The following is a 72089-nucleotide window of genomic DNA, read 5'->3' as shown; positions in this document are numbered from 1 at the left end:
TGACCTTTTGCATGAAAGGCAAACGCCTTACCTCCATGCCCCATATAATTGATTCTTTTAAATTTTTTTATTTTTAATTATGAGAACAATGATGCAAAGAGGACAAGGTAAAGTTACAGTGAAAGAACAATCGCCCATAAACAGAGTTCTCAGAAGAAATCCCCTTGCTGACGCCTAAATATCGAACTTACAGTCAAAAAAAATTAAGAAAAATAAGGCAGAACCCATGTACAATTACTTTGTCCACAAGTCCCCAGATTGTAGTACATTATAACATTTCTTAGCAGTACACAAAGCAACCTAAAGCCATGAGATTTATGTGACTCCTTAACTTTGAAGGCATAGTATTTTTATATATTATATAATTGATTTAAAAAAATTTTTTTTATCGAAACCATTGTGATTCTTGATAGTTGGATTTCAGACATACAAATTTCAGGACTAATCGTACTACCAGGGTCAAGCTCCCTCCGCCAATGTTCCCAGAGTCCATCCCATGACACCACCCACTGTCCCCAGCCTGCCAGCATAACAGGCCCATTTTAAGTTTTGGTTGTTTAAGTTTGGGTCTTATGATCACACTCTCTGGCTTGGAAATTGAGTTCTGTCCTTTCTTAACACCACCAATTAGGCATATAGTATTTTCAGGCCAATCCTACACCAATGTCAACTCCCATCACCAGTGCTCCCTCATACATACTCCCCAACCCCCAGGCCCATTACAAAGTCGGGTGGTGGCAGCTCAGATCTCATGTTGTCAGTGTTGTTGAATCTGTGCTTTGGCTATGTCACTTCACTCTCTTGTCCCCAGCATAACCGAAGCCTGCACCAGGTGGGAATTTTAAAGTCCCAGTCCTAGCTGGCTAGTTGACATCCTCCCTGGGCTGAGCTGACAAATTGCATTTCTGCGAGATTTCTGTGTCTCGATCCTGTGCCCTGAGAACACAGACACTGCCTTTATTCCCCAGTCCCTAAAATGTATCTGCAAACTAATTTAATGTGTGAAGCATCTGGGGTGACTGTTCTTTTTAAATGACATGACATTGTTGTGAAAGAGCTGGTGTCTGCAGCTGTATGTCCTCCTGCATCCCTTCCTTCTTTCTCTCTCCTTTTCACAAACTTTGGTTGGAGGTCCTCTTTGATCTGGATACCAGGTAAAAGACTGATGGTAGAGAGAAACAAGATTCCTCACCTTCAAAACATGTTTCTCTTGCCAAGGCTGACCTACAAAATGCAGCCAGCCAGGACTCTGGATAATATGTTCAGGACAGTACTAGAAGCCTTCTGGAAGAGGAGGGCAGATTGATGCTGACACAGAGAGTGGAACCTATAGAAGGAATCTGAGCACGAATGCATCCCCCAATTCCCCCCATCACCCCCCATCTTGCTCATTTTCAAATCTGGGGTGAAATGTTTCTTCCCTGGTACCACAAAAAGGCAACTTCCTGGTTAGCAATATAGGAATTTAAGGCTCCAGTGTTGCCTGGTTCCACCTCCAGCTCCACATGTCCCTCAACATCTCTGGTTAAGGCTCCCTGAACATTTCTGGGGAGCCTCCACCCCAGTATGGTGCAAGCCCTCCTAGGAAGGGTCTGAGAACATCACTGCCCCTATCTTTTATAGCTCTCCTGGCCTATACAATTGGTCAGAGCTCCTCAATCCTACTCTACTAAAAGCCTCTGGAGATGAAAACTGGACTTTTGTTTATGGATAGTGTCCCCTCTCAGGCACATGACTTTCCCTGTGGGATTCCCCATTTATTTGGGAACTGATGGATGAGTACATTTTCTTAAGTGAATGAAAATCTCCCTTCTGTGTTTTCTGTTTTGTATGTGGGCAGATGGTGGCAGCTCTCCCCCGAGGACAGAATGTTTGGGTTGGGGTGCTCTGTCTTGTGAACGGCGTTCTTCAGCTCCATGATGTCAAAGCTGCCCTTTCTGCTACCATCATGGAATTTATTTGGGGTGTGGGGTCAGTCCTACCAAGAGGTTTCAGCACTCAGTGTTCCATGGAACCTTTAATGTCCCCACACAAATGATGGTTTTCAGGGAAGATACAACAACATTTTGCAGCAAGATATGGGCATGTGGATGAAACCAGATAGCAACCCTACTGAATCATTGTCCCAATTACTCCTAGGCCCCTTCCAGCGGAAGGAACAGGAAGTGGGAACTAAACAAGACTGTTTGGGGATTTTGTTTATTTGTGGGGGTCACACCCAACAGTGCTCAGGAATTACTTTCAGCTCTGTGCTCAGGGTTCACTTCTGGGATGCTGGGGATCAAATCTGGGTCAGCCGTGTCCTGCTGTATGTACTACTTGCTATGCTATCACTGTAGCCCCCTAAATATGATTAATTGTCCAGATTGTAAATGGGCTCTTTTTCCCTCTGGCTTCTTTGTTATACCTGTGACAGATTTATCCTTGCCAGTTGACAGTAAGAGAATGCCAGATGAAATGAAAAAGCCATAATGCCACTTAAATGGAAAAACCCACATCTTAACTTACAGATCTTAACTGTGACTTTTGAGAAGTTGCTCAATCTCTTTGTGCTTCAACTACTAAATCCTAGTATATCCTATGAGTATTACTCATATCTAACTTACAGAGGTGCTGTTAAGATTTTTATGAGCGCTTCTACATTTTTTGAATTTTTATGTTAGCTATAATTTTTATTTAAATAAAAGCTATTGGCTAAAAATTCAATACCCTGCCTCCTATAGGGCTAAAAACTAACTCAGTTTCCGGTGAGTGGATCAGGACCACAAGAGACTATGGCCTGAGGTATCGGTTGCCTCTGCTGAAAAGAAGCATTTTGCACTTTCATTATTGCTTTGCTAGCTAAATGGATTCGAGTTTTTTAACAGCATTACTGAACTCTCTCTGTAAATAAATATAAGCCATAATTTTACTAGATTGTCAAGATTCAAAATTTTCTGTCTATGTTCGGTTATTCAGTAGTAATTTAGTGCCCAAGTGAGAACTCAACAATAGGGTTATGATCCTGAACATGTTGCTTTTAACCACAGAACCCCCCCCCCCCCAGTAAAAAAGTAAAAAAGCTCTTACTTTGTTAGTGGTAGCACATTTGGGCCAGAAAGTCGCCAGTATTGCATTCTCAGACAAAAAGCTATTTCAGGGGGCTATGTGTTAGATATACAGTGTGAAAATTCACATTGTTTTAAAAGTTGCATTTAAACCACTCAGCCCAGAAAAAGCTACTTTCAGAAATTCTCAGATACTCTGAGAATGAATGTAGAAGTGTTTTCTTTATATATAAGTAAATTCTAGTGTTCTTTTTTTTCTTTTTATAATTTTATTGAGACCAATGTGGATTACAAACCTTTCACAGTTATATTTACAGTACATAGCAACAGTGAATTAAGGTAATTCCCACCACCTTGTTAAACTCCCTCCACCAGTGTGCCCAGCATTTGTCCTCTACCTCCACCTTAGCCCCATGGACTGCTACTATACCAAGTCTCTTTTGTGTATAGCTTGTTAAAGTCTGGGTCTCTTGCTTCTATTATCATTGACTTTGGCTTAGGTATTTAGGTCTGATCATTTTTTATTTCCACTCAATGCTCCTGAGAGTAGTTTCTTATCCATATATATAAAGTGCTGCACTTTGCTCCAACTTCTTATTCTCTATTTAGAACATTAACTTGGGCAGAGTTGCTACAGTAGGTATTTACAGTAAATTTATTTTTAGGTATAATCTTCAATTCATTCAAGAAAGCCTCATACTTTGAACAGGAAGCAAGGAACATACTTTTCATATGTTGGCTCTATTCGTAGATAGGAACTTGACGCCAATTGTGCGAAGCCCAAATATTCTCTTATTTTCTAACTCTTCTTGGGGGTGTTTACTTAGGGGTAGCAATTTGCCATAGATAGAAAGATGCTGAGATGATTCTTTTAAAGCAACATCTAGTTAGATATCTGGAGTATATCAGATACCTCTCACCTGTAGGTGTTTTCTGTCTCAAATTCTTAACTGATACTGCCTCTGAAAAACTTTCTTTCAGGACAGCCTGGCAGACTTTGCCTCATGTGCCTGCTGCTGCTTCCAGAATCTTCCTTGAAGGTTTTTTGAGCTACATAAGCCCAATTAATTAACTGTCCCTGAAAGGCAGGGGAGTCTTGTTTAAGGGCAAACCTTTAATCAACAGAACATAAGCTGCTGGAGCAATGCTTTCCTTTCTTTCCCCAGTTGTGTGATGTCTTGCGTACAACTCCCCAGGCAGCCCCAAGGAAGCCAGCAACCATTTGCCAGGAACTGTGCCAGCCTCATAACTCATCCTTGTATGGGTTTTCCATCCTTCTCTCCTTCATTTGTCGTGCTCTTTCTGCTACTCACTGGATCACACTCCCCAATAAAGTATTAGCTCTAACCTTTGTCTCGGCTCTGCTGCCTGGGAGACTCAGGCAAAGTCCCAATCAATTTTCCTTTGAACCTAATGGAGGAAGGCTGCCTTCCCACCCACCTCATCTCAGTCCTTTTTCACTGTGTGTCTCCACATCCGGTTAGGAAGTCTATGAAGTGGGCATTGGGGTTCCGGGCTCCCCCTTTTGGGAATGGGTGAGCTCAGTGGGAGTGAACAGGAAGGTTGCCTTGGCTTCGGCCACAGCAGGACACAGAATGAAACTTGCCCGGCAGACAGCCAGCAACTTTCACCCTGTGCTTTTGTGTCCACTGACTTTCTCCTAGCTTCACTTCATTTCTTTAATCTGTATTTTTTACTTCCTCCTAAGTTCTTATTTGTTTATTTTTTTAAAATCTTGTTCTATTTATGGTTTTGAGTGATTAAAGACAAAACAAAACAAAGATCTCTGTAAGTAGGAAATATTTTTAAAAAATTTAAAGTATGACCTGAGATATCCAGCATTTTACATTATGCTCTTAACATGTGGCAAAGTTTTAAAAATGATTGGAAATTCTTATCTTGAAAAATATAAGTAAAAAAAGTGATTGTCTTCATTTGGTGGGCATTTCTTTCACTACAAACAAGACTCAAAGAATTTCTATGAATTTATGACTAATTTCTTCATATTAATGAGGTAGACAATAGGTAAAAAGATAAAATTTAAGATAAAAATAGAGGCTTCCATTCAATTCAACGTGATTGTAGATTTGTAACTTCGCCTTATTGCCTCTCTGAGTCGATTTTTCCCATTTAAAGTATAAGAAGGTTGGATTTAGTTAGTGTAAATAATGAACAACAATATCAAGGTTGGCCATATGTGAGAAAGAGATGTAGTTTTAATGGATATGAATGGAAACACTACCAATAAAGCTGAACACTATATAAAATGTAGATTAGAAAACAAGTTCTAGGAAATCACTGATAAATAAATGTGCCCCAGAACTAGGAGGTAAACCTGATTTGTATCAGGTCTAGAATTGAGGGTAGAGAAAACTGTTGAAGGTAGAGAAGATACTCTTCAAGTGTTCCTGGAGGGAACTGGGTTCGAATTAACATAATCTTGACCTCTGAAGCTGGAGAGATAGTACGGAGAATAAGGCACTTGCTTTGCACGTAGCTAATCTGAGTTCAATCCTTGGTATTATATATGGCTCCTGGAGCCCTACCAAGAGTGATCCATGAGCATAGAGCCAGGAATAAGCCCCTAGCACTGCTGGGTTTAGCCCCTAAACCAGACAAACTTGGCCACGGTTGCTGGCCTCAATCAATGGGCTTAACTCTGGATTTCAAGGAGATGGCAACTTCATGGTCTGAGAAAGTCTTGGGGTGGGGGTCCTTTGGGGCTTGCTGGGAATATAAAGAACTGAACATACTATCTGCGTGGTGCTTTCCCAGTGTGGTCAAATAGTCAGGCGTCATGACTCAGATGTCTGAGTCAGCAAGACCTTCGAAGCAAGACCTGAGAAGACTGTCCTGTCCATGAGCTCAACCACACAGCTCCCTGGGGATGCCCAGAAATAATCGGGAAAGAGGTGGTTAGATTTGGAAGAAGCTGAGAACTCCATTAAGCAGGGGGAATCAAGAGCCTGTGTGTTTTACATACAGGTTTCTTTGTTGTTCAAAAGTTGAGTACTGCACTCCTACTTGATTGACTTGACTAGTTAGTTTTGAAATTTGGAACTGCTGGGGGAGGGGGAGCACATAACTGAATGGTACTAGTGTTCCAGAACCCCCCAAATAGCCTGACACATTCCACCAAATAGGAACATTCTACTTTCGAGTAGTCGGCAAAACTTTATATGCCATCTCAGTCTCCCTTCTCCTGGACTTTACTCAGTTGGCTGCTGGGAATGCTGCTGAATGGTGGCCTTCAACTCGAAGTTCCGTTTGAGGATTACATCAACTAAAGGAAATGTTCTTACTTAGAAGCATGCTTCCTTCTGGGAACCAGCCACTTTGCAGCTGTAGTTAAGAGGGAAATAGTTGGGGGAAAGGGTAATAGTCAACAATTATAAAGAAAAAGCCAAATTATGTATCTTTTACCTCTTATCAGCAAGAAGAAAACACAAACCTATGATTTTAGAGGTAGGGTATATGACATCTGGGAATACTACTTCGGCAGAAATACCTTTAAGGATTTTGGAGACATAGAGAGATCGCCTCAAGGACCAGTTTATGGCTTGTAAGTACAATGACCTAAAATTCATCTTTGGCACCCCGTGGTGGCCTATAACTACTGGTTATGGTCTTGGTGGCAGCACTGCATCACTGACTGGCCCTGAGGCTTGATGGACAAAATGAACTAAATGGCAACACAGAGCAAGCTTTTGTATGAACCTGATGAAGGCATAGGTGTGAAGATCTTTGTGTTACATGTCAGCATCTTATAAAGAAGAGATACTATGGTAGATAACATGACTAACCAGTTGATGACAGACAGCTTCACATCCTCTACTGCAGAAAGCAGAATAGGTATAAGAGCCACATGAATAGAAGTGTCCTGATGGCAAGGATGAAGGTTACACATGAGTTCTTTCTTCAAAGCTTTTCTAGCTACTGTTCCTGGAAAATAGAGAATATTCCAACAGCAGAGATTGCATGTGTCTTGATGAGATAAATCAGACTATCTTGGCATATTGGCCATCAGCTCTACCTAGGCAAAACAAATTCTTTTTGGTTTTGTTTTTGGGTCACACCCAGCGTTGCTAGAGGGTTTCCTGGCAGGCACAGGGGACCATATGGAATGCTGGGATTCGAACCACCATCCATCCTGGATCGGCTGTGAGCAAGGCATATGCTTTACCACTATGCTATCTCTCCAGCCCTCCAAAAATTCATTTTAACATGAATAGACTAATATTGTAAATGTGGACTTATATTTCTAGCACTTAGGGCTAAAGTAGTTATTGGAATGGGCATATAATATAGGTTCTACTGGTTGGTTCTCTTTTGTCTCATATCATTCAGAAGCAATAACTACTTTGCTGTAAAGTATGTGCCTCAGACTAATATGAACTATAAGGAATTCAATGAGAGTTAACTTAGCACTGTTTAATTTTGGCTAATAGTGCAAGTTAATACCCTAAGTGCTAGAAATATAAGCCCACATTCACAATATTAGTCTGTTCATGCACTCAGAAGTAGTTTAGGTTTCTAGTTTGAACGATTCCAAAGGTTGTATTGCCCAGTATCTGGGATTGCAATGCAAAGATGGTCCTCAGATGTTAGCTGTGAGAGTACTTTATCTAAGGAAAGCTATTGGTTATCTCAAACCCAAATATTCCAGGAAAAAAATGTTGAATGATCTTCTTGCCTTCAAATTAGAATCAAAGGCTATAACAGGCTCAAAACTCTATGCAGGCTAACTGAAATTTTCACTAAGACAGCTCATCTTTTATCATCTCAGTTTTTCTCTTTCTTTTATTAAAAAATGACTGACCTCAAAAGATGGTATCAATAAACACCTTTCCTGGGAATATGACCTGTTGGTACTAGTAAGTTTTTCTCTCATAGTAATGAGAGGCCTTTGGATTGATGCTCATATTGCCTTCTAATTAGATGTCTCTTGTTTGGTTCCTTTGGTTTACATATGAAAAAGATGCTTACTTATTGCCTCCTCATCTGGTTTTTCCCCCTCTCTTAGGAGTGGGATTTGTTTTTTTCAATAAAGGTTGCCTTGGAGATCTGGAGGGAAAGCTGCCATCTTGGCTCATCATTCCACTTGGTGGAATGGATCGACTGGCTTGTGGGTGAACAGTATGAGTTTCTGGCCTGCTATTCCTTCCTAACTGTGCATAGATTATTTTCTGCATTGAAATTGTTGCTGGACCTGTGTCTTTTATCTTATCAGATTGGGGACATAGGAATACCTCTTCCTCTCTGGGGATTGTGGAATACATAACAAACATTTTCTCAATGACCTACAACAGCCAATAAAACTCTGGGTTATTATCAAATGAGATAATTTGTGACTGGTGAGGTCTACAAGTGAGAATGCTTTGGCTGTAAAACCATAGTTTTATTAATATCAAGCTACATAATTCTAAGCTTCAAGTTTGATCAAATATACATATGTATAACAAAGTGAACTCTTTGGGAGAATTCCTATATGTTCATTCTGGTCACATCTCACTTCAGTTGCCAACTTTTCAACACTTATTTCAGTTCTTTGATGTTTTCCATTTCCTAAAAACGAATGTGCTTTCAGGGAACCAAATAGATAGTCATTCCTCTGAGTTTTGATAGATAGTCTGAAATCTTAGGAGAATTTGTAGGTTCATGCATTCATTTCTCTACAACCATAAGATTTTTGTTCCTTCTTTATATCCATGGATGGTTTTTAGTCCAATCTGTTCTTGAAGTTGAACCACACTGATTAAGGCAGATGTTCAATAATCCAGTACATACTGAAGCACACATTCCATAGGCAGCTGCAGAAACTTAACAACATGAGTCATTTTTTTGTTTTTACCAAGCTCTATAAAAGTATGCTTGAATTATAACTTCATGTTCACTTGCTAGCTGCTCTATAGAGATTTGGGGGATCTCAGAGAGCTCAGGAAGAGGAACATGGGTGTCCCCAATCACCCAACCAAGTAGACATTTGATCTCATGCCCACTTCAAACTGAGCACCTGGACAAAGCAGCAAAGAAAGTTTCCTTTCTTGCTGCTTCAAGTTTAGGCCATTTCTGCTCAATAAAAAAATCTCTATCTGGAGAGTCTTTGAGAAAAGAACAAGGTAGTTCCAATACTTTTAAATAATCTTCAGTTATTGATCAGGAAGAAGTTCAGAAAGCATCGTCAACAAGTTTACATAACCTCACTGACCAACTAGGATAAACCGCTGCTTTCTGATGCAAAATTTCTTGATATCATTAAGAAAGCAAGTGGACTAAAGGAAGTGCACCCCCAATCATTGGCTGACAGTTTTCATACTGACAGTCATACTATGAACCTAATGGCCATGTTCACAAGCCAATCCTGCTAGTGAAGGATATCATGGAATTAGACAATCACACCTCTTCTCTCAACCTGAACAAGGAATTGAGATTGTTTCCTGCTCTCCATTGCATCCTTTTAAGGTCAGAAAACTTGCAGCTCCAGATCTTTGTTAGAGACAAAGGCACCACTTCACTGTGTGCCTTTGCCTTCACCTGGGGTCCTAGATGGACTATACCTCTGACCTTCCTACATCCCTAAGTCTGCTCTTCATTGTTTGGTTGATTACGGTAGCTTGAATGGGCTCTGATTAAAAGGACTATTATGAATAAGCCTTCTATTTGCCCCTATTTTTAAGGCAAGGCACATGAGTATTGTGGTGCTACTGTAATACAGGCTGGAGAGCATGATGACAAACAAAGCAGCTATTGCATGTGATTTCTCCCAGACTGTGAAAGCCTGAGTCAGAAATCCTCTGTGTCTGTGTGTTTTCTCAATTAGGTTAGGTTTGTCTTCCTCTGATCGCCATCACAATTGAGTTAGCCAGCACCAAGAGACTTGTCTATGGGAATATGAAGCCTAGTTCTCCTGTTTGCTGCATCAGTGTGCATTTTGATGTCAATCTCTTGCAGCAGTACTTTTCCTTTCAAAACCATCTGGGCTTTCTCCTGGACTTTTCAATTGAAAATGTTACTCTTTAAAATAAGACTCAGTGTTTTCAATATTGACCATTTTGTTGTTTTCAGATACGAGTTGTCATTTATTTGAAAGACCTTGGGTTTCTCTCTCTCATCATACCAGGGCCATTACCTCACCAGCTCACATATGAAATAAGATTGTTGTTTCTAACTTGGATTTGAATTGTAGGCTTCTCCCTATACTCAAAGGAATATACATCATTTCTCCAGATATGCTATCATAGGAATCTATGGCTTCCTTATGCATTCTAAATATGAGTATAATGTGATCACAAGTATGGTCTTGCCTTTCCACCACTGCCTCTTTAGCTGCTAGAACAGTGCAGGTATAGGGATCACTCAATTACTCTTCCTCAGTAAAATGATACTTCCTCAAGTTCTGTCTGCATTTAGTACCAGGCATTGAGGTAAGCCCCCAGCACATAATAGAACAACCTGGTTGTATTGCTGGAGTAAGACTGTAAATAGAGAATAGCAGATTTTTCAAGATATTGATTTAAACATCCTTTTAGTACCGTGTTTTTAAATACTATGAGGCAAGGTACATGAAAAAGAGGTGGAGAGGGAAATGCATTAAAGAAGATGATGCAGAGATGACTTCTCAGCAGAATCCTGGGAACAGTAGGAATTCACCAATCTACCTGCACTCCTCGAATGACCAGGATAATTTGCCATTTGTTCCCCTTCTTGCCTTATTTGTATAATCTTAACTTTTCCTTATTTCCAGTCCACTGAACCTTTCTGTTCAAAGGAAGCCAGTCTGCTTTCTATAATCCCCCAAGGACTTGACTAGATACTCTTCGGCACTTTTGCCTCTGCTAACTTTTCACTGCGAATATGTTTTCATTACATCTCTAGAGGTCTTGCTCAAGCTCATGAGGCCCTTGAGGTCTAGGCAGCCTTCCCTAAAGAATTCCCTTCTGGTCCCTTAATTTCCCAACTACTTAGAACTTATGGATTTAGCTTGTAAAGTGATTTAAGGTACCAAGGAAAGTCACTCTAGCACTGAACATAATTTGTGTGGCTTGTATTAGGTTTTTTATTTTATACTTTTGTAAAAATAGTAATTGTGGGAGTCAACATAATAGGAAGTGTCACCATCTTTTCCCATAAACTCCCAAGCAGCCTCATGTCAAGATGTGAATAGTCTTCTATATTTACACAGACCACTGCTCGTAAGCTTAAGGGGAAATTTAAGGGAGGAATTCTCGAGAATGGGTTTATTAAAACCATTTGACTCCCAAAGTTGTGGTTTCTTTTGGAATGTGTTCATCTCTGTAGTTCTAGATAAGACTAGGTAAGGAAACAAAATCATACTAAGTTCATTGTGTATAATTATGTGATATGCTTTACAATTCCCAGTTAACGAACACCCCCTCTGAGGAAACTTCCATGTCCCAGAGAGAATACCTGTCTTATTTTTAGTGTTCCCACATCTTTCCACACCCTTGATAGTTCTCCTACAAAGTCAGTTCATTCACTTTATATACCTGATTCCTTCAAAGGAAGAATGCTTTAAGATTGGGATGAAAGGTGGGGATCTTGGCTTATCCATTTGCATATGTCTGCCTCATATGAGAGGTCAATACAGTTTAAAAATACATAAAAAATAAATGAATGGGGATTGAATGAATGCCACTCTATTACACATTTGGTAAGGATATAATTTTATGCTTTTATTTTTATGTAATAAAATGTAAAAGCATAAAATATACCTGATAAATGTGGAAAAAAAATCTATAACAGCAAGTTTAGCATTATCAGTGCAATTAAGTATCTACTTTTTTTGTTTGTTTGTTTTTCGGGCCACACTTGTTTGATGCTCAGGGGTTACTCCTGGCTAAGCGCTCAGAAATTGCCCCTGGCTTAGGGGGACCATATGGGACGCCAGTGGATTGAACCGCAGTCCTTCCTTGGCTAGCTCTTGCAAGGCAGACACCTTACCTCTAGTGCCACCTCGCCGGCCCCAAGTGTCTACATTTTTATATTCTTTTCTCTCTAATAGAGTATGAGTTTGGTAAACAGCATGTATGTTCCTCATAAAACTAGAAATAGAACTCCCATATGACCCAGTAATATCATTCTTGGGAATATAGCCCAGAAACCAAAAAATACAATACAGAACATTCTTATGTTCATTGCAGCACTATTCACAATACCCAGAATCTGGAAACATTCTTAGAATGTGCCTGAGAAGAAATGAGTGGGTCAAGAAACAGTAATATATCTACATAATGGAATACTACACAGCTGTTAGAAAAAAATGAAGTCATGAAATTTGCTTATACATTGATGAATATGGAGAGTATTATGCTGAGCAAAATGAGTCAGAGGGAGAGGAATAGACATAAAATGCTCTCACTCATTTGTGTGATATAAAAAAGAGATATCGTGATAATAATATTCAGACAATAGAGATGAGGGCCAGGATAACCATTCCATGGTAGGAAGCTTCTCAAAAACAGTGGGGGAGTGCAGTTAGGGTAGAGAAAGTACCACTATGAGAATGAGAGTTGGAAATGATCATTCTGGACAAGAACTGGGTGCTGAAAGGAGAGAAAATAATATGTATGGTTCCCCTTCAGTAGTAGCACAAGCCATAGTGTCTAAAGATAATAAAAAGGAAGGATAACAAAGAGAGAAAGAAGTAGAAAGCAGGCAGGACAAATGGTGGGAGGGAATACTGGGACATTGATGACAGGAAATGTGCACTGGTGCAGCAAGTTGTACATTGTAGGACTCAAATTCAATCATAATCCATTTGTACCTGTTGTGGTAGGGAAACAACTGTATTATGACCAACCTTGTAACCATGGTGTTTAAATAAAGTAATTAAAAAATAGATTATGGGGGGCTAGTGAGGTGGCGCTCGAGGTAAGGTGTCTGCCTTGCAAGCGCTAGCCAAGGAAGGACAGCTGTTCGAGCCCCCAGCGTCCCATATGGTCCCCCCCAAGCCAGGGGCAATTTCTGAGTGCTTAGCCAGGAGTAACCCCAGAGCATCAAATGGGTGTGGCCCTAAAAAAATAGATTATGGGGAGTATGTTTTATTAATCTATTTAGAACTTCCACGGTGTTGTGGAACTTATTTAATTCCTTTCTCTACTTAAGAGTCAGAGTTATAGAAGAAAAAGTGTTCTAAGATCTTTAAAAATATAGAACTAATAATTAGCATGTAAATGATGGAGTATTCGGAGCATCTCTGAGTATTTTCTCCTTCATGCTTAAATGCTAATCTCTGGTTTATGCACTGCAATAATAGATTCCACTGAAAAAGTTTTTCTGGCACTAATGCATAAAATATGTACATGCAATTTGAAGACTGAAAAATGGATCATTCTTTGAGGGGTGGGGGATGGAATGGTATGAAAGAAATTGCCACTTGGAAAAACAAAATGTGATTATCTGCAAGGCTAGTTCATTTTAAATGATAGCCAAACTGTTCAATAAAATAATAAGACTGATTATGGCAATCCATATCACATGTTACATATCCTATTTCGGTGGTGACCCTCACCTTCTTAAAGAAACATGCATTAACTAGGCAGTGTCAAACACTATAAAGAGAATGAGAATCAAGACTGAAGTTCGTGTTTCCTGTTGGTGGCTCAACTGGACTTTAACCTCTAGGAAAAGACTAAAACTATAAGCAGCCTTGGGTATCCATGGTAACATGCATAAAGTAATTATTTTTTCTTTACATTTTTAAATTTTTGAGTTTAATAGCATATTATATGCATTGCCTCAGGCCCTCAATTCTTATATGCCTCAACTCTTCCAGTTGGTCAATGAGAGTTAGAAAATGACCTCTCTAGCAATCATTAGTCCTTAAGTAAAATGCCACTTACAAGTCTTGGGAACAAAAGGACTACAGTGTCAGTGTGAGGTACACCTTACCTATTGTAGCAATTTGGCATAGAAACAAGTAACCCTTGAGCCTATATAGGGTCTAGAAACCAGGCTTGTTCCCTAAGTGCAATGAATATCTACAAGGAAGCCATTACTAGGATTAATTTAGCCCAAGAACAGTTCCATCCTGTAAAAAATAATAAATAAAAGTCCAAGTTCATGCTTCATATCCAACCTACTCTGCAGAAATGAGTTCTGGGTAAATTCAACTTAGTTAATTCCATTTTGTGGCAGAAAAATCCTTCACATAGCAATTTGGAAACTTGTGTTTTGCACATTTCTTTTGGGAAAAAATTATATTGGATGATTGGGAAAGTATGATGGGAGAATTTACTTTAAAAATCTATTTGATGTTTGTTCTGCACAGGCTGAGTGAAAATAGCATTTTAATAGCATTCAAGAAAATCCTATCCAAGATGAAAGCAAAACTGTCTGTGGCTCCAGAGGCTCCAAATGGCTTACCCCAGACAGGTGCCCGCTGCATGGCTGGGGTTCGCCTACATAGACAACCTCAGTGAACCATCCCCAAATGCCTGTGCAAACAAAAGGAGGGAAAATATGTGCTGAAAACTAGAGCTAATCTTGGAAGTTCTAAATTTAGATCAAACTTTTTACTCCAAGAGTTTGTAAATCAGTTTTGGTAACCCAGAGCAAACATTTCCCATCAAAACAGTGTCATAAATGTAGCTATATAAACTTAATCCCTAATGAAAATGAAATCCTTATACATTAGCAAAAACTTTTTATCAGCTGTACTAAAAAATTTTTGCAGCTATACTCCAGCTTACTTACACGGGTTTTTGTAAGCTCTCTGAGAGCCAAATCATCATATCCAATGGTTTCTATCGGAGATCAGTCCCAACTCAAAAGACTGTATATGAGGAACTGTGGGACTATCATCCCCTGCCAAACTTCAGAGAAGACTGAATTTCCTCCAGCCATTCTGAGAATGCCACCCAGAAGCAAGAGTCTCTCTGTGTGTTTATCTCTTTGTCTCTGTCTCTTTGTTTCTCTTCTCTCTCTGTCTCTCTCTCTCACTTTCTCTCACACATTCATAAACTTGATGTTTATGTTCTGGGAACTGCCAGCACTTAATTTAGAAACTATTACAACTGTTTGAGGCTGACAGTGAATTCAATGGAGTTTAGACAAGGAAGTTAAAATAAGAAAATATAAACAGTAAAGTGAATTATAGAACCAAGATTTGAACAGTGATAGACACTGGAGCTAATAACTTATCACAGGCATATAAGCGAGACCAAAGTAGGCAAGGCAGGAGTGCTTCATTAGAAAAATAAATACTCTAGTCTAGGACAACCGAACAATAGTGTGCTGCTGATCCTAAGAACTTTATTTCCTTGTCCACTCACCAACTTTAAAAGTTAAAGTGTTCTGCCTTCTCATATGGAAACAGACTACAGGCTGAAAATTCTGGGATATTTTCAGAATAGGAGTAGGCTGAGTCCCCACATACACACACACAACCAACACCAGGAAGAAAACTCAGAAGCCTCTGCCCACAGCCACCACATTCCCAGCAGAAAAAGGGCCCAACTCTGCTATTAAGCTCCAAAAGGAAACAATGGCCGCTAACTCTTCCCAGGTAGTCTGGTCAAGGCGATACCTCTCAGGCATTCTCAGAGTGAGTAGGGTCAGATTCCCTTCTTTCTGCGGCTACAGCAGCCCAATGCCACACCCAGTAGCCTCATAGAAACAGCCTAGCTCCACAACTTCATATTATTAAAATGCCAAGTAACCAAATTTGTTTCAGAGCTAAAGATCCTGGGCCACTCACCTCCTCAAAATGTCCTGGTCCTATCAACCCAGAAAAATCAGAGGAAATCGTATTGGAAAATTACATACAAATCTACCAAGCCCCAGTAAACCTAAACTGTAACACAAGAAGAAAACTAGCATCCACTTCAGTAACTATGTGGAGAGATACAATTATTTCAAATTGGCCTTGTTGATCTCAGTTCTGTTAAGTCCATTTGCCTTTGTATTATAACAAGCCTTCTTTATTTTTAATTTATTTTTTATTTTATTTAAACAACTTTATTACATACATGATTGTGTTTGGATTTCAGTCATGTAAAGAACACCACCCATCACCAGTGCATATTCCCATCACCAATATCCCAAATCTCTCTCCTCCCCACCCAACCCCCGCTGTACTCTAGACAGGCTTTCTATTTCCCTCGTACATTCTCTTTATTAGGATAGTTCAAAACGTAGTTATTTCTCTAACTAAACTCATCCCTGTTTGTGGTGAGCTTCATGAGGTGAGCTGTAACTTCCAGCTCTTTTCTCTTTTGTGTCTGAAAGTTATTATTGCAAGAATGTCTTTCATTTTTCTTAAAACCCATAGGTGAGTGAGACCATTCTGCATCTTTCTCTCTCTCTCTCTCTCTCTCTCTCTCTCTCTCTCTCTGACTTATTTCACTCAGCATAATAGATTCCATGTACATCCATGTATAGGAAAATTTCATGACTTCATCTCTCCTGACGGCTGCATAATATTCCATTGTGTATAGATACCACAGTTTCTTTAGCCATTCATCTGTTGAAGGGTATCTTGGCTGTTTCCAGAGTCTTGCTATGGTAAATAGTGCTGCAATGAATATAGGTGTAAGGAAGGGATTTTTGTATTGTATTTTTGTGTTCCTAGGGTATAGTCTAGAAGTGGTATAGCTGGGTCATATGAGAGCTCGATTTCCAGTTTTTGGAGGAATCTCCATATTGCTTTCCATAAAGGTTGAACTAGATGGCATTCCCACCAGCAGTGGATAAGAGTTCCATTCTCTTCACATCCCCGCCAACACTTCTTGTCCTCATTCTTTGTGATGTGTGTCAATCTCTGGAATGTGAGGTGGTACCTCAGAGTTGTTTTGATTTGCATCTCCCTGATGATTAGTGATGTGGAGCATTTTTTTCATGTGTCTTTTGGCCATTTGTATTTCCTCTTTGTCAACATGTCTGTCCATTTATTCTCCCCATTTTTTGATGGGATTAGATGTTTTTTCCTTGTAAATTTCTGTCAGTGTCTTGTATATTTTGGAGATTAGCCCCTTATCTGATAGGTATTATTTTTTCAGGTCTAGTATATTCTTGTTGAGTTTCAGTCTGGTTAACCTGACAAGTGTTGACAATGCCATGTTGTGGTCTCCCACAATTATTGTGTTGTTATTGATATTATTTTTCAGATTTGTCAACAATTTTATTAAGTATTTTGCTGGCCCCTCATTTTGTGCATATATGTTTAGGAGACTGATTTCTTCCTGCTGTACATATCCCTGGATTAATACAAAATGTCCATCTTTGTCCTTTACAGTTTTCCTAAGTATAAAGTTTGCATCATCTGATATTAGTATGGCCACTCCAGCTTTTTTATGGGTGTTGTTTGCTTGGATGATTTTCCTCCAGCCTTTTATTTTGAGTCTATGTTTGTTCTGACTATTCAGGTGCATTTCTTGTAGGCAGCAGAAGGTTGGATTGAGTTTTTTGATCCATTTAGCCACGCTGTGTCTCTTAACTGGTGCATTTAGTCCATTGACATTGAGAGAAAGAATTGTCCTGGGAGTTAGTGCCATCTTTATATCAAAGTTTGGTGTGTCTGTTGGTCAGTCTTGTCTTAAAGTAGGCCATTCAGTTTTTCTTTAAGAATGGTTTTGAGTCTGTAAAGTTTCTGAGCTGTTGTTTGTCTGGTGAAACCATGGATATAACAAACCTTTTTTTTTTTTTTTTTTCTATAACAAACCTTCTTAAGTAATACTTTTTTGCCTGAAAGGTGGCAGCTAAGATGGTGCGTGGGAAATTGGAGACAAAGGTGAAGGAAAGGTCACACCAATGTTGGGATTGGTGTTTGACTGTTTAATACCTACAATGTTTGTATTGTAAACAACTTGGTAAATCATGATGTTATAATAACTTTTTTTAAGTTAAGGAGTTCTGGAAAGTCTTCCTTATCACGAAGGCATGTGTCTGTCCTTCTCTACAGCCCTTATCCACCTTCTGGCCACTTGGCCAACAGCCCTATCACTTCACCCCACCTTACCACCCAACAATAATAAAAACCCTCAGGTATAAAAAGCAAAGGTTCTCTTTTAAATATTTCCCCAATATTTTTCCTAAATAGCTACAGAGGTAGAGGATTATTCTTTTTTTAGCCAGAATGAGAAATAAGATCAGATGAAAAGAGAAGAAAAGCAACATGGATCCAATAATCCATGATACAATACAGCAATCAGTTTGAATATTGTCAGAGGCTGGGGTCCTTTTGAATGAGAAAACTTGACCTTGATTCCTGAATAAGGAATTAAAGCAGAATTTCAGGAAAGGCAGAGAAATAGATGAATGAAATGGTGCATAGACTATTTATTACAAAACAACACAAAAGCACCAGAAAGTCATATTATATGTGATGAGTTCAAAAATTTTTGTGGTATCTAGAAAGGAGCAGTAGGAAAATTTCTTAGTAAGAAGTTTTGAGGCTGATCAAGTATCCCCTTGACCATATTAACAATTTTTCTCTAGTTTTCTTAATAGCCTAGATATATAGATGTTTCCGGTGGCATTCAGGTGCTTTGCTCACCCTCTACTTGTGGCATCTCTGAGAATATCGAGTGCACAGACTCAAATGCCCTCCCTGAAAAACTGCCGAAGAGAATTGGGGTCCCAACCTTATGATTCTGAGTAAGAAAGCATATACCCTTTGTCTTTACATGTGTCTTATATGGGGCACAATTTGTTTCAATTGCCCACCAGTAGAATAACATAGCACAAAAGTGAGAAACCTTCTAAGCTATTTGTAATGTTTTAGAGTTAGTTTATCAGGGGTCTCAAAAGCAACAACAACAACAAACCCACCCTAAATATATCCTCTGAACCCAAACTTAAAACCAGATATGTGAAAAGGCATATGGTACTGTAATGGTTAGATGGCATATGGTTAGATCAGAAGTGTAACATAAAAGTACACCGGTAGTGGGAGACTTTCCCTTGTTTTGGACTTGGAATGGTAAACATTTGTAGAACTAAACCCTATTCCATTTTCAGCACTTAATATGGAGACTTAGTACACTTGAAGATATTAACTTTAAGAGAAAAAAACCTTTTGATACTTAGTTTTAACAATCCCTTCTTAAATGTTGATCCCAATCTACTGCAATTATTAAGAATTTGACTTGGGAACCAGCTATAGTAGCTTTGAGATATTTCCACAGTAGTGCGCCCTGATCTCTTTGTGATTTCTCTGCTCCTTGATACTTGATTACCATAGTTTGGACACCATGAATATAAAAATATATTAGTCTCCCAAATGTCCAGCCTAGTAAGTTCATGTTCAAGGGAACAAGACACTTGTCATTCATAAAAAGTACAATTTTTGTTGAGGGCTTCATGCTTTAGTACATTCTGAAATACTGTTTGAATTTGGAAAGGAAGGGTTGTGTATGTTGTACCCTTTGTAACTTCCTAAAATTAATTATGTTTACTAATGTATATGAACAGAGTAAATACTTATTTTAAACCCCTGATTTGGATACACTGGAAGCAAGAAGGATCGTATATGTTCTACTCTAACATCTAAGCTTAATTATGTTTATAAGTATATATTAACAGAGATAATACTTATTTTAAAACCCCTAATTTGAATACATTGAAAGCACATCTCTCCAAGTCAATTTGTTAAGAGTTTGGGTTATGAAATACTGTGGAGCCTTTATGAAATTTTATTGTTTTAAATAGTTAAAAAGACTCTTTACTGAGCTTCCTCAGACCCAGCCATCAAAAGAGCTGCTTCAATAATATAACACAAGTATTTGTCATGGCCCATCCATCAGTTTTTCTATCCCACATGTGTCCTTTATTTTGGCTGGGTTACTTTCCCTTTGCCTTGACAGTCAAGAGATACTTGGCAATGGTGAGATGATCTAGGTCAGGATAGGAAATCTTGACTGCAAATGTTTCAAAAGTAAATGTTTCTTGCTTGTGGATCATGTAGTCTTTATCGCCATTCCTCATTTTTTCCATTGTAATGTGAAAGCAATCATAAGTAATTCAGAAACAAATGTGTTTGGTTTTATTTCAAAAAAAAAACTTTGTTTGCCAAAAAATAAAGTTGGGTAGTGGTTATGATTTAGCCATCCTGTGATCTAGTCCAATGTCCTGACTCTACAGGTAAAGAAAAAGAAATATGGAGAAATGGGGAACTTTCCAGAATTATTACATGTCTGATGCCAAAGCCAAGTTCCCTAATACAGGAATGAAATCTGGAATCCAGTTGTATTTCTACCATGTTACATGTGTCTGATTTCAAGAAGCACCTCTGCCTTGTAAGTAACGTAAGTTTGGGTCAGGAGATATTATTTGTGAAAATTATAATCTATTCAAATTCAATTATTTAACATAAAGCACTCTGAAGAAAAGCTTTTATAGAAAATTGTCACTAATAATCGACATTTTTCAATGCCCTCATTATGTTTCAAGATGACATCAAAGAAGGGGAAAATGTAGATAGAGATGTTTTTTCTGTTACTATAACATCTTAACAAGGGTCCCATTCTAGTGAGAATTTTTCTAAAACCAGAGTTGACTTGAAAAATGTCAGAAAACTAGGGTACCCAACTCAAAATAAAGATAATGCAACAAAGCAAAAATTGTTGGGGCAAAGACCAAAGTACAGTGGGTGGGTTGCTTGCTTTGCACATAGTTGACCTAGAATCAATCCCTGTACTACATATATTCCCTCGAGTACTTACAGGAATGATCCTTGCTCACAGAGCCAAAAACAAGCTCTAAACACAACCATATGTGGCAAAAAATTCAACAAAAATATGCAATTTTGGGGTTCAATGACTCCCTAAAATTCATGCGGATGTATCTGTGTACATGGGTACATTTCCACTCAGAATATATTTTTATGAATCCTTAAAGGTAAATAATTCTAAGAGGTGAAATATTTCTGCTAACCAGGCTCCCTGCACAGGTAGTCTGAGGAGGGATGTAAATAAAACAGCCATTCCCTTATGTTCATATGCTCTTAATGACCAATTCTCCATAAGGCAGTTAGATGGTCACCACAGGCTGTCCAAAGAAAAAGAAATTGGTGATCATGATTTTATGGATATCACAGAGGGGATACATGACCATCATTTGTGAAACAAGCTCAGCGTCTGAGGGCTCAAAGCAGTGATGCTCAAAGTCACTAGACCATTTCAAGTTATCAGTGGACTCAAAGAAAGGCCCCAGTCAATCATTGGGCCCATGGAAGGTGAAATTCAATTCTCAGAGGCTAATATGTAGGTTGGAAATCTGGCAACATGGTGGACTAAGCTGACTTCAGTTACCTATTCTTTGGCAAAGTAGAGTATACTGGATAGAATAGAATGAAAAAGAAACGCTTGCTTCTATTTTTATTAAAAATAAAAGCTGTGTTCAACAGAATGAAATAGAAGCCTTCACATTCCAGAAGCAAAGAATGAACTCAAATCATAAAGGTCAACTTGAACTAAAGCCACAGTGGTCAAGGAAACTGAAAACTAGTCTTTCAATTTCCATGCATGGCTAAAAAACATGGCCTTGTGTCTACTCAAGGGGAGGTCTTAGAAGAGAGGTTTTAGGTTTCTGGCCTAAAGCCAAACCTCTTATTTTATTTAGGTATAATTGACATGTAACATTATATTAGTTTCAGGTGTACAACATAATGACTAGATATATGTGTGTACATTGGAAAATGATCACCACAATAATTCTAGTTCACATCTGCTACCATACATAATATGCTATTATTTTTCCTGCAGTGAAAACTTTTAACATAAACATGCAATATTTAATGTAACTACAGTAACTGAACTATACATTACCTTCCCAGCACTTACTAATTTTATTTTATTGTGTAAATATAGACTTTTGTGGCAAAATACCATTATGTAGAATTAACTATTTTAATCTTTTGGTTGTTTGTTTGTTTTGAGGTCACACCCTTGGTGCTCAGGGATTATTCCTGCTTTAAGCTCAGAAATTACTCCTAATAGGTTCGGGGGAGGGGGGGACCATATGAGATTCTTGGGATCAAACTCAGGTCAACCGTGTACAAGGCAAATGTCCTACCTGCTGTGCTATCACTTTAGTCCCTTTTTAAATCATTTTAAAGTATTTCAGTTCATGGCTGGAGAGATGATACAGCAGGTAGGCACTTGGTTTGCATGCTTCTAAACCAAATGACCTAGCCCCTCTGAGCTCTTCCAGGAGTGATCCCTGAGCACTGTTGGCATGTAGTCCTAAAACAAAACAAAAGTGGTTTAATTCAGTAACATTAAGTAAACTCACAATATAGTATAAACATCATTATTATCCAGTTTCAGAGCTTTCTCAACACCCCAACTTGAAATGACTACAATCTATTATGTAGTCATTTTTGTACATGTATATTTGTAGGACTGAGTTATTTCAAAACCAAAACTTTTGTAAAGCTTCTGGTCAATGAGAATAGAATTAGAAAATTCAGTTCAATGGCCCAAATAAATATTAAGGAAGTTTTCTGTATAGTCCATGACTCCTGATGAATAAAATTAAGCAAATAAAACAATAGTTTGCACCTGTTGTTCAGGTATAGAATATGAATTTATGCTACACTAATGGGTTTTTGATCTAGCTGAGGTACTGGATGATTGTCAACAAATGGACTACAGCGACTCCATGATTTTCAGAGCATCTTCTCAGAACCAGGGCAAATACCTGAGGCATGACTCCAAGAGAACTGTACCCTTTATTGAAAATCCATTTGTGTAAGATTTTATGCATATACACACATGAATGCACATACACGCACACCTTTGAAACATCATGGGAGAATAAAAAACTAAAGGTAATTTAACTGAGACTATTAAATAAGCAGTTGATAAAAGAAAGGAAAAAAATTAGAAAACAATAGTGTTAAAACAACAACAAAGTTTGGACAAGAACCAGATAGACACTATTAAAAATAATAATTATAAAAATTGGGGAAAATTCCATGAACCCTGTATAACAGAAGTTTTAACAGAGCTGAGGAGAGCTCTACTAAATTGAAAGGCAAAGGAAGTTACTCAGAAGACTAAGTAAAAATATAAAAGCACAGTGGTCTGTTTTAACCAACTCCATGGACAGCTGAGGGTAACTTGCACTAGACAGAGAGACTGACGGGTACCCAGCCACAAAGACGAGATTTTCTTTGGAATCTGATCATGGTTGCTTCTGAGGGGAACAGGGATTGTGCCTGAATGCCTCTGGAGTGCTCACGGAATAAAGCTTGGGAATGGAAGTGTTTTTCCTCTATCCTGACTAACATCCTAACATCTATTTGTCCTCTAAAGACTACCTTGAAGAGTCAATTGTGAAGCCTCATCCTTTCTACCTTTTCCAAGACCCCTCCCAGGAATGGGCGGGGTCTTGCAGGTAAGGTCAAGTAACCGAGGAAGAAAGGAGGGATGAGGCTTCATCTTGTTTACCATCTTTCCAGTTTTATTTGCTAGAGCTGTAATATTTTTGTTAAGTTAAGGTTTTTTTAGGGCTGAAAAAACTTTCAAGAAAAATTTTCTAAGAGTTTTACAGATGATCAATATTTCTTTGACTCCAGTAGTTGTAAGCATATTGCAGGGTTTGTTTCCACATTAGATCCTTCCTAAGAAAAGGTGACCTCCTTACCTAGAAGGTATTTCATCTATGATGAAACAATAAGATGATAAATGTTAAGTTCTCCAAGTAGCCTCATCTCTGTGGAATCATCTGGTCAAGAAGTCAGCTGTAGGTAAAGATTAAGACTTGACCTCTGCCTCCAAACAGCTTTACCCCATTCCTTCTCGTTCAGGCCACAGAAAACTGAGCCACCTTCTCCAATCTGCTTCTCGAAGATCTGCTACTTGCAGTGGTCTCTGCTTTGTTTGGCCTGGCTTGATCATACCCTAAGATGACTTTGATCCCAGCCAAGTAGGGTCTTTCCAAGAGCATTCCTCTTTTGGCTTCTTTTCCCAGAAGTCAGCTCTCTCCTTTTTTTTTTCTTTCTGAGAACCTCCTGACATAAAGGAAAGCATTAGGGGAAACACACCTTTCCACAGGGGTCCTGAAACAACTTGATTTGGAAGCTGGAGATGAACTTTTACAGGCACATTACTCAGGAGAATCCTAGAGAGCTGTGGTTATTAGCACTTTGCAATGATTTTCACAGAACACTTATGGTCAAAGAAAATAATCCCATTAGCACCATAATGGGGCAGTAGCATCTTCTGCAGACAGGACTCCCATTGACTTCTCAGAGACCTGTCCATGAGGTGATGTTCAAATGCCCTTCGCCTACCTCTTTGTGTAACGCCTACCACTCCAGAGTTGAGTAGCAAAGGAGCCAATTCTAGGGTGTAAGTCGTAAATGATTTCTTCCATCTAGTTTCCTATATAAAATAAAATGTATCATAATGTAATGGCCTTGATTTCCATAAGTATGCAATACATTACCAGCAGCGATTTTATTAGCCTCTAGAAGTTACCGTCAGAGAGTTTGAGAAGTTTGGAATGGTGCGTCTCACCTTGAGATGTGCACTTTTTAGCCCTGCCTTGCTTTTTGACCCATATCTTTCTGAGATATTTACTTTCTCCTTTTAGGGTACATTTTCCCATTCTGGGTAAGTGGCCCAGACATCCCTACTGGGATGCCCTTTAATCCACTTTGAAAAAGACCATGTATCTTCATGTCCTCTCTCTTCTTCCCTCCATTTATTTCCCAAATAAACTTATTTTACTTTTTAAAAAAAAATGAGACCAAGCATGACAGTTTAGTAGGGTGGCAGGCTATGTGTCCAGTTTTCTAACATAAAGCAAAATACTGGCTCTGGTGAATTGAGCAGATCTTCATATTAAATAATGTCTCAAAGACAAACCTGTGGTTGATGTAGTCTCCACTATAATCTAAAATATCTTTCCCACAAGGAGCTTCCTGAGACAGATGACTTCATTATGAGACCTAAATATTCTGAATTCAATTTTTTGCTCCTGTGTCATATACAAGATAACCTATTTTAGTTTTCTGCTCACTATAAAGTCCTTATGAGGTAGAACCAATACCTCAAGCCTTGCAGTTTTGACATGTGCACAGGACAAGTTTCCTGCAGCTTTTAGGTAGTAGTAGATGGGATCAAGGTATGGATTATCCAGAAGATGAAAGTGATATAGAATGAACAAAAGCCCTTGCTAGTAAGTGCCTTCAGAGGAGGTTCATATGACAGTATTTGTGAACCTGACTCCCAGTTCTGCCATGAATGGACTGTGTGACCCTGGGCATATCACTTAATTTTTCTGTAGCCCAGTTTTCTTATCTATAAAAGAAAGATAACTGCCTATTTTATAGACACATTTTTAGAAGAGAAGTACTACCAATAGAGCACTCAGCTTGCAAGAAACTAGTTCTTAATGAAGTAAACCTTTCTTCATATTTCAGAGTAAACCTTATGAGAAATCTCTCCTAAATTCTATATGCACGGGAAATTCCTCTGTATCACAGAAGATAAAGACATATCTAAGAATATTTTCCTATTCTTAACTGAACGTTTAAAAATCCACATTTTTCTTAATTAAATAAGAGCAGGGCTTTGGCGGAGTAAGGACATCAAGTATTGAGCAGGGACAACTTGGACTGTTCTCCATCCAGGCTCTTTTGACAAATTAATGTAGGATTAGCACCTAGCTCTTAGAGGTATTGGAGAATTTAATAAAGGAAAACATGAAAAAGTGATTAGTGCAGAAGTTGGCAGAACATAAAACTCAATAAGTGCTGGCAGTCATGGACTGGAAGCTCCCATTCCCAGTATCTAGTCAAAACATCACCTGAATCCATTATAGAGCTCAGTTTTATAGGCAAGGTATGGAGCACCTCAAGGAAAATTATACAGTAGGTGCTAGAACCAAGCGGAACAAAGCAAGGGGGTGCCTGGCCAAGGTTATCTTTTTGTTCTTGTTCTTTCTTTTCTCCTTTTTGATTTTGAAGCCACACCTGGTGGAGCTCAGGATACTCTTAAATCTGTTCGTAGAGATCACTCCTGGAAGTACCCAAGGGTCCATAGGTAGTGCCAGAGATTTGGCTGGGCTTGACTGAATGTAGAACATTCAATTGCCTTACCCCAATACTATCTCTCTTGTCTCAAGGTTTTCTCTAATAGGCATTTCTGTCTTTCATTTGTGATTTGGGATCATGAGGCCTATCCTATTCCCCAACTCCTAAAAGACTACCTTATAGTATAAGACTTTTACAATGTCCTCCGCCAGGTATCAAGATGACCGAACCTATTATAGTGACCTCAGCCCCATCGTCTGAGCCCTTATGATTGGGAGTGGTAGTTGCGGGGCAGGGATCAACTGCTTTGAAAATACTTTCAAACATACTGATCTGTCGTAGGGCAGCCGCAATTATAGCACAGAAGCCCCAGAACACCTTTTATTACAGCCGCTTTATTTCACTGTTGGTTCAGGGCTTAACTAATGAGTTCTTTTCTCCTCTCCTTCCCTTGCTGCTCAGCGATGGGATTCATTAGCTCCCATTCATTATTGCAAAGGACCGAAGTGACCTGCCGTAGTGTTTTTCTTTGGAGACCTGTGACATGGCGCTTCTTAGTTAAGATGATGAAAAGAGCTTGATGAACAGCAGCAGCTTGCAACCTGTCTCTCTTGCTTTTCTAGAAAAAAACATCCCTTAAGAAATAAGTAGAAAGCAGGCATTTCCCCCCAAATGGCTCTAAAGGAAGAGTAAATATCTTGAAATTTCTAGAAGGCAAAAAGGAAGACCCCTAAGACTGTGGGTCTCTTGACAGGTGGATGAGCCTTTGAGAATGACCATCATACCATCCCATCCTATTCTATCCTGCCGATGAAGGATTTTCCCCCCACCATTACCTTCCAGTTCTACTCAATTCTTGTGAAGCAGGTAGGACACCAACAGGGAAGAAATCTGACCTCTGGCAGGATAGTGGCTTGGCCCAGGTGACAAAGCTGAGTGGGCCACCAGGTCTCTCTGCAGGCAGCAGGAAATGCAGCTAGTCCTGGTCCCAGCAGCCCCGGGAGTGGCTCTGGGAGAGTCTGGCAGATTATTAGAACACGGTGATTTGAACAGCTTGATGGTATTTAATTGTTTGGAAGGCTTTCAACACAGTATTTCCAAACACTAAAGGAGACTGTTGGGGACTGTTTTCCCAGATAATGATGTTACTTTCATTTTGGAAAAATGCCTCCGTGTTTACACAACACTTTTGCAATTTTCTTATTTGATCAGGGACCCAATCTGGATGAGTGGGAAAGGTTTCATTTTCATTAACAAGTACCATCACATATCAAAAGAAGCAAAGACAGAAGAAGAGGGAGACGGCTTTCTGGCCACCCAGTCCTCCAACTACCCTGCCTCACCCATCCAGTTGTGCCCTAAAGGCTGGGCATCTGGCCCTGTGCCAAACCCTGAACCAGCCACTCCTGCCCAGCCAAAAGCTTCTGATGATTGCCTTTCTTGACCTTCTGACCTGAGGGAGAACAGCTTTTACTGCTGCAAAGGTGATTTACTGACAGTTAATTTCCACAGGGACTTGTTGAAGTTAGCATATGGGGGGAGGCAGAGTAGCTGGAGAGCAAGCCCAGATATAGTTGGTGTGAGTGAAGAGTTGGAGAAAACATTAGGACCTGAAAAGGACTTAGGAAAGTAAGTGTATGAAACCCATTCCCAATGGTGAATTGAAGCAATCCCTAGGTTAAGAGTTTAGAGATAATTAGAAGAATTTTTACCAAAATTGGCATGCCCTGCCAGATCTGGTGGTATACACCTTCTTGGGAGGGTACCATTGCAAATAATGTGGACTGGAGACCCCCCCACATTATAATACTGGGGATGTGGGAGAATTGGGAAGTGATGAAGTGGCTCTGAGGCTAAGCCAGGTGGAACTGATTTTGATTGTGAGACGAGGGCACCAGCAGCCTGACTCTCAGCCTTCCCAGAGCATATAAAGATTTGGAGCTTCTCTGTTGAACATATGCACCCTTACATGCATGACAGCGTTATTCCCAATGGTCAAGATTTGGAAAAAGCCTAAGGCTCCCACCATAGATGATTGGGTAAAGGGATGGTGGAATATATTTTGTAGAATACTATGCAACTATGAAAAAGATGGAATTTTCTAGCTTACTGTAACTTGAGTGGAAGTAGAGGTGTCATGCTAAGTGAGTGAATCAGAATTCAACAGATCATTACTATATGGTTTTTCTCTTATGTGGAATATAAAGAAACCATGGAAAGAACTAGAGTATCACCCCTGGGAACAAACCTTGAGGCATGATCTGGGAACTGAGGACTCCAAGAAGGAGGGAGAGAAAAGGGATCACGGAACAGTGGTATAAAGATCTTGATACACTGGTGAAGGAATTAATGTAGAAGCTCTGCAAATATAAAACAGCAATAGTAATGCAAAAATAATAAAGTAATTACATACCAATAGAGCAGAAGGATATGTTTAGATAGAGGACTTCGAGAACAATTTCTTTAATATATTTTTACTTAAGTAACATGATCATATTTGGGTTACAGTCATAACCAGAAAACCCCCCTTCACCAGTGTAACATTATCCCCTCCCCCCTTCCCATCCCTTACCTGTATTCAAGACAGGCATTCTACTACAGTAATTTGTTTTTAAGTTCAGTACGTTGTATTTTTTTTCCTTAAAGGATAAGAGTAAAAAAAATATAGTAAAGGTGTGATAGTGGCAATCGCCATTGTTTGCATAGGTCCAGAAAAATGGGGAAAATGGAAAAAAAATCCTTGACCTGATTACAAAAAGGCCTCACCCCAGAAGTTTATTGGCATAAGACAGACTCTGGGTTCCAGGTATACCAGTCTATCCAACTCCAGTCATTCTCAAGGTCCCGGTGAAACGTTTTCACACTTTAGCTATAGTTGGTATCAGATTCTTATATTTAAAGACTCTGGATTCTGTGCATTTCTTTCATCGATGTCAGGCTGATGTGGCGCATCCTCTATTTCAGCATACCATTAAATGTGGAGCGATCTGCCCTGCATGCAGACTGTTGCTGAGTCGTCTGGGTGTTGGGAGCACTCTTTGGAGTAAGTCAATGTCAAAGCAGTGGTAGGTCTTCCCTGGTAGAGGCTTGGATCCTGGGAATGTTAAAGACAATTGTGGTTGTTTCCATAGATGGTATCCATTGTTCAGGTGTGTGTGGGCGATGCCCATTCTTCTGAGGCCTGAGCCAAATCTTTATGCCAATGTTCAGGGTAAAAGGCGTAATTACATTACCAAATTTGTGTTCCCATCTCTATTAGATAAGAACTTGTTTGCATATATATTATTTTCCCATTTTAATGTGCCTATGCAAAAGAGAAGCAATGCCACAAGATATTGTTGATGCATCTGGGGGCTGATGAATAAAGTCCAACATTCCCCGTAACTTGGTATAAACATGAAATCTATACAAAGATACTCTTCTACCAGTATTGCTTATAAAACGGATCTCAAAGGGGGTAAATCAAACAATCAAATAACAAATCCAGTGGGCAAAATTATCACTATATGAGGATATTCGCAAAGAGTTACAGATGTTAAGGGAATACATCTGAGGTATACAAAGGAGATACATGTGACCTTTTTATGTTTTAAAAAGAAAAAAAAAGAAAGAAAGAAAACAAGAGTATTTGAAGACAACAGGTGATAGTTGAGTTTGAGACATGTTTTGCGGCATTACGGAGCCCTATATTGTCCTTGAACTAGGGGTTTTGCTGAAGCTGATTCCGGTATCATGCAACAGTCCATAGTTTGATGGGGGCAAGAGGGGGCATCAAGCATGGGTCAACAGGCATGTTGGTTGTAGTTATTTGTAGAGGCATGAGCTGGAGACCGAGAGGGTGTCTTTCAATGAGGAGGTAGATGGTGGTGTTGGGGCAGAAGGTCAGTCTTGGTGTCTACCCAGTTAGGAACTGAGGATAAAGAGGGTTGAATAAGGGGAAGATAATGGTTCAGGGTTGGGGGATGAGGAGGTAAGAGAGACACAGGGGTGAGGGGAGAGGCAATACATAAAAGACTAGACAATAAAGGTCTATTTGAGTGTTTTATCCAAATCTTGGGCATCCTGATTCCATTCCTAGGAATAGTCTAGGATCAGGAATATTTTTGGATAATGCTTAAAAAGTATATTTGTGTATATATATATGGTTTTGAAAAATAGTATTAGTAGCAAACAATACAGGGGGTCCAGTATACATAGAAGAGGGGTTTCCCTCCTCCACCTGCCCCCCAGGGCCCGAGTTGCCAGGGCTGGCCAGGAAGACCCACCTGGCATGGGGGGGTCCCAGTCTCCTGGACCAAGTGTTCAGTCCAGGAGATCTGTGGCCCGCTATCTGACCAGCAACCCTGACATACCAGAAAAAAAGAGGGACGGCTTTCCTGGCATGTGCGCTCTGCTGGGTCCAACTGCGGGCTCCCTCGAGAACAATTTTTTTTAAAAGGGGTTAGCCTCTCCCCCACAACATTCTTTTGAAAACATGTCCATAGTTAAATATGTTTTAAATTGATATGGTCACATATGTTCAAAAGAAAGAGTGAGCAATTCCCTCAGATCACTGGAGAACGTTCTGCCTGATCCACCTCCACAGTTGCTCCTCTGCACAGGAGTCAGAGGGATCTTTTTGAAACAGATATTGTTGGTTCTGGTGCAAACTGGTCTGACTTTTAGTTCCCTAAAGCACCACCACGAGTAATTCCTAATTGCAGAGTCACTAGCATCCCTGAGCATTGCCAGTTGTAACTCAAAAAAATAAAAACAGACTGATCTGATCCAATCAGATTCAGGACAAAGTCCATGTACCGCCCAGATTTTGTAGGATATCCTTGCCCTTGCCCGTCTTCTGGCCTTAAACTTGCTACTCCTGTCACCCATGATAGCTCCTCATAAGGCATTCACACTAGCTGTGTTCTTTGCCAGGAAAGTTCTCTCCCCAGAAACATGTACATCCAATGTTGTTAACTCCTTCCAGTCCTGGAGTAAATTTCCCATTGTAACGTTATTCACAGCCCAGCAAACCCTGGTTGTTGTTTTTTTTGTTTTGTTTTGTTTTTTTGTTTGTTTGTTTGTTTTTACCAGCTATCCACTTATCTAAAACACTGTTCATTTCTCAGTGCACAACTTTATCCTTTGTAAAGTGTGTTAGGCTTCTCCCACCAGAATGCAAACTTCCCAGAGGCAGAAGCTGTCTTGTTCCCTGGTGTGGCCCCTGTGCTCACAGCAGCATGACTGACACATGGTTTTGTTAAGGTAGTCTCGAATGAGTGAAGAATGGCAGTTGGTATGGCAAGAAGAAGGGATCTGATGCTCAGTTCCTGATAATGGGTCACTGAGGTGTGTGGTGGTCTCTGCATGTTGGAGCTGATCTGATCTCTGCTAGAAATTGCAAAGGCCTATGTCAGCTCCCAGGCTACAGGAAGAGAAGCTGAAAGTACTAGATAGGGAGTCAGATACTTGTCAAGACAGTAGAGAGAGGCAGACACCAGTCATAGGAGCTGCAGGCATGGAGAGGGCAGGGAAGGAGCAGAGTGCATCCCAGGATATGTGGAAGAACTAATGTGGGGAGCAGCAAGAACCACTTTAAATCCTTCTATCATCTTCAATCCTTCTTACCTGAGTCAGGATGGTCAGTAGCAGAGTTATTCCAAGGGAAGGCTTTCAGGAAGACTAAGAACAAACCAGGACCAGAAATATGAAATTATGGGGATCAGCTAAATATGAAAATGTGGGGTCCCTCATTCTAAATATATTAAAGACTTTCAAGATGGTGAGAGCTGATCATGAAACCCAGTGCAGGCAGCTGACCATAGGGCATTTCCAAGTTCCCTGACAGACCCTCCCCAGGTTCAATGTAGAAAAGTTGACATCTTAGTGTGTAAAATGCCCTATCCTTGTGGTAAAATGCCCTGTGCCTTAGGGTGCAGTAGGAGGCAATCTCAGAAAAAATATAATGTTACTCCTAAGCTGCATTCTAATCAGCCAAAGACCAGGGCCATGCCATGGGACGAAGGTGAAGGAGGCAGTTAAATGAGAGGACATTCAAAGTGGTATTTGAATTGAATCCATAGGTATTTGAATTGAATCCATAGGCTGGATTGATGCCTATGGAAAAAGAACAGCCAAGACTCTGGAAGTTTCTTCACTCCTAAAAGTCGTCTGATCAGCAACAGGTAAGTAAAGAGAAAGGGAAGCAGAAAACCACGATGGAAAAAATGAGGGGCCATGTGGTGTGGCTTTATGCTGGGAAGCTCAGGGCCTTTCCGCATGAATCAGCTGAAAAGCAGGCAGATTCTCACCAACTTAGTAGGTCTCCATGGGAACCAGATGCTGAGGTTGGTACTGCTGCTACCTTTCATCTGGAAGGCATTTGATGGTTTTTAAAGTAGCCTGATATATATAATTATTTCAGCAGCTTCTCTTGATCACTCTAATAGGTTAGCAGACTAACATTATTCCTAGAGACATGGACCAGCTTGGAAAGTGCTGGAACTTAGCTCTTCAGCTTTAAGTCTGCCACTTCCTTCCTTCCTCCCTGGTGTAGCTTCTGTCTGTTCAGAGATCAAGGTCGGAGGCAGACAAATGACACATGGTGATAAATTGACACATTACCTCCAAAATACCTGATAGCTCACCAGAAGGAGGGCTAGCAGATGCTATTAGAAATGAAGAGTTCTGGGGCCGGGCGGTGGCGCTAAAGGTAAGGTGCCTGCCTTGCCTGCGCTAGCCTCGGACGGACCGCGGTTCGATCCCCTGGCGTCCCATATGGTCCCCCAAGCCAGGAGCGACTTCTGAGCGCATAGCCAGGAGTAACCCCTGAGCGTCACAGGGTGTGGCCCAAAAACCAAAAAAAAAAAAAAAAAAAAAAAGAAATGAAGAGTTCTGTCTCCATCCTCAGAAAAGGGCAGGTTTTCATAGGATTTGATGATGCCCTTATATCCACATTGCAGGAGCTACTTGGAGTGAGGTAGATCATTGACCAAGTTGAACTACCGATTATGTACATGTGAAAAAGGGATTTTCTCCTGCATATACATTTTTGAAATGCCTCATTTGGCTCCTATCTGAAGGATGCCTTCCTTCGAAGAGCTGGGTTTCTGCAGTAAGGGATGTGCCAAGGATTTGCCAGTTCACATTATTATGCATAGCTAACTGTGATGTGAGAATGGGGAGTAGGGATTTATAGTCTGGATTTGACTTAAATACTTCAATCATTAACATGCTCTCTGAAAATTAGCAGGTGCAATTAGTCTGTATTAATAAAAATAATTTCTTAGGGAGTTTTTCTCTTCAAACTCCAACTCCATTTGAGACACACACATGTCTTAAATTCGTTTCCATTTTAGAGCAGGCACATGTTAAAAACAGCTGAACTTATTTTTTCCTCATCAAATTCTGCAAAATTCACTCCCAGGGTTACTTTCTATGCCAAGTTTCAGAGCTGAGCAAATTTTTATGGTCTAGTTATAAACCCTAGAAAAACAAGGTTTATAGGAAATGTTGACACAACCTTAACTAAAGTGGTGCTAGCTGACACCTCTATATTTTTAATTTGGGGATTTCTACTGGGAAAATATAAACGCTAATTCAGCAAAGGAAGCCAACTATAATAAAAATGTTGTAGTCTTCCTGTTCACCCCATGAAGTTCTACATCAAAAGATCCCGATGCCTTATGGAGGTGAGTTCGGATTAGAATGCTCAGTATGTAAGACACCTGCAAATCGCTCAGCCTCCTGGTTACTATAAACTTTGCTTGGGAATGCATGACCTCACCATGAGTCATGGCTGCCCACAGCAGTCCCATTGGAGAAGTGGCGGAACATTCCAGGTCATTCTGCAAAAGGAGTCTACTATCTTCTCACCTCACAGCTCCAAATCCACACCTAAGAGAGACCGACATAGATTTTTTTCACAGCTGAACAATGTCAACTTCTAAAACACAGAAACCTCCCCAAAGGTGGGATTGGTGTCAGCTCACTGTGGAATGTGGATGTTAATCCAGCATATTGAATGGGAGTCAGAGCAGTGCCAGAGAGACTGAGGTAAAGGCACACTTTACCATCAGGGCAAAGCCAATGATTTCTGATTTCCCCCACCCCTCCAAACAGCCCAGATGAAAAGCACCTGTGTTTCAAAGTAAGGCTTTGATTTTGTTTCTTCTGAAACAGGAGGAAGTGGAAGAAAGGGTGAAGCTTGACTCAGGTCCAGAGATAAAGACTGACACACACAAATGGACCATAATAGGGGGCAAAGTGAGTTAAGCTGAAGTAAATGTTTTAAAATCCCTGGCCAGATAGACTAAACAGCATTGGCCTAGGAGCCAATAACCCCAGCTGGCTGTCCAGGCTTCCCCACTTAGGAAATGTGATTCCCGACAACCTTCCAAGCCTGGGGTGTGTCTGTGAACCATCCTCCTCTACTGGACTGTGGGCAGCGGTGTGTATAGAAGGCCCTGGAAGAGCTTTGTGATTTCCCAGACGCAGAACAAATAGGGGTATGATTTTGCATCAGTTGTATTTATGCTTTGGAGAAGGCTGTTCAGAAAATGGAAGCATTTTCAACAAAGGAGAAAATATATCAGGGGAAAAGCCTGGCCACAAGTGCACACCCTCACACACCCTCCTCCCTAGCATAATTGCTTTTACTTCTTCCTCCAGCTGATTTGGAGGAGCATTTCCTGCTGACAACTTTGCTTCTCTGTTAAGTCAAATCATTGACTGAAAAGCCATTGGGTTATGCCCCAATTACCACCACATATGTCTAACCTTCACCAGCTCACAAGGGGCCACTAGTTACAGATCTTCAGAAACAGAAAATATTTCAGATAATATTTTTCCCTCTCAGGTCTCTCAGCCCTTTGGCAGCCTTTCCCAGAGTGTTTTCAAAAGCTTTCACAAACTATCCTCATGGTGTTGGCAAGAAAAGAAAGAGATGGAAGGGAAAAAAAGAGAAGAAAAGGGAAGAAAGAAACTTTGAGACTAATGCTTAACTTCTGCAGGCCCTGCCTTTTTTTTTTTTAAGTTGAAAAGGAAGACAGTGAGTTTCTGGATGTACCTGTCAAGGCTAAATGATTGTTCATTTCCTGTGAATTGGGAATAACGTAATAACAAGCAGCTGGGGAGCTAGGCTAAGTTTTTTGCTTTTTCCTCTTCCAGAAGCTGGGTTCTTTACCAGCTGGGAAATATTACTGTATGAATGTGCTGAAAAACTTAAGGGAAATGAGAAGAACAACAACATTCTAGATGTCAGCAACCAGTCTGATGGTCTTACCTGTACCAACCTGAGAGGGTTTTAAGAGAAAAGTTAGACAACAGTTTATTTAATTTTACATGAGTTCTTTAGAGAAAAAACATAAAAAGGAGAAATTTATGAAGGCTTGAACAGTTTTCTCCATAATTGAGCTGATTAGAACTAACTCTGCAAAAATTATGTAATCCTATGCCTGGATGAGTTTGAGAGAAACAATCTCTTGGGTGAAAATACTTTATTATTTTAAGTTGTTTGAATCCAAGTATCCATATCTTGCTAATGGAGTCTTTACCTGGAAAAAAGGAGCAAAAGAAAATAACAACACATAAATCCAAGACTGAGATTAAAAGTGGAACTCAGCAAAAAAGTAATCGCAGGCACTTATTTTAAATGTACATACACCTCTTAGTATAATAAATTTTATTCTGGGTTTCATTAGCCATTATACGGTACACTTTGATTATAATGGATATTAGGTGCTGAGAGAGGGAGCCAAAATTTCACTTCAGGTGGCTTCCATTTCAACTCATCATCACAATTAATTAGAGAATAAGAAGAGGAGAGATGGGAGTAGAAGATGAGGAGAGATGGGAGCAGAAGACGAAGCCTGGATTAGTCCCAGGTTTCTCCTTGGGGAAACTAAAGATGAGGGAGAGGCCAAAGCAGGAGGAAAGTCTCTGCCAATGGAATCTTCCAGCTTTCCTGCCGCTTTGCCCAGGAGAAAACAAATGAGGGTGGGTGGGTTGGAGAGGATGGTGTGACTGGAATGATCCCCTTTTTTTACTCAATCTGGTTTAAGCACATAGTCTCTAGGAGAATTTTTAGAAATTCATGAAGTATTAGAATTTAAAGGCAGAATCACATATCCCAAAATCAATCAGAGAAGATAATCAAAGAGGCAATCATGAAATAATCCCCAAGACTGCTATGGTTCTTATGGGACTCTTTCTTCCCCACATCTGTTCTTAGCGCTTTGAGGAGAACAGTATGGAACCTTCCAGGTTAGATCTACCTCCTACCAGTTCCTCCACAGTGTGGATGAGTGGACTGGAAACGGGCCTCAGTCTCAGGCTCCTTTCCCAGTGCAGTTCTTGAGACCTCACAACCCAGAGTGTAGTCCATATGGTACCAGGGAAGGGTGCACAGAGATCAGGTGATCCTCTGCTCCTGTACCAGAGAAGAGAGGACTCAAACAGACCAATGCAGCTCCCCTATAAAGTTGACAGCAAAGGCAGAGAAGGTTTATATTTTGTCTTAACTGTGGAGTTGGCTTATGTCCAACTTCAGGATAGATTCTGGCTCTTCCTTTGACACAAGTCCTGTTCTTAAGTGAACACAGCATGGCGCCCATGTCTGTTTCATTGCTTCCTCAGAGTCCAAAGAGAAGAGATAGTCAAGAGACAATGACACAGATGGACAGGAGGCAGTCAGGTCTCCCAGGGCGTCCTCTGGAGATAGCAACCGCGGTGAACACACTGGCCGGCAGCTTCTTTCACAGCATAAAAAGCAGATGGTTAAGGATGGAGGAGGGTGCTAAAAAGCCTTTCAGTCATGTTTGCCTTTATTTCCCTGCCCCCTGAATAAGCTTTCAGTAACTCTAGCCTCATGATTCAACCATTATGATGGCAAGAAATAATGAACACAGCGCTTGAGGCTGATAGATGTTAGACCTGGGAGTTGCCCTTCTCTGGGGAAGACTTTCACGGGGAATAGGCTTGAAGATAAAGATATTACAAAGCCAGGCTCTAGTAGAAGCTACACCTTTGCTGAGACAATTTACTTAATTAATGAAGTTAGCTCACATTTGATATTAAATAGAAGCTTGCTAGATGATTTTTTTGGAGCCATGTGATATACTGCAGCTACTGCTGTGAAAATAGGTATAATTTTAAAATATGTTCAGTCATTCCCCTTCCAGATACTAAGATTTCACAGATCAATAAAAATGTATTGTACGTATTGATTTCCTTCATCTTTAAAAAATATTTTAAAAAACTAGTCACTTAAAGCCAGAGACATACTAAGGAACCTGCTGACCCTGCCCTGGTTCAAGCCCGCCACTGCATACAGTGTCCTCAGAATACTGCCAGAAGTTACCCCTAACACCAGTTATCCTCCAAGACCCCACTCCACCCCAGTTGTTTTCTAAATTTAAAAGAAAAAGCAGTTACTCAGGAAGGCAGAGATGTGGTCCAATATGTCTTGCATGAACGTTCAGAGGCCTGGATTTGATCCCCAGCACTACAGACCATGCCCAGCACTAGCCAGAGCAGCCCCATAGCAACAAAAGAGTGTCACTCTGGTTTGTATAACTTAGTAGGCTGTATTTACCTTATCACATTTTATCTTCTACATGGGTGTAGAAGATTGGTGGCATTTTAATTATGTTTAAATCATGTTTGACTTTACAATTGCCCATTAAGGAACATTTTGACATCAAGGAACTTCAGAATAATTTGCTATAAAGAATGCAGTTAGCCTTTTCAATGAGGTTTGCAGAGCTAATTTGGGGCACAGGGAGTTGAATGACAAATAGGTTTCACCTGAGCACCCACCAACTAGCTGGCAGCTCACTCAAGTGTTACTTCAAAAAAGTTGGTCTCTCAGTAAGAATGTGAGTCAGACTGACTGGGTATGGCTGTCATGAGAGAAGGACAAAAGCTTGGTGCCATTTACTTGCCACTTCAGGTGGTAGGAGGGAGTACAAAAGATAGACTGAAATATCTGGTGAAAGCATGCTTCGCTCTGAATGAAGATTGTTGAGGCTGTGTGAAAAATTTCCCTGGTGGCACAGTTTTGGTCATAGCAAAGCCTCAATTGAAATATTCAAATAACTTAAGAACATGATGTAAAATGCTTAATGCATATCTGGATGTCTAAAGGAGTAAGGATAGCTTATTTTTTTCTCAGCTTGCTACTTACCTTGAAGAAATTTTGGGTTCAAGCCTGCTATGAAATAGTAGTGAATGCCTGACTGAAGTTTCCGATTATCTTTCACAAGTCAAGCAGTCTTGAATTCCATCCCTGCCATAGACCACACCATGGGTTATTTTCATTAGTGTAATTTTCATTTCACTCAGAGCAAATGCCGTGGTATACATGAAAATTTTGGTGCTCTCAGTGAAGTCCCAAAGTTCCTAGTATTTCTTTTTTTGTTGTTTTTTGTTTTTGTTTTTGTTTTTGGGTCACACCCGGCGGTGCTCAGGGGTTATTCCTGGCTGTCTGCTCAGAAATAGCTCCTGGCAGGCACGGGGGACCATATGGGACACGGGGATTCGAACCAACCACCTTTGGTCCTGGATTGGCTGCTTGCAAGGCAAACACCGCTGTGCTATCTCTCCGGGCCCATAGTATTTCTAAATCCCATCTTACGTTATTAGTGAAGGTACTACTCTATTGATTTCTGTTAAATATATTACCAGTATGAAAGCAAAATTGGGATTACGCCTCTGGAGAAGTTCTGAATTTGATTAAATTCAATGTGACAAAACAAACAAAAAAACCTAAACAGACAAAAAAACTACATTAGTGAGCAAATGGCCTTGTCATCACAGGAAATTATTAAATAGCAACATTTTATTTCAGATGGAAGAACTCATTCTAAATTTTATTGTAAATAATGGCATATGTACACACATATCTTTAGCATTATTTTCCACTGAGGACCTATTATTTCAGAAAATTCCCATTATATGTTTCTTAGCTGCTGATTATGCCTCTATTTTTCTAACAGATCAACACTTTTGTTATCTGTTGGTTTTATCCTTGAAAATATGGATTAACTAAGAAGAGTTTGGGTTCGGGTCATCAGATATCTCTAGGCAAGTAAACATTCATGAACAAATCCTCCAAATTTATTTGTTTATGTACTGCAAATTATACTCTCACTTAGCTAAGAGATTCCTTTGCTAAGATCTTAGACTTGTTGGCTATTGGCAAACAGTAGTCCCACATTTCTAATTATCATTCAAATGTAGCCATCAATGATCTTGCTACTTTCTCCAAATCAATGTGAACTCAACTTGAAGTCTTTTAAAATCCATACTCTTTGGAGCTGGAGCAATAACACAGTGGGTAGAGCATTTGCCTTGCATGCAGCTGACTCAGGTTTGATCCCTGGCATCTCATAGGATTCACAGAGCCTGCCAGGAGTAATTTCTGAGCACCACCGGGTGTGGTTCCAAAACATAACAAAAATAAATAATAAACAAAATTCATGCTCTTGTCTATTCTCCACAGGAATGCCACAAATAATATTTTGCTGGAAGATAATACAGTGGCACTTGCCTATCACACAGCCAAAGGCATCCTGAACACAACTGGATGTGTCATTTTCCTTCAAAAAATATTTTATCATTTTTTCTTTAAATTCAGAAAATTGCTTGCTTGAGTTATAGGAAAAATAAGGTCATGGTATTTTTATTGTGTTCTTACATTGCCCTGTAAAGGGAAACATTATTTTTTCTGTTTCTATGTCATTGGTCTTTGGGGAACTCCAGGAACTGAATGATAGACAGTTCTGGCACTGAGTCCTACCTGGAGTCATGTGGGAGATGAGAAACATCTCTTTAGCAGGTCACTATTTTTGAATTTTGTTTTTATTGGCTTTTTTTTTACCAAAATAAAAATCAACCAACTTTATAAATTTGTTTATGTAAAACCTTGAGAATATAAATGTAAGGATTACATATTCTAATACAATATTAGTATCTAGCATGCCAGACCTGCCCATCCCAAAAATGATTTTTAATTTGTTTTGTTTTATTGGGAGGGGGAACACACCTGGCAGCACTCAGGGGTTACTCTTCACTCTGTGCTTAGAAAATACTCCTAGCAACTTGGGAACCATATGGGATACCAGAGATTGAACCTGTGTTGGCCCTGTGCAAGGCAAATATCCTACCCACTGTTAGATAGCTCTGGCCCTGATCTTTTAAAAAAAATCTTAGGGAAGCCAAAGAGATAGTCCAGGGTTAAGACACATGCTTTTAATGTGATTGACCCTCATTTGATCCCTAGTACCAGATGATCTCCCAATAAAGCAATGTTGGGTGTAGTTCTTGAGGCTCTAGAGTGCCATTGGGTGTTGCCTGGAGACCCTCAAATATTACAGGGATGTCTGGGTAGCATTGCATCCTTAAGTTCTTGCTAGAATTTTAGCCCGAGTTGACCAAGAATTATCAATCATCAACCCTGGACCATGGATTCCCTGAGAACTCCTTTGGAGGCCTCCTTGTCCTAAACATTTTTACAAAGCTATTCTAAGCTAAGTCATTAGAAAATAATTATTTGTTTTTATATTTTTGTATGGCAGAATCTTTTCTGAGGCTCTGTAACAGGCTAGTTTCTTGTTCATTATTTATTCTCTCTTGCTACCAGCAAGATGTCAGGTAAAAACTTCATTTCCCAGACTCTCTTGCAGGTAGAAGGGCAGGGAGCACTGAGGTGGAAGCTTGTATTGTTGGATAGAACATTTGCTGTTTGACTGTTCCTTTACTATTTCAACAGAGAGGTTTCTCCTTTCATCCTCTGTCAGCAGATTGCTGAATCCTCCCTTGAAACTATTAAGTCATTTCTCTGCAATGGTGAGCCTTGCACTGCAGTGAGTAGTTAGATAAAGATTATTAGGAAAACGAGAGGGGAAATATGCTCTGATTAATACATCAGCTTATACAAAACAAAGATAGAAACATGACAATTAGAATTTACTAATTTAAATCTAATCTTAGACACACTGCCTTAAGAAAAATGAGGAACTGAATAAGGAATCCAGGTGAGAAGGTTATATTAACCTTGTTGCTACATTAACAAGAATAGATTTTTTGTTTCAATCATGAAATGTTAAACACTAATTAATGGTATCAGCAATAATACTAAATGTTAGGAGCAAAATCGAGAGCAAGAAACACATGGTCCTGGTTTTAGGAACTGAAAGTAATGGGGGAGATGTGTAATAAAATAAACAATCAGGATGGAGATGTACCATATATACTCGAGTATAAGCCAACCCAAGTATAAGATGACCCCCAGGGCTGGAGAGATAGCACAGCTGCATTTGCCTTGCAAGCAGCTAACCCAGGGCCTAAGGTGGTTGGTTCAAATCCTGGCGTCCCATATGGTCCCCGGGCCTGCCTGGAGCTATTTCTGAGCAGAAAGCCAGGAGTAACCCCTGAGCGCCACCAGTGTGGCCCCCCTAAAAAAAGATGACTCCCCCTAATTTTACCCTAAAAACTGGAAAACTTAGTAATTCAAGTTTAAGCCAAGGAGGGTAATGCAGCAGCCACTGGTAAATTTCAAAAATAAAAATATATACCCAAAACAATTACAATAATTGAGGAATCAGTAAATAAATAAGTAAATAAATCAATATATGATTATATTTACAACACATTGTTTGATATATTGTATGCCATTCACATTACCGTATTAACCCATAGTATTCAATAGCAACTTTACTAAAGTGAATAAACCATTTAAGACAGTAAAGCATTGTAAATAAATGATTAAAAATCCTGAATTCTTATACTCCAAAACTCCTGATTATAAGATTTCAGGATTGATTTACAGGACTTTACTGCCTTAAATGGGTTTTTCACTTAATTAAATATGCCATTGAATATTGTGGGTTAAATAGTTCAGTGGCATACAATTCAGTTCAGCAGCCTACCTCTTCAGCTCATCCAAGATTTGTGGTCTAAGCTGAAGCACTGCCCCCTCCAGCAGACGGCAGAAGACGACTGGAAACTATGTGCATTTGATTCGGTGCTCATGCACAAATTTTGTGCCAGAAAAACTTGGCTTATACTCGAGTATATACCGTAGGTATATCAACCAATCCAGAGGACATTACTCACAGACTATGCTCTACAGTTGAGTCTTAAATTAACTGGTTCCATTAACATACAGATATTTTTCCCTAAAGATATTGGAAAATCATGGAAGATTTATAACAATTTGAAAAAAAAAACTCACAAACTACTTGGACTAGAAATATTTAAAAAATAAGAAAAAGGTATGGCATAAACACATAAAATTATATATATATATAATATATATATCATATATTATATACCATGTATACTACATTATAATTATATAATATATATTTTCAAAAGCAGAGGGCTTATTTTATAGTGTACTACATCAAAGGACACAAATTTAATACTTTTAATACTGTGTCAAATAGATATTTTAGTGTACAGGATCAGTTATAAAGAAGCAATCATCTTGTTGCTTCTTGGTTATCAATGCCTGGGAAATACTTAGGAGCACATACTTATAAAGACATGTGAATTTCTTTTTATGTATCATTATATTAAAAAATTCATAACACTATATAGGAAAGGCATGTGCCTTAAACCTGGTGACCTGAGTTCAATCCCCTAGTATCCCATATGATCCCTTGTGCCCACCAAGAGTGATTCTGAGCACAAACCTGGGAGTAATCCTGAGCACTGCTGGGTGTGGCCCAAAAACCAAAAACAAAAAGAGTTTTGTATAAATTCACAGTGAATGGTAAAGTTATTCATGATTAGGATTTGGGAATATAATGTTTGACACCAGTGTCAAATCAAATCCCTTTGCTAGTATTTCTTCCCTCTACTAATACCTCTCCTCCTTTTCTCCTTCCATTTCTCTCTCACCTACTCACCTGTCTCTATGAGAGGCTCTATTTTTTTTAAAATCATTTTTGACACTGTGGTTTACAGTACTGTTACCAATAGGGTTTCATGCATAACGATTTAGGACCTTTCAACCTCCTGGCTTCATGATTGAACAGTTCCCTCCACCATTGTTGTAGTGCTCTCTTCCCTGTACAATTCCTTCATTTATCCCCAAGCAGTATGTTTCCTATTGAAGACCACTAGTTCTTATATTATATTTCTGTTGACTTTGGGCATTTGTTATATCACCAAAAAGACCGAGGTCTCTTTATATTCCTCATATGAGGGAGATCATTCTGCATTGGTCTCTCTCTATGAATTATTTCAATCAGCATTTTCATTCTCTAGATTCGTCCATGTAGCAAGAATTTGCCTAATTTTATCTTTTATTATGGTTGAGTAAAATTGTGTATGCGAACCACAGTTTTTTGTCCTGTCGTTTGTTGGACATTTGAATTGTTTCTAGATTATTGCCATTGTGGACAGTGCTCCAAGGTACATAGGGGCACAAATATCTATTCTCTATTGCAGGGATCTCAAACTCGTGGCCTGCGGGCCATTTGCAGCCCTCCATACAACATTTTGTGGCCCACGGGCCGGCCTTCAAATATCGCAGTATTCGTGATTATTCCCTTACCGAATAATCGCAATAAAAATCTCATTAGTAAGAAAAAAATCGCATTAAACATTTGCATACGCCGAGCAGTTCCATTTGGGGTATGCAAATGTTTAATGCAATTTTTTGCGATTTTTTTTCTTACTAATGCGATTTTTTTATTGCGAATATTCGGTAAGCGAAATCCCTTATGCGGCCCTGCCTCACCCCGACTTTGCCTCCTGTGGCCCCCAGGTAAATTGAGTTTGAGACCCCTGCTTTATTGTGTTTTTGGGATCTTGGGTATGTGCCAAGAGATGGAGTTACTGTGTCAAATGGGAGTAAATTCCTAGGTTTTTGAGGAATTTTTTTTCCAGAATGGTTGAACCAATTGACATTCTCATCAGCAATGCATGAGGGTCCCTTTTTCCTTGCATCTACACCAATACTGCTTATTTTGTTCCTTTCGGGTGTTTGGTTTTGGGGCCATACCTGGTGGTACTCAGGGATTACGCCTTGCTCTGAGCCCAATAACCCTCAGCAGACTCAGGAGACCATATAGGACATGGGGGATCAAATTCAGGTTGGTTGTGTGCAAGGCAAATAACCTACCCACTGTGCCATCACTCCTATTTTGTTCTTTTTTTATGTATGCCAGTATGTGTTATGAGATAATATCTCATTATTGTTTTGATTTATATCTCCATAAAGATTAATGGTGTAGAATGTTTTTTCATATTTCTTTTGTCCATTTGTATGTACTATTTGAGGAACTTTTGTTTATCTCCACTCCACATTTTGATGGGATTGAATGTGTTTATTTTTTTATATAGTTCTATTAGTGCTTTATGTATATCAGATTAGTGATGGGCAAATAATTTCTCCCAGTCTGTGGGAGTCTTTGTATTTTGGTCACTGCTTCCTTTGAGGTGCAGAAGCATCTTATTTTAATGTAACACAATTTTTAAAAATCTTTATTTCTGGGCCTGGAGAGATAGCACAGCGGCGTTTGCCTTGCAAGCAGCCGATCCAGGACCAAAGGTGGTTGGTTCGAATCCCGGTGTCCCATATGGTCCCCCGTGCCTGCCAGGAGCTATTTCTGAGCAGACAGCCAGGAGTAACCCCTGAGCACCGCTGGTTGTGGCCCAAAAACCAAAAAAAAAAAAATCTTTATTTCTGGGGCCCGGAGAGATAGCACAGCGGCGTTTGCCTTGCAAGCAGCCGATCCAGGACCAAAGGTGGTTGGTTCGAATCCCGGTGTCCCATATGGTCCCCTGTGCCTGCCAGGAGCTATTTCTGAGCAGATAGCCAGGAGTAATCCCTGAGCAAAGCCGGGTGTGGCCCAAAAACCAAAAAAAAAAATCTTTATTTCTGGGGCTGAAGAGATAGCATGGAGGTAGGGCATTTACCTTGCATGCAGAAGAACAGTTGTTCGAATTCCGGCAACCCATGTGGTCCCCCAAGCCTGCCAGGAGCAATTTCTGAGTGGAGAGCCAGGAGTAACTCCTGAGCGAACCGGGTGTATCCCAAAAATCCAAAAAAAAAAAAATCTTTGTTTCTATTTGCTTGGCCAGTGGTGTTGACTTCAAAAGTCCCTGTAGCTTCAGTGACTGGAGAGCTCTGCTGATATTTTTCTCAATGTAATTTATAGATTCAAGTATGGTATCAAAGTATCTAATTCACTTGGAACATACTTATGTACATGGTATTAGAAAGGCGCCAGGGGCCGGCGAGGTGGCACTAGAGGTAAGGTGTCTGCCTTGCAAGCGCTAGCCAAGGAAGGACCGCCGTTCGATCCCCCGGCGTCCCATATGGTTCCCCAAAGCCAGGGGCAATTTCTGAGCGCTTAGCCAGGAGTAACCCCAGAGTATCAAACGGGTGTGGCTTGAAAAAAACAAAAACAAAAATAAAAATAAAAATAAAGGCGCCTGAGTTCATTTATTTGTATGTGGCTGAGTTTTCCCAACACCATGTGCTGAGGAGGCTTTCTTTGCTCCCATTCATATTTTTGTTCCCTTATCAAAAATCAGCTATTTATATAATTCGAAATCTATCTTTGGATTTTCAATTTTATTTGATTGAGCTGAGATTTTGTTCTTATTCCAATACCATGCTGTTCTTTAATTACTATAGCTTTGTTGTACAATTTGAAGAATGAGAGAAAGAAGCCTCCCATCTTCTTTTTTCCCTTGGATTTCTTTAACCTTTGGAGAGGGTGATATTCCAGATGAATTTCAGGAGTGTTTGGTCTATCCCTTTCAATATAGTTATGATTATTTTTGTTTGTTTGTTTTGGGGCCACACCCATCGACGCTCAGGGATTACTCCTGGCTATGTGCTTAGAAATCGATCCTGGCCTGGGGGGACCATATGGGACTCTAGGAGATTGAACCGTGGTTCGTCCTAGGCTAGAGCTTGCAAGGCAGACGCCTTACCTCTAGCGCCACTGGCCCGTTGTGGTTATTTTTACAAGGACTGCACTGAATATGTATAAAGTTTTGAGGAATATTGCCATCCTGATTATGTTAATCCTTCCAATTCATGAGCAGAAAATGTGTTTCTATTTCCTATGTCCTGTAACTTTATTTTAAGCTATCTTTATTTTTTGATGTAGTGATAGAAATATGTACAACATCTCTAATGTTTTGTACTATACAAGATTATATTGATACAGCAACTGACAATATATTTAAGATTTTCATTAATCACAATGTCTTTCATACAGCCTATTTAATTGTAAGGATATAGTACAAAATATACATAGAAAATATTATTTAATTAAATATGCTATTGGTAAGACTTCTTTCTGGTCAATAGTAGGCTCTAAGTAGCAAAGTTTTCATACAGGGGGGATCAAGTTATACATGGATTTTTTTTTTCCTGCACTGAGAATGGCATTTCTAGCCACAGTATTTTCAGGTCAATTTTCTCAACCAAGGACCATATCCCCCCTCCATAGATCTGAAGGATATTCCAAGAGAACCACTGGCCAAAGCCTAATAAATAATGGACCTCGGCATGAGACTAGGGAGCCAACTGGTAAGATGGGGGGACTCAGAAAAGGAAAAATGGGAAGGGGTGTGGTGGAAATAAAGGCTGAGAAACACTGTTATAGGGTCAGCTATAAATAGTGCCTCTCTATTATGCTGTGACCTGTCCAACCATAGGAATAATGGTTCTTCGAGCAGCTAAGTGTACAGCAATGGGGACTGTTGGAGGCAGCACAGAGTCACAACATCTTACAGGTTTAGTCAGTGGGCTTCTGGAGAAATTAACATCATAACTGAGACAAAAATCAGCTGCAGTGAGTCCAGCTGAAAGAAAAGAAGTCTTGTCCAGGCAGAGGGTCAACATATACAAAGGCAATGCCAAGGCAAAGACTTTAAGAGGCTGATCTATCCAAGAAGTGGATAAAAGGCCTGGTGCATCTCACTTCACTGGCCATCAGAAGATGTCTTTTTCTTGCTTCACAATCTGAGATCACTGACATCCAGGTGAGATGACATCTGAAAAGGGAGAAACCCCTTTCCAACCACCTTGGTCTTTTGACTAGGTCTAAACAACAGTACTGTTGATTCTAAAGACTCAGTATAACACAGGAAAGTTTCCCTTCCTGCAGACAGATGGGCCCATATTTCAGGCTCCCGTTCTTGCCACCTGTTCATATTTATCAAATGTCAACCATTTTGATTCAGACAAAATCAGTTTGATTTCTAATTTCTCTTCTAAAATATAATTTATGTTAAGCCTTTGGGATTATAAAACCAATATAATGCTCTGGATTTGATTTCTGAGATTACATACCCCACTGCCTAGCACCTCTGGGTGAGGTCCCCAGAACAACTAACAATAACAACAATACAACAATAACAATAACTCCTAATGAAAATAGTTATAGAATTTTAATCTGGTTTTCATCCTATGTCTTAGCATTATAAAATGACTGACTGATGAATAAATAAAAAATCAGTCAATATATTCTTACCCATAATTTGCCCCTTCTTTTGTATACAAAAACAGTTCCCTGGAGTCAGAGGGACAACATGGGGTGCTTGCCATGCTGTGTATATTTGTAAAGAGATCATCCCTGTTTATGCACAGGGGAATATGCAGTGCCATAGATTGAAACTGAGTTGGCTATATGCATGGCAATTCCTTGTACTATTTCTTTAGCTCCTTAAAGTTTGATTCTGTAACAGACAGGGGAGGGTGGATAGGAGGGAAGAGAACATCAGGGAGGGTGATAAGGAAACTGTTGACATTGGTGGCAGGAAATGCGCACTGGTGAAGGTTGTTGTACTTTGTATGACTGTAATCAATCATGAACAACTTTATTTTTGGAAAAAAAAACTATAGTGTGAACAACTTTGTAACCATGACGTTTAAATAGAAAAATGTAAATGTATTATTCTGTCTTGCCAGTAAGGTTTAGATGACATGAAAATCCTGAAAATAGAACCAGACTTTTTATTTTCCCATTAAAGTCAACCTAAACAACCTAAACCTTTCCTCACCCCTTCCTGCAGTGCTGGTGTTATCTGCTTCTTTTGTTTGACCTCTATTAGTTGGCCTTGAATATCCAAATTTTCCCCCTTGGGTTCCCTCAACAGTCCTCAGATGTTCAGTTATAGCCTTAATAAATGAGGCCATCACTGACCACCCTATCTAAAGCTGCTTATGTCCTCATTCTCCACATGCTGTTTTTGTTTTCTTCAAAGCACTAATTATTATCTGGAAAATATCTTGTGTGTGGAAGCTGATTTTTTTTCTTTTCCCACTAGAATATAAGCTCTGTGTGAGCAAATCCCCTGATTGTCATGTCCCTTAAATTTAAGATAATTTCGTTCATGTGGGTTAGCTCCTCAGAATGGAAGATGCTGAGAGTTATTAGAGGAAACACCAGAGTAGAACACAGTAGAGGGAAGGGCCTGGGATTCAGGAGGTAGGAAGAACCTTTAGTCCATAAAGCAGGTCTGAATCTCTAGGAAAGAAGGGAAGGAAGGAAGGAAGATCAGGTTGAAAGAATTCTATGCGTGTAGTCATGGACTGGGATGGGGTCAGGGTGTCCTTGGTAGAAAGACTGTGGTGCTTTGAAAGGGAGCAGCTGGCTCTCCCCATTGGCAGGAACGCCAAGTAGCTCACTTCCAGGCAAACAGAATGGCAACTTCACACAGATTGGGTTTTTAAAAGATAACTGAATAGAATATTTTCCACAGTCATCCACTCATGCATTAAATAAATAATGATGGTGCTGGAAGGCAATGGATGGAGAGATTCTTCTCTCTGCCACCCCAGACCACGTGGCTTCGCATCCCCCATTCAGCCGGCGGGTCCCAAGTTAGGCGAAGGGCGGAATCAGACTCACAGGCAGGCATCAGGAAGCAACAACTTTATTCATGCCCTATCCACCACATGTGTGTGGCCTACTCATAACCTTTCAAGCACAGCAATACTTTGCTAGCCCTGCATCTTATCTCCTGTTAGCCATCTTCCCTTTTGGCTCCATGCTGGTCAAAGACCAGAACACAGAAACCCAAAAGCCAAAGCGCCCAGCAGCGCAGAAAGGGGGCCGAATCCCCTTGGTTCAAGGCTTATCTAACTTTTCCAAGACCCCTCCCAGGAATGGGCGGGGTCTTGCAGGTAAGGTAACACCTAATATTCAGTTCCCAAGACCCCTCCCAGAAATGGGTGGGTCTCAGGTAGCTACACCCAGATCCAGGGTCTCAGGTACACTACAATCCACAACTTAGAAGAGGTTAAGAATGGCTTCTCTAAATACTTACATGGCTTGCTCCTCAAGCTCATGTTCTCCTTTGAAAACATATTCCATATGCTTATCTCTTGGTATTTTTGCTTCCACTTTAGAGAAGCCCATGTTTTCTCTTGAGCATTATATCTTTTTCTCTCCCCTCAAATCTAAGTAAATTTCAGTAAATAACTATCTTGCTTTAAAAATATAAAACAAACCCGGGAAGATGTTGAACACTCTTAGCACACAGTTTTATTCCCATAGACTTTCTTTTACTGAGTTATGTGATAACCCTTTCACTTCAGCTCTCTTGATATAAGAAACATAAAACTCATAGCATAGCTCTTTTTTAAGTCTTAAAATGCCACTGGGATACATCACAATATGATTACAGTGCCTTTTTATGGAGGCTCGTGGGGTAAATTCTCTCTAGTTATACTTCATTTAGGCAAATAGCTTGTATAGTTAGGTAACTTAATCATTTAAAAAGTAAATAAATTGCCCGAGTAACTGGTATTGTGATTAGAGTTCTTTGTGTGTATCTCTCTCTTTTTCTCTCTGTCTCTCTTTCTCAATGTGCTTGAAATTAGGGAAGCAAACTGCAGTCCATTTGAGCATGTACTGTGAAAAAATTGTAAATGTACCCGAACAAGTATAAAATACAGCAAGGTGAAATTATTTGGGTTATTGTTTACTATTCTCAGGATAGTGGTATGGGTTTAGTTGCTTCAGCCACACATCCATTCCAATTCTGCCTGTTTTCATTGTTGTTTCTTGATCCTTCATTATATGTTTGGGAGTCTCCCCTTCCCTGAGGAAGAACATATTTTTGCTTAAACTATTTTATATAATTAATTCTTTTCTTTTGTGATAAATTTTTTAGTTGAATCACCATGAGATACACAGTTGCAGAGTTGCTTATTATTGAGTTTCAGTTCCAGTCATACAATGTACAACACTTTTCACCAGTGCACATTTCCCACTACCCATGTCTCCAGTTTACCTCGTACCCTTCCCTCTGCCTGCCCCTGTAGCAGACATTTCTCTTCTCTTCTCTCTTTTTTCTCTATTTCTCTCTCTCTGCTTCTCTCTTCGATTTTTCCCTTTTAGAGACTAGTTTGCAATTTTGTTCTAATGCGGTATTACATATATATATTCATATATATATATATATATCACTTTAACTCCTTTCAGCACCCAGTTCTTGTACAGAGTGATCATTTCCAACTATCATTGTCATAGTGATCTCTTCTCTGCTCTAGCTGCTCTCCCTCACTATTTGTGGCAAGCTTCCAACAATGGAATGGCCCTCCTGGACCTCATCTCTATCTCTTTGAATACTAATAACATTGTGTCTTTTTTTAAAAAAAAATCCAGAGCCATGGTAGGGTCTTCGCTGGTAGAGGATTGCTTCCAGGTGTTGTTTTGAAAAACATTGGATGTTTCGTAGTTTCCCTGGTTCAGGAGTGAATGGAAGATGCCCATTCTTCTGAGGCCTGTGCCAGGTCATTATATCAATATTCAGGGTGTAAGGTCCCATTGCTCTATGAGATTTGTGTGTTCCAATCTCTATTAGATAAGAACTTATTTATATGTATAGTATTTTCCTATTTTAATGTGCCTTTGCAAACAAGGAACAGTGCCACGTGGCGTTATCGGCGCATATGGGGGCCATAAGAACAAGTCCAACAATCCCATGACATGGTTCAATCATAAGCATTAAACTGAGGGACTCTTCTACCAAAATTTCTTATTGAACAGCTCACAAAGAGAGACAAGATAAAAAGTGGGTAAAATCGTGACAGTAAAAGAATATTTAGAAGGAGTTATAGCTGTTAAAGAAAATACACATAAAATATTCAAAAGACATATGTGTCCATTTTATGTCTTTGAAACAGTTTGGGGTTGTTAAATGCAATGCAAACTTTGGTCTGTGATTAAAACTGTGTAGTACTGAAGTTAAAAAGGGTAAATGTGGGGTACTGATGGTTGGGGGTGAGAGAGTTAAGGAGTAATAATGAGCTTTGTAGGGGTGCGAAAGGGTAGAATCTGTTGGGGGCAAGAGGTCGGTCTTGGTGCCTAACAAATTGAAGAGCTGAGGGTAAAGAGGGTTAATTAAGGGGAAGATAACAATCCGGATTAGGAGATGTGGAAGTAGAAAGGGCTCTAGTGTGGAGGAGGGGAAATATATCAGAGGGGCTATATACATTGTATAGATAAATTGCATCGACCTGCTCAAAAGAGAGTTCCCTTAACACTAAGAAGATTGACAACAACAACGACCTGCTTACAGGACAGGGTTCTCTGCATTGCCCTTTAATTATGAGGTGAAATGAGAGGACGCTCTGCACCATCCTGACTGCAATATAGGATATGCAGATTCCAGGATCTTTAATACAGAAACACAATACCAACAACAGAGACTGTGTGAAAAATAAAAGTGTGTTGGCACTACAGACAATGACCTGGATTGGACAAACTAGTTTGCTGGAGCCTAGAGTTGGTCTTATGCCAGGAAACTTCAGGGTAGGGTCTCCTTGTATTTAGGCCAAAGCTTTTCCTTTCCATGTCCCTCATATTTTGGTGGGCCTATGCAAACAATAATTGCCACTCTAACACCGTTTTTACTGTGCTCCTTTGACTAATCCTTAAGAAAAACAACCCACTTAAACTTTTGAGGTTAACTTAAACTAATATGCATGTGCATGGAAATGTAAAAAAGTACTTTGCCTTCAATGTTTAAGGAGTTACATAAGTTTTATGGCTTTAGATTGCTTTGTGTGCTGCTAAGAAATATCATGTACTACAATCTGGGGACTTGAGGGACAAAGTAATTGTACATGGGTTCTGTTTTATTTTTCTTAATGTTCTTTGGCTGAAAGTTCAAAGTTAAGATATCAACAATGGGACTACTAAGAATTCTGTTTATGGGTGATTGTCCTTACACTGTAACTTTACCTTGTCCTCTTTCTTTACATCTTTGTTCTCGTTCTCATAATTAAAAATAAAAAATTAATAAAAAAAAGAAGGGAGGGGCATTGGCGGTGGGAATGTTGCACTGGTGAAGGGGTAGTTCTGTTTATTCTGAAACCCAACTACAATCATGCTTTTAATCATGATGTTTAAATAAACATTTTATAGACATAAAAAAGAAAAAATATCCAACAAATAACTGCGATAATTCTATGTCTATACCTCTCCCTCTGACTCATTTCACTCAACATAATATTCTCCCTATCCTTCCAAGTATCAGCAAATTTCATGACTTCATTTTTCCTAATAGCTGCATAGTATTCTATTGTGTAAATATACTCACTTTTTATACATTTATTTGTTCTCAGGCACTTGGATTGTTTCTAGATTCTGACTATTATGAATAGTACTGCAATGAACATAGGACTGAAAAGGGTTTATCTGCATTATTTTTAGGGCCACTGGGTATATTGTTAGGAGTGGTATTGCTGGGTTACATGGAAGCTCAATTTCTAGTTTTTTGAAGAATATCCATATTATTTTCCAAAATGGCTGGACCAGTCAACATTCCTTCCATTCTCCCCACATCCATACCACCACTGGAGGCAGAACATTTTGATGCAGATCCATGAATGTAGCCATGGTTCAAAGTAAATTAACTCTGTTACTAAGAATCCTACTTCATCAAATTCTACCCCTGATGCCATCACATCTTCCTTTGACAATTGCATGAAACTTTTCTTTTCCATTTTATTCATTTCCAAATATCTATAGTTCTATGTGCATAGTGTATCATGTGAAAGAAAAAAGGAATAAAGACATGTTTGTTTCTATATCTGAATTAATTTCTGAAGTTGTCTTTTCCCCTATCATTGCAAAAAAATGCTTTAGAATAATAACTAAGTGTAGACAACATTGACCTCTAAAAGAATAATTAGAAATTTATTTTATCTGAGAATGAAAGATAATATTATGGACAAACTATTCCCTTACTTTCAGATCACTTTAGTCTTCATCAATAGCAACAACCAAATAAGAATCATTACAAAAATAAAAAATAAAAAGCAGAAAGAAGTGTCCAGATCAAAAATGGGATGAATTTGGTCACTGCAACTTTAAAAGAGAATTCAGAGTCTCTGATATGTGGACCATTCAATGCTCATGTGAAATCAAGAGAATGAGCAGACATCTTATTTAGAGTGATTGATGGCCCCTGCTGTGAGGAGCAAGTGTGAAAAACATATGCCGCCTGGTTGGTTTTATGTTTTTTGGCTGCCAGATGGTGCGTAACCCCAACCCCACACCCTCTCTTATTTCTACCCATGCCAGTTCCTGCCTTACCCAAACTCTTTTTCTTTGCTGTCCTCCTTGTTATTGGAATCAATCCACTACCAGAAGCTTGAGGCTCAGGTCGAACGTATGGATGTCTGTTTTCATATACTGAGGAAAATTAAAAATGTAAAACAAAGTAGTTTATTTTCTAGGATATATGTTGATATCTTTTTGTTTGTTTTGTTTTGTTTTGTTTTGGGGCCACACTCGGAGACTCTCAGGGGTTAATCCTGGTTATGTTGATATCTTGTACCTGTTTCTCCTTGGAGCTTATCTTTCTATCTACAAAGACAATTCCTAGAACATTGAGGCCATGAAATAAGGGAACAAATGAATAAGTAAAATGTATGATCAGCCCATAAAATAACCTGAGGAGAAAAGGAAAGGAAGTAAAATTTGAGTTAATGATCTCTGTAGGCCCAGCCCCCAGCCCCATATTCTCAAATCATTTGTGATCTAAGTGGTTGTAGAAATTGTTGAAAATTTACATTAATAACCCACTTTGTTATTTCTGAGGAAAATTTTTTCTGCGTTTTCCCATCATGAAGAGTCATGATATCTCTTAGTTGACTCCAGTCTTCCTGTGCTCCTGTTGGCTTGTGATATTTTTTGCAATTCCTTTTCATTATCTAGGTGATAATTTACTTGACTTTACAATTCTAACTGTCCTAAGACTACATGCTTATTTCCTAGAAATCAAATCCTTTCTTATTGAAATAAAAACACATATTTTACTATAAAAATAATGTAACCATCATGTGAAATATCCTAGACAGTAAGCCTACAGGAAGAGAAAAGTCACTCATAGAGCTAACTCTATCTAATACAACCACTGTTAAAATTTGGGCAACTTGGGCCCGGAGAGATAGCACAGCGGTGTTTGCCTTGCAAGCAGCCAATCCAGGACCAAAGGTGGTTGGTTCGAATCCCGGTGTCCCATATGGTCCCCCGTGCCTGCCAGGAGATATTTCTGAGCAGACAGCCAGGAGTAACCCCTGAGCACCGCCGGGTGTGGCCCAAAAACCAAAAAAAAAAAAAAATTTGGGCAACTTTACCTTGCCATGTATCCTTATAAATGTTTTAACATAGCTTGCTACATATTTCGCTACATACAACCTTTCTCCCTAATTTTTTAACCAGTCAGGTAAGTAGAAACAACAGTAATAGAGAACTAAATGCAAGAAGTTGGTTAAACATGTGCTGGAGGAGTGAGGTTGAAGAAGTTCTGGAAGTAGCTGTGTCTCTAGGGCTGGAGGAATACAGGGAAGAGATTAGGGGGTAACCAACCAGAAGCTAGGAAGTGAGGATCCAAGAGACAGAACTTGAATACCACCAGATCGAAAGCTGATGCTGGGAGGAAACAGGTGAGGAAACTTCCTGATAAGAGCTGGGAATAGAACCAACTTCCTTATCCAGAGCAAAGGCTGTGGTGACAAACAGGTAGCACCCAGAAAAGGACATGTCTCTTCTCCAAACTCCTTACATTCATCCCCTATTGGCAAATATAATGAGGAAAATAACAAGTGCAAAATCTGGCTCTAGCACAAGAGAGCAATTGTGTGATTCAATAGCAATAACTAACACATAGACTTGAGTTTTGCTTGGAATGTTAGTACACAGCCTCCAGTTTTGTTTTGTTTTGTTTTGTTTGAGGGACACACCTGACTTTTCAGGGCTGATTCCTGCCTCTATTCTCAGGGATTACCCCTAGGACTCAGGGTTGCTCAGAGGTGCTCAGAGAACCATATGAAGTGATGGGGATAGAACTGGGGTCCTTTGAATGCCTTACCCCCTAAGCCATCTCTCTGACCTACAGCCTGCATTTTGAATAGAAGTGACATATTTCAGATAATTACTTCATTTGTTGAACCACTTCCTTGCTGTGATCTGTTCTAGTTTATGGTGAAAGTGTCTTTTGAAACTTTTTAACTACTGAGGAGTAGAGGTAAAATTTAGGGGCAAATCCCAGGTAGACCCAGTCTCCAGCTGATATCTCTGGAACCTTCACAGGAAGGGAGGGTGCTGCTTCACTAGAAGGCCCATCCTCCCATACATATCCAACCAGGACAAGCTCTAGGATTAATCTTGAAGAAAAGTCAAGCTGTTGAATCATCCTAGTTCAACAACTCCAGAGCATATATGGCAACACAACATCTCCAATAGGAGACAGCAAATTAGATGAGAACATTGTGTAGAAACCCACTAAGCTCAATGAATGAAAACAGTAACACAGAAGATTCAACTAGCACCTAACAGCTCAGTAAATACTCAGATAATGACTATAATAACACTATCGAGATATACATGTTGTGACAAGCAATATAAAGTAAACTGTTTTGTGCCAGCTTGGGAAGTTTGGAAGGTGGGTGGGCAACTGGGGACATTAATAGAAGGAAGGTCACACTGGTGCTAGGACTTGTGTTGGAACATTAAATACCTAAAATATCTGTATTTTGAACAATTTTGTAAATCATGGTGTTTAAATACATGTTCAAACATTAAAATAAGATGTAAGGGAATACTAAAATGCCAAGGCTCAAGCTTCCTAAGCAAAATCCTTAAGCTGTTCTTTGCAAGAAAAGTCAGGAAATGTAATTGGATGGGTGCCCATTTGAAAACACAAGTTTGGGACTAGGGAGATGGTTCAGGCTTTGTGCCTGCTTCTCATGTATGAGGCACTGAGTTCACTTGCTAACACATAAAATAAAGTAAAATAAAATATTGTGAAATAAAATGAAAATAAAGAGGCAATGAAAATCGGACATTTGTTTTTCCATTCTCTTAGGGTAAATTCTCAGAAAACTAATCTCTATGTCAAGGACAGATGAAAAGTGAGATGACTCTTACTGCATACTGTAAAATATTTTGCAAGCTTGTTTCTGTTTGTGTTACCACCATTTATATGGGAAAACTCAGCTGAAATGATAGTGGATAAAATCTCCCATATACAAAGACAATGCTGCACCCTCAAACAAGTCATGAGATTGTTCTCATTCCCCAAAAATTTTATATCAGAATATTATTTTTACAACAACGTTTTTGTTTATAGCAGTTATAATCTGTTTTAATCTATCTGCTAGCATTTCAGACTAGTGTTCAGTAATATAATTTGCAAATGTTCTGATCTGATTCAAAATTCATGGTTTTGATTTTGGCAATTCAGTTGAAGAAGTTTTCCTTTTCCTTCTGTCTTTGCCTTTCACTTTTTGCGCTTCATGAATCCCAAAGATTCAGCTCAATATATGAGCAGAAACTATTCAGAGCGAGCATATGGAAGTATTGGACTAACAGCTCAGCTATCTGAAAGCCATAGAAATAAGAGTGTCCTTAAAATTCATTTAAATGGTGAACTTGAAGACAAAAGATAAAGAGCTGAAAGTAAATCTCAAGAGAGAACATTCAAAAACAGGCTTACTTTTTCCAGATCATTTAGAGATACCATGGGGAAATGTTTATATTCTTGGCTTGCTTATTTCTATTATTTAAAGATACAACCACAGAGGGCTAGAAAGAGTATAGTGGGTAAGTTGCTTGTCTTATGTGCATTGAACCTTTGATCCCAGCACCTCATATGGTCTTCCCAAGTTTGCCAGGAATGACCTCTGAACACAGAGCCAGGAATAAGCCCTGAGGACCACTGGGTATTTCACCCTCACAAAAACAAAACAAAACAAACTAACAAACAAAAACAACAACCCTGGAGGGCCAGAGAGATAGTGTGGATATTATGTAACTTGCTTTGCATGTGAATGACTGAGATTCCATCCCTGGGCATCACATATGGTTCCTAAGAGGGTTTTGTAAGCAGAGTCATGAACAAGCCTTGAAAACTGCTAGTTGTGGCCCCTAAACAAACAAAACAAAACAACAACAATAATAGTACAGACTTGAAGTCGGAGATTAGTACAGGGTATAAGGCGCTTAGCATGAGGTTGACCCTAGTTTCATGATCAGCACTGCACGTGTCCCACCCCACCCCCAGTACTGTCAAGAGTAAACCTTGAGCACTGAGCCAGGAGTAAATCTTTAGTACCACTGGGTATGACCTATAAGCAAACAAATAAACAAAAAAAATAATACAGCCACATGATATCTAACTTTTTAAAATTCCAGTGATCTGAAAAACAAGTTTATAATGAACTCTTCCAAGTTAGTTGTCCAAAGGAGTTGAAATATATAAGTAGAAAAAATTAATCATACCCCTGGAAGGAATATGTGTTTAAGTGTGGGAAAGTAATATAAATTTTTGTGAAAAAATATAAATTTTTGAAACATGACAATGTATTAACCTTATGATTAAATATTATTTGATTTTTAAAATAATTTGTGTAAAAATCATAAATAAAATTTCTTCAGGTTTCATTTTTTTTTTTTTTTTTTGGTTTTTGGGTCACACCCGGCGGTGCTCAGGGGTTATTCCTGGCTCCATGCTCAGAAATTGCTCCTGGCAGGCACGGGGGACCATATGGGATGCCGGGATTTGAACTGATGACCTTCTGCATGAAAGGCAAACGCCTTACCTCCATGCTATCTCTTTGGCCCCTCAGGTTTCATTTTTGAATTTGAAGATTAGGTATATAGATACACTATACTGCTCCATGCATAATATCAACATGCAAATGAGTACATACATCTGTACATTCAAATTCATAAACCATTCCTTAGAGGTTTAGATTCTGTTAATAGATGACCATCTCCACTTCCTTTAATTAACTTTAATAAGACACATTTCATGTAGCAGTTTGTTCTATTAAATCCAAGTCACTCTGCCTGGCTTTCTAATTTATGATCTCTAATTTCAGCACACCTCATATTTATCAAAAGCATGAAAGCATACATTTCATAGTGACTTATGGTGCATTGTAAAGATATTTTCTTTTTTTTTTTTTCCTTTTTGGCCCTGAGGGGGTCTATGGAGCTCTATTGATTACTTTTTTTTTTTACTTGCAAGAAATAAAAAGGAACAACAACAACAACAACAAAAAAGCTAAGAGCAGACTCAGTATGATCCACATTCCTTTTCCTCTGTCTGTGGGTGGGAGCTGGAATGGAGTGTAGGGGCCAGAGTAAAACTGTCGCCATTTTATATTCTTGGGTTGGAACCCAATTTACAAGTTAGTCCATAGTAAAGCAGGAGAGAGGGTTTGGTGGATGCTCATAGTGAACATCTGGTTCCAGGGCTGATGACCTTACCCCTTAAAGATAAATAAATAGAGGAAGAAACATTTGGAGCTAATTTTGAGGGACGGTCACAGTTCTACAAATTTGTGGTATAGAGGAAAGAGGGTGGCGAGAAAGAAATTAAATTAAATTCACAGCACACACCTGGAAAAAACTTCCAAGTGCACACCCAAGCAGCTACCAAGCAAGCAGTGCTTGGGAGAAAAGTGGAGGACAGAGGGACAAGGCAGGGGGCGTGGAAGAATCTAGAAGGTGGCTTACATACCTCTGTTGACAAAGAGAGTGCCTTCTGGTGACATACTTGGGTCAAAAACATTGTTATCATAAGTAAAAAGTAATGTCTAAGGATGAAGGATGCACTTAAGGAGAACAAGAGGATTATTTAAGAAAGAAATCCTAAAATGATCAGGGACATAGAACTGAACGAGTTGAGGTCTCTAGTAGTAAATGTAACATCACGTTGTCTATTATTGTTGTCAGAAGCAACACAAGAGTCAGAGGAGGAGAGGAAGGAGAGGAAAGAGGAAAGTGCAGAGAGAGCAAAGCCTGTGCAGCAGGGGAATTGTATCCAAGCCTGGGCTTGTATTAAGTCTTGAAGAAAGATAGTGCCCAGGCCACAGGCAAGTTGATAGAAAACTTGGCCAAATTCCTGCTGGTTCTGAAAATAGGTTTGGCCAGGAGACCAGGCAGCCCTGAACTGGTCCTCGCCTCTGATGTCTGCAAGAATTAGGACAGGCCCACCTACAGTTCCGGATCACCCACTCAGATCTGTAAGATCATGAGTCTCACTGAAAGCCTGGCCCTTGGATGTTCTGCCCACTCTGTCGCTCAGCCCTTTCTCTCCTGCTGCCTCCACTCCTGCTAATTTAGACCTCCAACTTTTGTTTTACAACTTAAAATAAAAGCATCTTAAAATGAAAAATTTGACAGGTAGAGTGTCTTGCCTAAAACTTTTCACTCGTCAGGTTTAAGTAATCCAGTAATCTAATTTATTCTTATTTGAATCTGAGTAGAATGGACCTGGGCTTTGATAACAAATTGATATGAATAAATCCTCAAATCTACAATCTTCCATCTAAGTCACCTGATACAGGGTGCTTTAATCTTTATGATCCTCTGTTTTTTAATCCAACAAATGGGGATAATAATGTTATGTTCCCTTAGGACTGGTGCACAGAATAAATTATTATTAAAAAAAAAGTCATTAGCTCATACTACAACCCAATTACCAGAGTATGGCTTCTATTTCTACTCAAAAAGTGGCTTGGCTTCAAAAGCAAGGTGGTAGAGATCACAAAGAGGTAAAAGGGGTAAGGATTGGAATAAAGACATGGGTAAAGAAAGAGGCAAAGACAGCAGTGAAGCTCCTAGATTGACTTTGAATCACTGTAACTTTGGCTTTGGTTGACAGAGCCCTCATGCTATGTAGGGAATTTGGATCACTTGCCTCTAAGAGGCCCATGAATATTGCTCATATAACTTCCTAGCTGACCTTCATTCTAAAGGAGATTTGTCCCCCAGAGGTATCCTTATTGAGGTCTGCAGGCCTCACACTGCAAACAAGTGCAGAAAACACACTGCAGAAAAGTGTTGGCATCTTCTTAGAGCCAAGCTGGCTGGCTTCAATGCTGAACCTTAGATGACCTTAGTAAGGTAATTCAGAGAAGCCTTTGGGCTAGAAGGTCCTTCCCTACATCCCTCTGTCAGTGCCCATAGAGCTAAGGCTCTCTATGATCCCAGGCTACATTGTGAAATACTTGTCTCCATCTATCTTGCAGTCTTTATTCCCTCCCCACCTGTTCCTGATTGTCTCAGGTCAGGGCCCCAGACCTGTTTCCTGCTTTGCTGACCTGTGGTCTGATATTGTTTCTATTGGGTTGACCTCTGGCTTCCTTCCTTCTTGACTCCTTTCTCATATTGCTATGAACCTTTCTCTGGGACTAGAGAACAGAAACTGACCATCAACTTCACTCAGCGTGCAGAAATGGATCCCAGTGACCCCTCATCCTGTAAGAAATGAATTAAGAGTCACTTTAAAAGAATGGATAACATTAAGACTTTAGAGTGTGGTCATCAGTGAGAATATAAGTAAAGGTCACATAGCCAGAAAGGTCATGTGCACCAGAATTGACTTTCTCTACGTGTACCTATGGGGTTCACACCTTACCCTATGTAATTAAAAGGTAGAGTTGCAAAATAGAGCGTGGTATGTATAGTAGTTATACTCTATGTATAACTATACATATTCAGAGAGAAATTCAGAGAGAAATATACAGTCATTAATTGGTTAGAAAAGAACAACATTAAAGATTATTTTAATGGCTTTATAATAAATGACCTGGAAATTTTAATGATTTTCCATATATTCTTTCCACAGGCCCTAATATCCAATACTTTCTGAACAGTGTCTGACAGATAAGGGACATGAATACAAAGAGTAATTTATAACTCTTAAGTATTGGGGTTAGAATTTATGTACTTATTTATTTATTGTATTTTTCGGTCACACCCGGCAGTGCTCAGGGGTTACTCCTGGCTCTACACTCAGAAATCGCTCCTGGCAGGCTTGGGAGACCATATGGGATGCTGGATTCGAACCACTGTCCTTCTACATGCAAGGCAAATGCCTTACCTCCATGCTATCTCTCCAGCCCGAGGTTAGAATTTAAACCTAAGTAACTGAGCACCAAAATCCTTACTTTGAGCCTCTATCTTATTTCACCTCTCAAAAGAAGAGTTTTATTCAAATATTTTGAAATTCTAACCATTTTAATTAATTTTATTTCTTTATAGAACTCTTTAAACTGGGGTAAGCATAGTGGAAAGGTAGAACTTCTCTATTAAAAATAGTTCTTGGCTGTGTTCGAGTGCTAAAAACCAAAACATTAAGGAATCAGGACACAGAGCCAAGAAAATGACTCAAAGGCTAGATGTTTCAGTGTCTCAACCCCTGTTGGTGGTGTACCCTTCTGCCCCACAAGTAAAGAAAACAATAAAAGATATTCAGCTTTTAAAACCAGTTAACTCAACTTAGTACCTGAGAGCCAAGAAAGAGTATATATTAGGGCCAGAACAATAGCACAGCTGGTAGGGCATGTGTCTTGCATGTGGCAAATGCATGTTCAATACTCAGCACCTCAGGTTTCTCGATCCTTCCAGGAAGAATTCCTGAGTACAGTCAGGACTAAGCCTACAGCACTACTGGGTGTGGCTTTAAAACAACAGAGAATATGTCATACTTATCACTTACACTGTAGAACTATCAAATGTTTAAATGATGCAAAGATCTAACCTTTCCCTCATGTTTGAACAGGTAGAAATAGAAAAACATAGAATTGTCTGCCCCTGACTTACCAGAACTGACTAGAACCCTAATTTTTGCATGTGCCCAATTTTGTTTTATCTTTACCTAAAGTGATTACTTGTGAGAACTGGTCTCTTGTTGTGTTTGTTTGAAATCAGCTCTTAGTAGCTGCCTTAAATTTATATAGTTTTGATTGGTCTTCTACATACAAAAGATTTTAGAGTGAGGCTAATAAGATACTCCCACCAATTCGATTTTATCCATTGAACTGTGCTTAGCAAAATAAGAAATAGCCATGTATGCACAATGGTTCTCCACAGCCTTGTGTTTTGAAAAACAAAAAGATGAACCCAACAACAGTGCAATAAATTTGTAGATCTGAAATGTCTCATTGGGTACAATTGTACTAGTGATCAAATTATTAATATTTTATTAACAGAATGTATTGTGTATATTTATTTATTATTATTTTATTAATATTTTTATTAATTTTATTTTATTAATAAAATATTTATTAATAAAATATTTTGTGTACTATCTACTAAGTATTATACAAACACTGGTTGCTCTAAATGTCACCTTTGTAAAACTGTTCAATAGCTGACAAGAGAGCCCATAGGTAGAAACACTCAGATAACTAAACGTGAGATCAGTTGAATTCTAATAGCATATATTGAATATGTTGGGCACAAGACCTGACTGGGCTAGATTATATGACTAGATCAAAACTATTTAAGAAGCTACTTTACAGATGAGTTCAATAATGATGACTGTATCATAACACAAACTTCAGAACTACAATATCATATTTTAATATTCATAGAAATATACTAATTCAAAAATGAAGCGTACTTGGCAAGGTAATGACACACCCCTTCCCATGACTGTGGCAGACATTGTCAATAAATCAGAGTACTCTGTATTTTCTCTAAGTTAAAAACTAGACTTAAAGAATAAGGGTGTCTACAATTTTTCATTCATTTTCATGTCCTTCACAACGGAACAAAAGGAATGGGATTACAGCATTCAAGCTACAACTGCCAAGATTCATACATGTAAACTGTACCATGTGTCACAGCAATAGCACTGATTGGGAATAAAAAAAATAGTTTTTATTTTAGCCACACCCTGAAGTGTTATGCTTGGACCAAAGCCACTCCCAGTGATTTTTGGTCTAGTATGCAGGATGCACAGGGACCACAAAGACTACATTCAGCAGTACTGGGGTATACTGTGGGGACATATAGCACCAGAATTCAAACTCAGAGTCTTACATATACTAAGTATGTGCTCTGTCTACCACTTGATCTATATTCCTGATGCCTTACTGAGATATTTTTGTGTGGCAAGAAGGATGTATTTTGACATAGTCCATATTTTCACAATACTCATTTTTAAAAAAGTGATTCATTTGTCCACATTTGAAACTTAATTATTGGTATGAAATTATTATACTCCTCACAGCTCATTCCAACACATCTGTTTGTTGCTTGAGAACAGCTGCTCTTGGGGTTTAAAGTCTAAAGACTTTTCCAGATTCTTACAAGCTTACTTAGTAAGCTTGTGAAAGAACAGGCTAACTAAATAAAATCACCTTCACCCATTGAAAAGTGACTAACTAAATCCAAATCAAATGATTTCCTTCCCTCCACATTCCAGAGGAGTTGTTCATATTCTTCCTACACTGAAATGCTTATGATTTTTGGTCACCAAGTCAGTTACAAGTAAGAGCCAGCACATGGGCTTTTGCCTTTATGGATAACCCCTCTGAAATGTGAATAAGGCCAGTGTGGCTGTCCTGCCTATCAATCTCCTATGTCCTCACACATTGCCAATCTTGGCAAAGTCTCTGAGCCCTTCTCTACTGTTCCAAGAGGAAAATTTGCTCCAGGGGGCCTAAGTGTGAAATGTGTCAATTCACTAAAGGTTCTTCAGGGTCTTAACTCCAATATTCAGTCCCGAGCCCTGATGCAGCACTCAATAGGGCCATAGAAAAGATATTTGAAGAATGAGTTAGTTAATGAATGAAAGCTCAAGAAAAGTTGCTGATATACATCAATTCCTCTTTCAGAGTTTCTCTTCAGGTGCAGATACCCTTGCTTGTTTTATCTTCTTTCTCCTTCATTATCCTGGGTCAGTTCTCTGTCCTCCAAGGTCTCCCTTCTAGCCTCCTACTCTCTGGTGCAGTCTTGTTCTCCTCAAGCAGGGCTATCTCCTGGCCTCTCACCAGGGATCCCACCTGGCTCTCCTCACACCTGTCACTTTACTCTGCATAGGACCTTCCTTTGGGTCACCCTCCTTTCCAGGCTGCCAGGAAATTGTAAATATTAAGGCCCTTTCCCTTCTCATAAATATGTTTTTCTTCTTGCTCCTGTATTTGTCATTTTCCTGATCCTCAATAGGAATAATCTCCTTAAAAGCAAGAGATTTGCCTTTTACTTATAATTCATTGTGGCCCATGAGGGCTTGTGTGCATAGCAAGGGAATGATGATTAATGGGCTAGACAGCATTAAGAGTACTTTTTAGATGTTTTGTGACATTCACAACAAGTGCAAAACTTAGAAATATTGATATTGTGTACAAATATGAGTATGTTGGCAAGTAGAGGAATTCACTTCTTATTTTATTTTTCATAGGAGGCCTTTTAAACTAAATGGGATTTCATGGACTTAGAGGAAAGAAAACATGAGTTTTCTTTCTTAAGACCATAAACTAATGAGTATAAAGACATTAATTTAGGCAGACTTTGGGAAAGCTTTCCCAAATTCTTTCCCCAGTAACAAAGAAAAAAAGGAAACGAAGTTCCTATTGTGTTAGCTCTTTACTCTTTCTCTCCTTTCTCTTCCAAACATTCCTGGTTTCTTCTTCCTTCCTCTCATCTACCACCTATATATATGTACACATATGCACACAGGAAAAAATATTCAAGAGATCAGAGAATTCAACTAAGTCAAAATGATATGATTATATGATTACTTCTAGGTAACACGTTGTACATAAAGACATTTAAAAAGTCAGTTCCAAAAGCTCAGCTCAGCTCTATTTTTAATGCACTATGGTCAGTAATATTGTAGCTCTCCATTCCTTTTTTTTTTTTTAGGAACTTAATTTTTCTTTGATTTTATTGACGCTGCTCAATTGGAATGTGTATCGCTTGAGCCCCCATGGAGAACCAAGCAGGTGTGAGTAAAGCAAAACAGCTTTTGTTAATAGAAATATACCCTGGAAGCTCTTGGAGATGTTGTCACTTCAATTGCTTTTATGAAAATTCTGCAAATTCCCAAGCTGTGAATTTCAAACAGAGCTGAGAAACAAACGGTCTTTAATACAAGCCAAAGATATGGTTATTTCTCTGACTCAAATAAATGCTCTGTTTTCTTTCTTCCAAAAACAGTAAATCCAGATATTTAGTTGAAGTGTTTAACAGTAGAAAATCATGTGACTTTGAATCTGACTGCAAAAAAAAATTGATCAGTCTTCACAAAGAGGACTTTGCCTTCCTTGAAAAACTTCTGAAAGTTTGTGATGATTTTACCTTCTTCCTTGGGCAAAAATGACTTCACCTCAGCATTGCTCATTGCCATCCCAATTCTCTGCACAAATTTATATTTAGAAACCAAGGGAACAGGAACAAGTTCCGAAAACCTATCAACTTAAGAGGGTGATTATTAACTCCCTGACAACATCAAGGCCTCATTGATATGGATCACCTGCCTCAAAGAACCTAGCTAAGAGGCCAGACTCAACTTTCAGCCTAGTTTGGGGCCAGATGCATACGGGGTTACACTCTCCTGGGCTGGAAGAAAAGACGTCAGCTGAGTATATTACAAAATTGCATGTGTCATTAGAAAAAGATGTCAGAGTGTTTTATTTAAAACTTTATTTTCTCAGGTTGTGTTGCCCAAGTGTATCTTGGCATAGACAACTTTAGCTTAAAAAATTCCAAGATATATGAAGAGTTGTGCATAGCTAAAGCTATTATATTTGGTTAGATGCCACTAATGCCTCCCCCCACCCTTCCTGCCTTCATTCTTGCAGAGGAATAAAGAAAGGGATGACTGACTTTTTGCTAAAATCTGTATTATCTTCTCCTTGTGACCATGGAGTTTGTTCTTGACAGGATCATTTATCTGCTCCAAAATGAAAAATGTAGGGTTCATGGTGTGTAGCCTTAGGGAATTTTTTGGATAAGGCCTTCAGAGTCAAAGCTTTCACCATTCCAGGACAACTTTCAGGAGAATAATCTAGCAGTCTGCCCTGGTAAACCTGCCAAATTGTTCATACTTGGCTAGAAACACGGGCGCTTGACAGTCTCCCTTTCCCCTGTAGAGCAATAGAGTATCGCTTGACAGGAGCTAAGCACAGTTAAGTGATGTCTCGGGTAGTTTTGCAGACTGAGGATAAACCTTTGTAAAGGCCCTGCTTCAACTGACAGCAAGACATCTTCACCTCCACTTAGGCATGCTGAAACAAAGGTCATCCAGAGAAGAACAGATGTGACTTTTGAAAATCCATGCCTACATGAGCAGAAAGTTTCCCTGCTACTTGGGTGCAGAAATAATAAAGGTGGTTATTTTTCCCAAAACTTTTTCAAATCTTCCTGAGCCATGGCAATTTTTAATGTTCCAACAGACCCAAGAACCCACTTGCACTATCCATAAATTTCTTTGGAATCACAGTCTTCATGGGGAGGGACTTAGTCTAGTCTCCCAGGAAGTTTTCAGCCCTGGCCTTATTACCTCAACACACAGACATTAAATGGAGCTCATCCAAGTGCAGTCATGTCTGCCCCCAAAAACCCTATTTTATTTCCAAATTAGATGACTCAGTTACCAAAGGCAACATTGGAATTTAGTTTTGGTCCCCCTCAGTCACAGTGAGTAATGACACTGCCTAGAAGATAAAAAATGGAAGTCAGCAAAGTGATACTGAACATTAGGCTATGGAGAGTAAGAGATAATTCTGTATTCCTTTTACCAGAGTTTAAGGCCCTGATTTCAAGTGATTTCATGCTGATTTCAAGTGAATTTTTGTAAATTAAATATATCAATTAATGGTATAATTCCTAGGAAGAGCTATGTGATGATAAAGTGGGGAGTGAAGAAGAACCATAAGTTACCTACTAGTCCAGGTATTTCTGGCATATTATTCCTTGTTTCTTCACCCTCTGTGTAGTTCGAGTTAAACCAATCCAGGTATAGATGGAAAAGAAAGAACTATAAAACCACCCTATGTTGTGAAGTCACCCATTTCCAACCCCAGGTGAATAGGTCTGAAACAGGTAGCTGTGAAGAATGAATAAATCAGTCCAGTCAGGAGAGAATCATGGCGTCAGTTTGCTTCTTATCTCGTGGTCTCTGTATGAAGAGACAGATTGACCTTTCTTTATTAAATCAGTACAAATACCAGGAGGGGAAAGGTAGAGTGAGAGACAAAAGTACCTATCCATGTGGACTTTTACAAATCAAAGGACTTGTGAAAAGAAAGATGAAATTGGGGAAATTGACTTTGTTTTGGGTAAAGGCAGGGTATGACCTAACAATTAGAATAGCATGTTAGGAGTTAAGAAGGTTGAGTTTAAGGTGTGAAGCTACTCCGATTGAGTTCCTGGGCTCAAGATACCCTCCCCCCATAAGTCAATTTATTAGCAAAGTACAAGGTCCAGATTGGCCAGTACCTGGCTTCTCTCTCCAAGGTCACAAAACTTCCAGCATCTCAGAACCACTGTTCTCTTAAGGATGCTTGACTGAACTCTAGGCCCTACTTATTGCAGGCCAGGAAGGGAGAATCAATGATGTGTGTGCTGGGTTGCAGGGAAAAAAATTGAGAACCTAGGGCTTGCAGAAATTGTCCACTGGGAAGACAAAAGTGTGGGCTCCATCTTCTTTCTAGGAGGGGAAGAGATTCATTAAGACATTTTAAGACATTTTATTTCTGATTTATCGGCTGTAGAAAATAGTGCACTTAACCACCAAGATCCTGATTTAACAAGAGTTGGTATTCTCTTGTCTGCCACATATCTCTCTCTCTCTCTCTCTCTCTCTCTCTCTCTCTCTCTCTCTCTCTCTCTCTCTCTCTCTCTCTCTCTCTCTCTCTCTCTCTCAGGTGGGTTAAAATATTTGAAAGCAACATGAACTGCAATAATTTAGGTAAACAATATCCACATTCTTGCCTAATTACTAGGCAGCAAAATAGCGATTATATATGTTAGGGATATTGTTTTTGTAATGAGGTTTATTCAATTATAACATGAGGCCTGTTCTTAAGGCTCGGGATTCACAGTTCTGGAAAATAATTGGATGTTTCTTCTCATTTATCATCCAGGCATCCAAATCTAGATAAGAAAAAAAACTACACCTATAGTTCTCAATAGCATGTAGAAGGACTGCAAATCTCTAAAGTGTTTGTTAAAAATAAACAAGCCTCCGGAAACCTAGGTGAGTAAGCCTTACATCAGATGAGTCTGATATTTATGGTTGGATAGGTAGGAGGCCTATTCTGCCACTCTGTGCTCTCATGATCTAAATGCCTGTTTCCAATTCCAGACCTTCTACCCCCAAACTTAAAGCACCAACTGTGAATTCACCAAAAAGAGCATCCCTGTTGACTCAAAAATTAATACCTCTAAAAAAAAAGTGTGTGTGTGTGTGAGAGAGAGAAAGAGAGAGAGAGAGAGAGAAAGAAAGAGAGAGAGAGAGAGAGAGAGAGAGAGAGAGAGAGAGAGAGAGAGAGAGAGAGAGAGAGAGAGAGAGAGAGAGAGAGAGAGAGAGAGAAGATGCTTTGTATGTGGAACACCTTCCTTTGGTCTCCTGAGCACCACCAGGATCAAATTTCAAGCTGGGCGTAGTCCCCAAGCACTGCTGGATGTAGTTTAAAAACAAAACAAAATAAAAAGAATCAGCAACCCAGAAATTTGAATTCCAGTCTTTCCTATTATAGCCTTTATCTGTCCCATTTGTCTCCTCATTCAATTGTTTGGAGTTAAAATAGGTATTATGCATGTTTCTGCTGTTACATTCTTTGTGTTTCTGTCCCCCATTTCCTTTGGAAGAAGCCTTGAAGTTCTAATATGGAATTCCATATTAGAGACTGTCTTCCCTGAAGGGGCTTAGCTTCCAGATGTCTGTTCTCTGAGTCGCATCTTTGCCTTGGCTCAATTAGTTCCCTTTCTTCCGAGAATTCCTGGGTCTGTCCCATGGCTTTGATTTTCACTTCACCCACCTGTTTCTTGAGGGTTTCCTTCCCAGGCCTTGGGAACAGCCATTTGTACCCTCCTACTTTCCATCTCCTGAGTTAACCACAACTCTTTAATCCTTTGAAGCTGGAAACAGCTGGTAACAGATTCAGTATAAAAGCAGACTTACCATGGGGAGTTTAAATCCAAAGCTTCCTGGCCACTTTGTACTGCATGGCCTATGAATGGAGCTGAAACCTATGTGCTAGTCTGTGTGCTCCTGGGGTCTCCTCCACACTGTGCCCCTGTCCCAGGCCTCAGCCTCCGTGTCATTACATAGATGAGAATGTCTCTCATCTACATTTTTCTTCCTTTATTCTTGTTCATGCTTGCTACAATTTACCCCACCCTCTCAAGAGGGAAAGAAATTGGAGTAATAAATTTGGGGTGTCCAAAAGATTCCTACAAAAATTGCTTTATACTTCATAAATCTATACTATTCTTACAGTATTTACTTTTATTTTTTATTTTGGGGGACCACCCATGCATTGCTCAGGAAGCTTAGCAATATTCAGCCAACTGATGAAACTAGTGAGTGCTCAGGCCTGATGATTTTAGAAGCCACAAGGGTCACCTAGGTAGTACTGGAAATTACCAGGGAGATATCTGGTGGCCAAGGGCCATATGGTGCCAGGGATTAAACTTGGGTCCTTTCACATCTGATACATGTTCCCTTACCCCTGATTTATCCCTGAGGCTCCTCTACTTTAATTTTTAAACCTAAATGATACCACACTCATTTTCTCTTGGGACCAAGGGCTGGAATGGAAGCATAGCATTTGGAGCCAGAGAGATAAAACAATAGGGGAAAGCACTTGTCTTGCATGCAGCTGATCTGAGTTTTATCACCAATACCACATGTGGTCTCCTGAGCACCACCCAGAGTGATTTCTAAGCCAGGAGAAAGCCCTGAGCACAGCTGGGTGTGGCCCCAAACTGAAATATAATTTTTGAAAAAGAACATAAAACTTTTCAGGGCAACATCTCTGAAGGTTGAGAAATGTCAATGACACCCAGAATATCAGGCCAGAAAAGCAAAGAGATTGGTCATGCCCCCTCTTCCTCTTGACTACAGCCTCTTCACTCTGGTCCCTGGAGGAAGCGTCCTCTGCCTAATCACTAGTCACTTCAAGTCAGCAACAATAATCCACAGCAAATGCAGTCATTGTAGCAAGAAACTCAGCTTTGGATGGTCCATGCCACAAACATATGTGTAGTCTCTGGAGCAGAAGGTCTGGGTGTAAACTTTTCACATAAGCCCTGATTGTGCGGAAGACGGAAGAGGCAGCCCTCATTCTTGAAAAATAGGGGTCATTTTAAGTAAATGGGATGAATAGTCCCAGAAGAAAAAGAAATAGGGTTTGTCTGATAAAACCTGATAAATCTTGACAGCATATTCAGAGAAAAACTGGAGTTTATAAATGGAGTTGGATTGTACGGACAGTCCTTTTCTTCAACCTGAATAAGAGAGGACTGCTTGCCAGTGTGCGAGACCCTATAACTAGGCCTGGACATTCACCCCCCCCCACCATGTGCCAGAAACAGAACCATTTTCCAGGGACCCTACAGGCTTCCTCTTTAGGAGGCACAAGGGGGTCTAGGCCATCATTTATCTAGGCCCAGATGTGGCTGATGCTGAACAAAAGGCTCCATCTGTGTTAGTGGTTAGACAGTGCTGTGGGCTTTTCAAACTTCAGAATCCCTGAGAACTCACGGCGAGCCTACACTTCAGTGAAACCCACAGATTTACCAAGCTTCTTCCTCAGCCCCGTCCCTGGTCCCTCACTTCCTTGTGAATGTTACCTGCAAGCACTCTTAATAAATCACTTTTTATCATGCCGCCCACCCTCATCGCTGGCTCTGTTTCTATGGATACCATCTTAAATAATGTACCTGGTAAGGACACTGAATATTTTACAAATAAAGGGGATGCAAAAGGTCTTCTAGATATTTTTTTTCTTTATAGAGTTTAAATTCAATTTCCCAATAAAAAGAGCCAGGATATTTTGTGGTTCTTGAAATAACATTGCAATTTTTTTTTATTTAAAATGGGGTTTGTCCCAATTGTACCTCTAGCAGTGTTTCAAAGAAGTAACAGCAAAACAGCCAGCACAAGAAACCAGCTTTATCTCAAACCCTTAAAGTTATCTTATTGCTGCTTTTATTTGTATATCTTGGATTGTGAATGAAGTTGAACATTTTCCTCATCTTTGTTTATTAATAGTAGATCATTCTTAGGTGCATTTCAAATCTTAGAAGTAAATTTCATACCAGGTATCCAAAAGTTTCGACACCACTCGATTAATCTCATTGTGTTTGAGGGCTTTTCAGTTCCATGTAAGACAATTCCAAGTTTAAAAACTGGGCAAAGTCATCAGGGCTGTTTTTCCTGTGTAGAAAGGTTAAAGTAAAACAGATGTGAAACTAGCCTCCAACCTCTTTTCTCATTACTGTATTATTTGTCAGGGAATGTTAACTCTTGAACCTACATGCAAAAGAATACTGAAGAGACCATTTACTAGTCTTTAAAATTACTTTTCATGTCATTTTATTAATAAAAACAAATGTACTAAGTAAACTGAGCAAAGTTGCAATCAATGAGCTCATCACTTCCCCTTTACCCTCACTACCCACCCCTTCTTCCATAGAAAACTCTCACTGTTTTTCCTAAATTGAACCTCAGGATCTTCTTTTTCTCCTATTTAAGGGTCTTCGATGTAAATATTTCTCAAAAATCTTTGGGGCTTTTTATGGTATTCTTTTACC

The sequence above is a fragment of the Suncus etruscus genome, chromosome 7, assembly GCF_024139225.1.
Source record: "Suncus etruscus isolate mSunEtr1 chromosome 7, mSunEtr1.pri.cur, whole genome shotgun sequence".
Taxonomy (NCBI): domain Eukaryota; kingdom Metazoa; phylum Chordata; class Mammalia; order Eulipotyphla; family Soricidae; genus Suncus; species Suncus etruscus.
The sequence above is the reverse complement of the archived record's forward strand: the minus strand, read 5'-3'. Positions refer to the sequence as shown.